Genomic DNA, 72089 nt, shown 5'->3' on the forward strand with positions numbered 1-72089 from the left:
CAGAATTCACAAGAAATCAAAAGCTAATCTTTACCAACTTCTGGAAGACCAAGGGAACCAGGCTAACCCCTAGGGCAGTGTTTCTCAACGCAACAACTTTAAGATGTGTGGACTTCAACTCCCAGAATTCCCCAGACAGCTAACTGGCTGGGGAATTCTGGGAGGTGAAGTCCACACATCTTAAAGTTGCTGAGGTTGAGAAACACTGCTCTAGAGAAAGGCTGTTCCAGATTGTTGGGCTGTGAGAGAGCAGCAGTGCTTGACGGCCTCATCCTCCGTCAGTTCATGAGAAGGAGCTCACCATGAACTTTTGCTGGGGATCTGCTCAGATGGGTCACCTCCATGGTGCCAAGCCATATGAAAATGTTTCAGGCTGCAACCTAATGTTTTGCTTAGAAGTGGGGGCCCACCTGCCCAGGAGCAAAAGCAAAAGCAAAGGCAAGCCAAGATGGGAAGGCGGGGGCTAAAGGAGTGGGTGGGAACAGCCTTATTACTGTTTTGTGATTGGCTGTGCCCTCTGTTCTGAATTTAAACTTGGCAGAGTCTCTAAATTGCAGAGGTACCCAGCCTTTGCAAAAGGAATCAATTGTGGATCTTTAGAGCAGATCACAGACTAAACAGCCTAACACCCAATAGTTTAATTCGATTAAAATAACGGCTTCAGTCCTCATGTGACTTTCATAGCTTTCCTGAAGAACCCCAGGGACATTTTTTAGAAAAAAATTAAAACAGAGGCATGATTTTCAAAAAAAGATAATATTTAAAAATGGACAGATAATTACTGAAGTATATAATTAATGCTCAATATAACATTACTAAAAGATACCAGGAAGAATACATTGAGTTGTTTTCATTATATTTATTTTTTTATTTATTTTCTATCCTGCCTTTATTATTTTTATAAATAACTCAAGGCAGCGAACATACCTGATACTCCTTCCTCCTCCTATTTTCCCCACAACAATCCTGTGAGGTGGGTTGGGCTGAGAGGGAGGGACTGGTCCAAGGTCCCCCAGCCAGCTTTCATGCCTAAGGTGGGACTAGAACGCGCAAAGAAGTATACATTTTTTAGCTTAATGTCAAAATCTCCACAATATTACCATTTATAAACGTTAAAAGAAAAGCATCAGCCCAGGAATCTTAATATGCAATGGGAACTCTTTTCTTCATTCACAGCTCTGGAGAACCTTGGTTGGAATCTACGGCAGGCTTGAAACACAACGTATATTTCCAGAGCTGCCAGAACTCCTGGCAGCTTCCTTTCACTTTCTTATCTTGGCACCCTGAGGGCTAGAAACTTGCTCTTTGTTTTTAAGGGACAGGTGGACTTCTGAGGAATTTGCTAATACCGCATTCAGAGCCAGTACTTGCAACCTGCCTCTTTGTCTCCTAGCAGTAAGCTGCCCTGTCCTGTGGATTTTTCTTTCATCCCTGTTTTTTTTTTTCTGGAGCCAGATCTAGCCAGCGTTGGATAAATCATCTGTCTGTCTGAATACAGCTGTTCTCCTGTCGCCTGGCTGGCTGGTTGGGGAGGCAGAAATATAACCAGACCTCCCGGCGAGCAAGCGACCTCCTCGGAGGCTTAATAAACAAGTCACGCTAAAGTGCTGCATCAGGTTCGGCCCCACTTGCTCCTCGGAGATGGGAGTCCAGGTCAGCCACGCTTGTTGCATTAACAATGCAGCAGTTTGCTCACACCCAGAACGTCCTTCCTTCTGGCACTTATACCTACACCTTGCTATAAATCCCGGGAAGGAAAGGGAGCCCACCCCCGTAGCGCCTGCGTTCTTCTCTCTTCCACCCTCTGGGACAAAGCTAGCGTCCTTCCAAAGCAGGGCTCCTTCAGAGCAGGATGATTGACAGGTCCCAAGCCCTCTCCCCAGCCTTTCCCCCACCTGAGCTGATTTGCAGGTGCTGTCAACAGCCCGACTCCACCTTTGCCCCAAGGCAAGATGCCCTCTTCTCTCTGACTTTGTTTTTTCCTCCAGACTTCCATAGATTTTGCAGGTGCTCTCTGGAATAATTTCTTCTGATTAGAAATTATTCAAGGAAGGAAGGAAGGAGCAAGCAAGGAAGGAAAGAAGGAGAGAAGAGGGACGGACGGAGGGAGGGATTTCATCTGAGGTATTTTTTTTAAAGCAGATGTTAATATGAACAGAGAACCAGTTTGGTGTAGTGGTTAAGGCATCAGGCTAGAAACCGGGAGACTGGGAGTTCTAGTCCCAACTTAGGCATGAAGACAGCTGGGGGACCTTGGGCCAGTCACACCCTCTCAGCCCTAGAAAGAAGACAATGGCAAACCACTTCTGAAAAACCTCACCAAGAAAGCTTCAGGGACTAGTCCAGGCAGTCTCTGAGAATCAGACACAATTGAATGGAATTAAAAAAAACGAACAGTTCATACTACTCATTGTCTTTTATAGACTGGGTCCAATGCAACATGCTAAGTCAAGGTTTGCCTAACCCTGCTTAACTGCATAATCCATAACTGACTTGATTTATACTCCTTATGGCAGTGTTTCTCAACCTTGGCATGCTGGCTGGGGAATTCTGGGAGTTGAAGTCCACACATCTTCAAGTTGCCAAGGTTGAGAAACACTGCCTTATGGTCATAAACCATGGTTTACAAACCACAGTGTGAGGGAGCTCATACATCCAACTAAGCCAAAGCTAAACAAATCATGTCATGGCTTAGAGGAATGTGTGAACCCAAGATAAGGCTTTAGGTGATGGGCGGATCAAACTCAGATCAGAATCCCAAGAAAAGCAATAGATGATGCTGGACTAAGCTCTTTCTTCAGCATGGATTCTGAACAAAATCTTTTCTTCAGCATCAGCTCTCCTTAAAACAGTAAGCTGTAAACGCTTCTGGAAGCTTACTAGGAAGCAGGCTGAAAACGCCCCCTGAGTTTTTCCCCACAGCTGTCCTTCCTCGTGGACGCTCTCTGGGGCCTGTCCCCAAGTTGCAGTAATACAAAGCACAAGAGGAGATCCAGAGGAGAGAATCTTAGCAATATATTTTAAAAACTTGAATTATGGATTCAGATTTATTTCTGCTTTCTACTGTAAATTTATTTTTGCTTTTAACCAGTGCTAAAACTAGAAACACACACACACATCAAAGTGCTTTGAGGAATACTAGGTAGATTTTGTGGGCTGGGGGTGGTGGTCTGTGTTTAAATGGAGCAAACTTCTGGTTTACTTTGTCTGAAGAAACACCCCAGCACTGCCATTCATACAATGTGCTTAATTTGATTGAATTCATTCGTTTTCTGGCTTTGCCCACTATACTGAATAATACACACATGGCCTGGGTTCTTACAAAGTGCTAAGCCACAAAAAAGAAGAAAAAAGGAATCAAGATTAAAACTAACCAACTTGGCATATGGTGTGAATGCAACTGTCCAACTTCTAACTGACCTATTTATGCAGGTTGAATGAACACTAACCAAATGCTAACCAGGTTAAGTGTCTATACTCAATGTCTTTGACCTGGTTCACAAAACACACTATGTGATTTGATTGGTTTTCACTTAGAGTGTTGTGTGAACCCAGCCATTGGGTGGTTGAAAACCATGTTTATGATTTAGAATGTTAACTGAACCCACCCTAGTGTCCTTTATTCCATAAACCATGGCTTAGGATGACAAGGAAACCCGGCCACTGAGTTTCTCACATTCCAGTGTGAGAAAAATTAAACTCAGCTTCTTTTACACCAAACTTGAAACAAAGGAGGGAGCTCTAAAAGAGCTAGCAGAATTGCAAGAACTCTAAGTACAATATGGACAGGAAAGAGCCTGTATTTATGTCATGCATAAACTGTGCCATGGTCCATGCAGAGCTAGAAAACATATTCCACGTTGCCAGCCTCAAATATTTGAGAATTCACAATTTAAAGCTGTCATCTCGAAAGTACCATGATATAAGCGGTAATTCCAGGACCTTTAAAGAAAACCATAAGCATGAAACCTTGTGTTCTTTTTGCAGGTCCCCCTTTTTTTTTTGGACCATACATCATGGCACATTTATCCCTGATTAACCAAAGCATGCTTTACTCAAGTAACCCAATTTTTGCCCAACACAGTGAACCATAAAGTACTCTGCGGATTTGGTTCATACAACACGCTTGGCTAAAATGTGGTTTGACTGTGTCCTATCAACCCAACTCTGAAAACAGGCCACTTTGTCCTCAACGTCCAGTATTGCCACCTTTGAGATCCCCAAGGGCTACAAATGGAGTGCTTTAGAGGGTTCATGTTGCCCATGAGCCACAGGTTGCCCACCCCTGCCAAAGAGTCTTGTGTGACTATTTGCCTGTTCAGATACCTTCCATCTGAGCTCTCTGCGCAAACACAACCAGAGAAAGATCAGCAGGAGAAATAGTTTTGCTAACCCTGAAAATGCCATGTCTCAGCTCTGGAGAGGACCTGAGCCTAGGAACACCTTCAGTGTGAGACAACAGAAAAACAGATCTATAAATTCTAGGCCCTGTGAGCAGGATGATCTTATGCAGTATCCATCCATCCATCCATCCATCAGGATTAGCCCTCAAGGCATAATGAGGCCTTTGTAAGTGATGGTGCAATGAGCAAATAGATGCTGCAGTCTTCCAGGCCCCTGTGTGCTGAAATCAATGCTCAGCCCCGTCCTTGTTCAGGGGCATAACTCATGCTTTCTATCATCTGTATGAGGTTGCAAGCAAGCACAGCATTGTGATCATTATCAGACTAACCACAGGCTTTCTTACAGAATCCTCCCATTGCACTGTCCCAAAAGAGTAACCATTGCTGAAGGAGGAGGACTGCAGATGTATGAAACTAGGTTCACTTGGGGCACTAAGCTGTGGCTTGCTGAATAAACCACAGATGGCTTAGTACAAACACTAAAGAATGTTAGAATAGCCATGATTTGATTGACAAGGCATTCTAAGCCAAAACCAAACAAACCACAGAGCACCAGAACTGGTAAGGTCCATTAATCAGCATTTTCTCATACGGCCCTCTTGACTTATAGCCCACTTGATATTGCCCAGGGAGCACTACTGGTCTAGACAGGGACACTACCTTTGTCATTTCTATGTCTCACCAGGCCATCAGCATCCTATCATGAAAGACTCAACCAACTGAGCATGGTGCAATTATAAAGTTGGAGTTGCCAATTTTTTTTGGCCAGTTCTCATATTTTGAAAACAGGTCATTGGCACTCATGTAAAACAATTACCATGGGGACTGGTCCATTCACATTCTGCCACAGAGGATGTGGTCAATCACCCAATATCCATTTCCAAAGCCAAATTTACGAGGTTATCCCTAGACGCTCCTGGAGATTCCTTGTATAACTGTTCCCCATCCCTCATGGGCAGGTAAGCACATCTACCCACAGAGCAATGGGCTGAAGCCATTGCCACTCTCAGTTTGTAGGACAAAGAGGGCCTGTGTGGAATCCAAGATCTCCTGCAACATAAAGGCCTTTCTGAAGATGGACACTTTGCAGCATGCTGAATCCCTTTCCAAAATTTGTCTGAAGTCCAAGTCATCACTCTAAAAATGTAAAATTCAGAGAGGAAGTAGAGTCTTCTCAGACCCAAGTTCCCACAGAGAGCACTTCAGGAACTGCAGCTAGAAGATGAGTTTTTTTTTAATCCGTTCAATTGTGTCTGATTCTTGGAGACTGTCTGGACAAGTCCCTGCAGCTTCTCGGCAAGGTTTTTCAGAAGTGGTTTGCCATTGCCTCTTTCCTAGGGCTGAGAGAAAGTGACTGGCCCAAGGTCACCCAGCTGGATTTGTGCCTAAAGTGAGACTAGATCTCATGGTCTCCTGGTTTCTAGCCTGATGCCTTAATCAAAGTTGATCTAGAAGATGATATAATAGACCTGTCAACTTCCAGATGTGCATGAGTTTGACCATACAATAACATTGCTAAGAAGGCTGGTTTTAATGCACCTTTTAAGTGGAGGCAGTGGAGATGCAAGACAAAAATCCCTTGTTAAAAGGGACCAAGAGAGATTTAAGGCATGAACATCCCAGCTCACAATGTTAGCTACTGTGGGACTGGGGCAGTCAGGGTTGCTTTGTCCACAGTCCTCTAGCCAAGCTGTGACATCAGATCATCACCTGATGTGCTGAAGGCAGGCATGAAGCTGTTTTGACGTCAGCTCTTTGAATCCATGCTGTTGGGGACAACCAAGTGAAGCCTCCCTCACCTGCTGGAAACGTAAAATAAAAGGCTCACCTGCTGCCTTGAGTACACAGGCATGTCACACAAACCCCACGCTTGGGTCCGTGGGTGCCGAGTCTTTTGCACACCAATTTTCCCTGGCTCGGCTAAAGCTCTAAAGGATCACAGCGCAAGACCAAACATGCCTTGGGAAAGCTGCATCAATGCCAGGCGGGTCTGGGGATGGGGGGCATTAATTAGAAGGCGGTCAGGAGGAGAGTGATTTCAAGGTACTGGTGGGAGGCGAGGGGAAGATGAGCTTGCCACATGACGCCTCTGCTGCAAAGGGAGTTGGGGGCATTCTAATTGGGGCTGTGTCGAGCCAGCCACTTGCAAACCAGGGGCTGCCTTAGCCTGCCTTTTTCTCTCTGCATCGCCCAGGGCACGCCTGGGATTCTGCGCGCAGCACCGGCACAGAGTTTTGAAGGAGGCAGAGAGGAAAGTTCAAAGGAGGGCAGATGGAGAGTGCCAAGGTGGGAGAACGTGACAGGAGAACATGCTGTGGGGGGGACGCCTGGGGAGGGGGCTCAACGCACCTCTTAAAACAAAGAAGGGGGGGTCTAGCCACGGGCAAGGAAGAGAGCACAGGGCTGTAGTCCCCTCTGACCAAAAGCAAGAGTAGACATGGAGGAGAGATAATTTTTCCGGCAGGGAACAAAACTTATGTTGATTCTGTCCCTCCAAGCCATGCCTATTTGCATGGTTATTATTATATATCAGGAAAGGTTTTCCCCTTTGTTCAGTAGGTAGCTGATCACCATGAGTACCAATGCAACCGCATGCATGTACAGGGCATCCGCCCCTCCCAATCTACCCAACACAGGTATCTTTAGGCTGTCCTATGCAGCCATTTCAACCAGTTGCCTGCATCAACCTTCCCCAACCTGGGCGTCAACTCACAATTCTCAGCAACATTTCTGCTGCCTGGGGAATTCTGGGAATTGCAGTCTCCATATCTGGGCAGCTCCCAGGAAGGGCTGCTTTGGGAGGAATGCCCACTCTTCAGTGGACACACAGAGTGTCCCAGGTTCAGTTCCCAGCATATCCAGGATGAGCTGGGAACCAATTCAGAGTACCGTTGCCAATGGTAATGAATAAGGAGGTGCCTCTTCTTTGCTGGACCTCTTCAAGCAAAGGCTGAATGACCATCTGTTGGGAATGTTTGAATTTGGATGACTACACTGACTCCTTTTTGGGTGCTTATTTTAGCAGAAATATGCCAGGAAACTGCACCACGCTTGCCTTCATGGGAGGCTGTGTTGACACGCGGCCTATGTACAAGCCCGAGCCTTGGAGACCGTGTGACACTACTGCAGTGCTGTTTCCGCCCATGGGCCTGCTCCTGTCCCCCCCCCCCCAACAAGTCTTTGTCTCCAACAGAGGTGTGCCCTCCCGTTCTGTAGAAATGGCATTTCCTCAGCAACCAAGCTGTGATGGCAACATTTGAGCCTCCGAGAGAGAGGTAGGGCAACAATCCACAAGGGAGATTTCAGGTAGAGAGACCAGCTCTATTCATGAGAATTAGAGCACAGCATCTTTCCTGTCTTCTGCTTCTTGCCCCTAGAGATCCTTTCCGAAGTATAAACAGAAAGACATGCACATTTGTGGCAGGGGGAAAGCGCAAGAGCAGTCCCCGGGGAGCAGGGGATGCTGGGAAAAAAACAAAACAGCAGCCATATTCCCTGCAGTGTCCTTCTGGAAAGCAGATAAGTGCCTTTTGATTTCACAGTCACACCACCCCAGTCACTGGGCTGGTGATTAACATAAAATCAATCCTCCCCCTTCTCTTTTTTTCCAAAGCAGCCAAGCAGCCTCTGACTGAGAGATCGGATGCAGTGAGCCTGTGCCACCTGATTAAAGAAAGCTTCCTCTTTAATCACCTCCTGCCACCATGAGGGCTTTTTTGAGTGGGCTAAAAGCAGGTCGTGTGCCAGGAGGTGTCAGTGGCAGCAGCAGGTCAGGGAGATAGCACTTCTGCTGGCAGGCAAAGAGAAGGGCAAAGGGCCTACGAGCAGAAAAGAAGGAGGGGAAGCAACCGGAAGGTAGCAAAGCTGAGCAGGGCACCTGGAGATAGCAGAATTGGAAGGAGCTGCTGGTGAAACAACCCCTGCATAGAGATGCGTAGGGCTCCACGCACCCTCCACATCTATATATGCCCATGGATGAATCTGCATGCGGAGACCAACCTAAAATCAATTTTAAGTGGAAGGGATTTAAATGGCTAGTTCCAGCAAAGCAGCTTGAAAAGAGATGTCATGACCCTATTTCTTCCAGGCTTGTCCTTAGGGCCATGATTCAAAGCGTGTTTCCCCTTCACGGGCAGGGTTCGAGGAGAGGCTGTCAAATAAGCGCCATAGCACCCATGCTGGACCACCAATTGGAGAAGTCTCTGTTGTTGCTGGACCTGGGTGGAGAACCTGGAGAGTCTGAAAACAAGAGAACAGGGCTAACCAAGGTTCTTTGGTTCTTCAACTGCTGTGGGTTCCCTAAGTAAGATAATCCTCCTGATAGTGGTCTCCGGAGGGCTATCAGTACTCTCCAATTCCCTTTCAGCTATATATTTCCAGGTATATATTAGAGCAGTGTTTCTCAACCTTGGCAACTTGAAGACGTGTGGACTTCAACTCCCAGAATTCAATTCCCAGCAAGGTTGGCTGGGGAATTCTGGGAGTTGAAGTCCACACGTCTTCAAGTTGCCAAGGTTGAGAAATGTGGTATTAGAGTGAGCAACAGTCCTCTGTTATGGGCAGACACCCTCTGAGATCTCACCCACTGGGTTGGTTCTACTAGGAAGGTCCTGAGTGAACCAGATCACAGGCCAGTAAACAACCTGCTCAAGAGGAAGAGCTTTGCCACTGCCCAAGCAAGGCAGTCAAAAGTCACATCCCTTCCCCAATCTCTTTTACGAGATCCACAGAGATTTGGACACCAAGCAAGGTCTTCCACCAACCATCTGCTCGCCTTTCCTGTTCTGCTTTATGTCGTAGTTACTGTTAGGTTGTAACACAGATTCCTTCCAAAGCAAGCTTCCCATTCTCCACCATGGAAAGCGGGACAGCTGTTCTCCACACTCCCCTCCCCCTCTGCAATCTTTGGCACAGCCAGGCCTCCTCTCAGTCTCTTCCATGTGTTCCTTCCTCCGTTCAGCAAGAAGCCACCAGCTGCAATTAAGCATGTGAGATACTTCAAACGGCAGCTCCGAGCTGCTCCTGGATGGGTGCCCGGCATTCCTATCCCTCTTCCATAAGGCTGGAGGAGAGCAAAAGACCCAAAGCATCTTCTAGGCCCTTTTCCTTTCCCTGGGGACAGCCTCTAGATGGCAAAAGCTGGATAAAAATGGGATGGAGACTGAGGAAACAACATACGGAGGGAAGAGAGTGACTGATAAGGAAGCAGAGAGTTACAAAGGGGTCTAAGGCTGGACTCACACCACAGACAAAACCCTAAAATCAGTTTCTTTTTTTTAATCTGTTCAGTCTCAGAGCCTGCCTGGACAAGTCCCTGCAGTTTTCTTGGCAAGGTTTTTCAGAAGTGGTTTGCCATTGCCTCCTTCTTAAGGCTGAGAGAGAGGGGCTGGCCCAAGGTCACCCAGCTGCCTCTGACTAAGACAGGATTAGAACTCACAGTCTCTTGGTTCCTAGCCTGGTGCCTTAACCACTACACCAAACTGGGTCTCAAAATCAGCTTAACAAAGTATAAATGAGTGAGTCAAGTTGATTGAGGTAGGATACAAGTGTAATAAATAAATAAATGAAAGGTTTACATTGCATGACATGTGCAAACAAATAAAACCTATTCTAGCATAATGAGAAGGCCTCATTCACAGAACGTTAAGACAGCACATTCCTGCAACATAGTGAAACACAAGCTATTCAACCACATATTAGCCTAGTCCAGCATGTTGTGTGAACCCAACTGCTACAAAGCCTAATTTTCAGGTATGCTGAACATTGCTTCAGAGGCAACCCAGCTATTTTTAGCTTGTTTTTTGGTCAGTCTCTCTGTGACTTGGTTCACACACTTCTTGCTAGGCACTGTTTGCTTAATCAAGGTTTATTGAACAAACCACCAGTGGCTGGATTCATGGATGTTAAGCCATAAAACATGACTTAAAACTCTCAGTTACTGTTGTAACAACAAACTAGACAAGCCATCATCAATATGGTGCAGTGTATTGTGAGCTACAGTGAAACAGGGCTGACACAACACTAAGCCTTGTTTTATTGAATAACTCATATCAGCTCTGTTTACACATCCCATTAAGCCATATTTTTCCTGTTTTAGTTTAGCACATTGTGTGAATCCAATCACTATGATCTGTAAATCATAATTTAGGTTTAACATGTTACACATACTCATGATTTATTCAGCAAATCATGGTTCAAAGTCATGGCTTAGTGTAATGTGTCAGCTGGGGTGGGGAGCCTGGTGGGTGTCCCAGAGTATTTACAGGAATGCTGATGCTTATGGTAGTCTGCTCTTCTTCGCTGCTTGGAAAAGACAGAAAATAGATTCACTCCATAACAAAAACATCTTTGGAGCAAAGCAACCTTTGAAGCTGCTTCACCAACCAGCACACTGCCCCCACTTTGTGTTATGTCTGTGTCCTCCTCCAGCCGCTGGATGTCACAGAAGACCACAGAAGTGAAGCAAAGAACTTCCATGAGCAAACAACATCCTCACTTCACCTTTGCAGTACAAAGAGTCTCACTGAGACCCAGCAGTGCTGCTTCATGTGAAGCCAGCCATGAAGAGCTGTCAAAATCTTTCATCATATGGTTTTTTTAGGTTACGTACACCCAACGCTTTCCACCCGACTCTGGTATGGACAACCTGTGGCTCTCCAGATGATGTTGATCTATAGTTCCTAGCAGCCTTTTCCAACGTGGCCAGTAGTTCTGAAGGACCACAGGTTGACCAACCCTGAGGCTTGGGGTTTGGTCCCAGGCCTTTGCTTGGAGCTGTCCTTGGTCCTTAACCTGAGAGACTGTGTACAGTGCCTGAGTACTGACTCTCTCTTTCAGCCCTTGGAGCAGGGTTTCTCAACCAGGGTTCCACAGGAGTTCACCAGGGGTTCCCTGGGAGATCCCAATTCATTTAAAAAATTATTTCCAATTCGTGCAACTTCACATTAAAGAGGTCAGTTTCATTCTTTATGTTTAGTTTAAGAACACTGTTCATGCATATAGACAGGCCTACCCATGAAACAAATAGAATCATTTTGTAACTTCTGCCCTATATTTGAGCCTGAATGTGCAGGGGTTCCCCAAGGCCGGAAAAGTATTTCAAGGGTTCCTCCAGGGTCAAAAGGTCGAGAAGGGCTGCCTTGGAGGCTCATAGCTTTAACTAGAATAGGAAGACCCATGTTCCAGATGCTGGCTAGTTAAAAACTGCTGTGTTTATTTATATATAACTACAACTTGTATACAAATTGGCCTCTAAAGAGATTAAAAGATTGATTTAAAAATTCTTTGTCCCCATTTAAAAAGGCTATTAGAATAAAACACAACGCAATATACTTAAGACCTGAATACATCATTTTTTATTAAATCAATTAAGTTAAAGCAGAATTTAATGCAGAATAATGAATCTGAAGCAAAAAAGGGGGTTACTATTATGATGGTTATGAAAATGACAACTGCACCATTATGAATTTTGCCTATTATCAGATACTTTCTGAATGTAGAGACTAGTGTTCTCCAACCAGATGTGACAGGACTGCAATCTCCAAAATCCCCAGCCAACACAGGCCCATGAGCAGTTCACTTTTACATTGTGGCCAGATTTGTACATAATACTAAGCCATAACTTGTTTAACTATTGTTTCCTGAATAAGCTACCTTTAGCTGGATTCCAATTCAGCACACTAAGTCATAAACTACAGTTTACAAACCACACTGTCTGGTAACCATCTAACTGCTTAGCAAAATATGGGAACTCAGTCATAGCTGGAACATTCTCTCCAAATAGTGATCGTGGTTAGGGTTATGGTGCATTAGCTGGGCAAGTATGATATGGTGCATTAGCTGGGCAAGGTGCTGGGCTGGAAACCAGGAGCCCGAGTTCTAGTCCCACCTTAGGCAGGAAAGCCGGCTGGGTGACTTTGGGCCAGTCCCTCTCTCTCAGCCCAGCCCACCTCACAGGGTTGTTGTTGTGGGAAAAGAGGAGGAGGAAGGAGTATTTGGTATGTTCACCGCCTTGAGTTATTTATAAAAATAATAAAGGCAGGATAGAAAATAAACAAACAAACAAATAAATAAAATGAATAGTTCCTGAATCATCAACTGATGCTCCAGAGGCATCAAGGCTAGCTTTTTTCTTCTTCTTCTGGGATCTTTATGTACTCTCTTTACAGTTTAAATGTTCTGTTCTTATGTGATTATCTTGTGTACCTTATGGCTTAATCTGTTCCGCAAATCCAGCCTGCATAAGGGTGAAAACAAATATATAAGAGGAGAACTTAGAATCAAAAGCCTTTTTTGTACCTATGGGGAGGTGGTTTTTTGGTGCCTTCAGGTCCGTGTTGACTCCTGGCCACTGCCTGGACTAGCCCCTGCAGTTTTCTTGGCGAGGTTTTTCAGAAGTGGTTTGCCATCGCCTCCTTCCTGGGGCTGAGAGGGAGGGACTGGCCCAAGGTCGCCCAGCTGGCTTTGTGCCCCAGGCAGGACTAGAACTCCTGATCTCTCAGTTTCTAGCCTGGTGTGTTTCTAGCCTCTCTCTCAGCCCCAGGAAGGAGGCAATGGCAAACCACTTCTGAAAAACCTTGCCCATAAAACTGCAGGGACTTGTCCAGGCAGTGGCCAGGAGTCAACACTGACTCTAAGGCACACATACACACACAGAAACAAAAACAAAAAAATACATACAGATGTTACATGATGTCATGTCCCCACGCACAAGGTTTCACATGACTTTTTCCCCCTTCCCCCTTGATGGATTCTATGTATCCTTTCCTTCAACACCACCAAGCACAGGACCAGATCGCTCCTAAAGCTAATGCACTGTATGTAGTCATCAAAAATGCAATGGTTCACAAGTTCAATTCCCAATTGCAGAGGGTAAGGAAGATGACCTTGACAGAGATATTCAGGAATCATTATCTAAGCAAAAAGGGCTGAAACATTTTCTAAGTCCAGAGCAACAAGATAATATTAAGAAGTGGCTCAGGCAGACGCCAGCCTGATTCAGCACAATCAAACTTGCAATATTCTGTTTATTTAGCCAGTCTCAATAAAAGTAGTTTTAGTGTTCCTGAGTTGATTTCCTGGTCTGGTCTACTGAGTGGGGCTGACACCAGTAGAGTGTTTGAACTCCATAGAATAAAACCTGCCTATGTATGCCTGACAAGTCCCAATAAGGATGAAACTAATCAGGTACTGCCTCTGGGGGTCAACATCACTGAATCTGCCTGGGAAGAAATCCCCCATCTGTGGAAGTTACTCCTTTGAGCCTTGCTCCATATTCCACACAGAGGGAACAAGGAAGGGGCTCAAAAAAAAAAAAAAAAGATATGGGAACCCCCACCAGGAAGGTACAAGCGACACCCTGCCCCATTTGGGCATTTAAGGTGACTGGATTGTTCAGGTCTCCCACAGCAAATATGGTGGTATTTTCCATCCTCAGCAGAGCTGGATGAGGAGAAAATGGGCACAAACTCGGGGATCATACAAAGGCACAGCAGGGCAGACTCCTCTCTGTATCAGTAAAGGAGAATTATCCATAGCTCAGGGTTGAACAGTCTGCTTGATTGTTTGTCTGCTGTTAATCCCTGCTTATTTGGGTGTTGGTTGCTGGAGAGGAGGTGTTCTGGTCTTTTTGTTTCCTTCTCAGCAAACAATCAAGCAGAAAACAATACCCTAATCAAGGAACTACCAAGGAGAAACCACACCCACAGCAACCCTGGCAGGGCAAGCTATGGTATATAAACAGGGAGCAAACCCCACACTCACCAGCACTGATGATGCTACCTAGTCGGGTAGTGAAACGTCTGCAAGCAAACAGCCATGCTCAGAGAACACAGTCCTCTCTGTATGAGTAGTTGAGGCTCCAGCAAACATAATTCTCTAAGTCAGAAATTGGGCATTTCTATTCTTTTTCTTTTTAGCTGCCAGGGACCCTTTTTTTTTGGCGCAGGGCCAGACTTTCCAGAGACTGATGTTTTCGACTGTATTTTAAAAAGTCCATGAAGTCTGTCTTCTGCCTTATGCTCCTTTTTATGGTCTATTTTGTTTCCCAATGGAAGGTGGCAAGAAAACGCACGTGCATTTATCAGCAGCACCGTTCCACAGGGCTTTGGGGACCAAAACAAATAAAGCAGAGGCTTGGGGGAAGGCCACATCTGGCCCCAGGCCATGAGCTCTCCATCTCCTGCACTATCCCAATTGTTACCATGCTCAGCCCCACCAGATGTAGAAAATTAGCTTAAGGGTCTCCCTGCAAATTCATTTCTTCTCATGGGTAGGTGCCGCTCCCCACTTGGCACAGCCTTTGCCAACTCTGCAATGCACCAGTTCGGCTCCCCAGATCGCTGGTCTGCTTCCCTCTTAGCACTCGTCTGTCACACCCTTCTCTTCCCCGCAGCCTCTCTGAGCAGGCAGCCTTCTCTCTGACTCTCCTCTAACCCTCCCAGCCCCTTGACCCTCCTACGCTTCTTGCATAGCCAGCTGTCCTTGCTGGCTGGGTCAGCATAAAAACAACTCCCTGGCAAGCTCAGTGTCGCAGGGGAGGCTGCGCCAAATGGCCTCCACAGATGGCTCTGAGCAGGATTTGGAGCACGCTGGCAGAGACAGCAGCCGGAAAGGCAGGCAATGCTTCACAGCCCAATCCTGCCTGCAACAGGCAGCCTTATCTTGGCCGTGGCCACTTTCAGTAAATAGAGGGCAAAGGCAGTGTAATGTGCACCAGCTGGACAGGGAAAGGGCAGTTGCCAAAGCCTCTTGCTTAGCGGCACTTTCCTCACTGCAGTGAATGTTGACGTCCTGGGCGCCCCACTTCCTGCAAGCTGTTATCTGGGCCTGCTTTTGAGCAAGAGGAATCGGTGGCTTTACGGGCGTGCATGCGGGAGAGGAGAGCAGAAGAGGTTTCAGTTTGCGTGGACTCAGATCGAGCCCACCAGGCTGGGCCTCCCCAGGAGACTCTTGCTTAATCTGTTTGTCTTCTTGCAGACGTTTCAGTACCAAACTCAGGGAACATCAAGAGTCCAACAACACAAAGAAAAGCCCACTTGGTACCAGCCAGCTTATACTGGGTGCGTTGTGTGAAAACGGATCTAACAAACTTTCTGAAGTCCTGAGGAGTCCTTGGTGCTCCTCTCTGAGCTCGGTTGTGTGCTTGCAGACGTTTCATTGCTCAATGAGGTAATGCCATCAGTACTTTCTGAAGTCCCTTCTCTTGCACCCTTTTGGACAGAAGAGGTGATGAGGTCTGTACCTCACTTCCATCTGAACCTACAGTTGCAAGCCAAGTTTCAGGGAGAATGAACTTATCAGGAACATAGACAGTTTTGCTTTGATTTTAAAAAGAAAAGGACTTACATCCATTGCACCCTTGTATACACACAAGCACCCAAGGACCCTAATTCTGCCCTTCAACGCATAATACAGAAGCCTCACAAACCAACACACAAGCTAGTCTAGATTAGACTGAAGTGGGTGGGGGTACTTTGTGATTCAGCACCCAGATACTGTCTTCACGTGTTGTGTGAACCAGGCCATCATGTTAAAACCACACTCTGGCTTATTCGGAGGACAGAGCGTGCCTGTACAGCTGACCTTGCAGAAGGCATGAGAGAGCCTTCGAGGGGGAAGGAAGGAGCAAGCCATTAAGGGTTGGGGGGAGGGGGTCTTACAGAAAAGATCACAGTCCAGAGATAGAGAGAGGCATGAGTAGGAAACTCCAAATAACCCCGTCTTGATTTTGTTTTGTATGGGACAGAGAGAAGCTCGGATTGGCTTTCAAGGTTTTGTTAAGTCTACCCGTACTACAACAGAGCATGCCTAGAATCTCTGCCACACCTCTTTCTTGACCGGACCTACCTCTAAGGGTTGACACTAAGTGAACATAGCAGCTGGGCTGGGCTAACCTGAGTTTCTGTGAATCCAGACTTTTATTTTTGCTGGATCATTTCTGCAACAAAAGAACGTACAGTAGACTCAGAGCAAAATGGATACACATCCCATAGCTGATTCCTTTGTTTCATACCAATGCTAAACAGGTGCTAGAATAGTTTCTCAACCTCTGCAACTTTAAGACATCTGGACTTCAACTCCCAGAATTCCCCAGCCAGCCATGCTGGCTGGGGAATTCTGGAAGCTGAAGTCCACACGTCTTAAAGTAGCTAAGTTTGAAAAACACCAATTTAGTTCTCTTGCTTTGCTTTACCAATGAATCAGACCAAAAGCGAACATGCTTATCTGTCTTTAAGGAGATTAAGGTCTCTTTAAAAAGTGAGGTTGTCTTTTTCTGTTAACCTAGTTACTGAATTTACCTATTTGACATCATACATCCAACTAATCATACTGTTTGGGTTCCCACAACAGACTAAGACACAAGGACACAGACAAAATCAACCTAGCTGGAAATAACCAACTTGAGCATATTGTGTGAATGCAGGTATCAGGGTTACTACTAACATGGTTAAGCATGAGGTGGGCATACTGTACAGAGCACAAGTGCAAACTTTAGGTCTGAATTCTCATAAATTCTCAGGCAGATTAGTCTCCTAGATTGATTGAAAAAAGCAAACTAATCCCCCTCCTATCAAAGCAAACTTTAAACTTCAGCTAATTCAGTAAACAAAAATAAAATGCAAGATACAATGAAATAAATACAACACAGGTAGTCCTCGGTTAACAACCATTCATTCAGTGACCATTTGAAGTCACGACGGTGCTGGATGGGGAGACTTACAACCTGTCCTCAAAGCTGTGGCCATCGCAGTGTCCCTACAGTCACATGATCACAATCTGGGCGCCTGGCAACCGGCTCGCAGTTCTGACATTGCAGGGTCCCACGGTCACCATTTGCGAACTTTGCTGCCAGCTTTCCTCAAGCAAAGTCAATGGGGAAGCCAGCAGGAGGTTGCAAATGGAGATCATGTGATGTCGCACTTAACAACAGCAACCCAAAGTTCCCAAACCGCTGTTGTTAAGAGGCATGGGCACATGACATTGCGCTTTACGATCATGTTGCTTAGCAATGGAAATTCTGGTCCCAATTACCATTGTTAACTGAGGACTTCCTGTACATAATTACAGTTAAAAAACCTAGAACTCATATAACATTCCTGGCACCAGGAGCTCTGCAGCCCTCAAATCCCTTCAGAGCAGCCAAGTTTTTACAAGTTTTTGGAAGGCTATCAGGTTGAAAGCTACCTTGACCTTGGGAGTTGTGGGGGGAGCTGTAAAAATGAATGCCCAAATTAACTATCTGGCCAATATTAAAAAAAAAAACCACACCAAGCAGATCTAATTTTGAATATGTAGAATTATTGTCTGATAGTGATTTCAAGGTGACTCTCGGTGCAGAGAGTCATTTTTGGCCATGGCTATTAAACTAAGGATGCAACTTGTGAATTAATTTGGGAGGGATGAATTATTATTCTCAGTAAGTTATTAACAGTTTTTTTTACTGTTAAATATTTTATGGTTGAATCAACCAGTGCAATGGTTCTGTTTTGCTTGTTTTACATATGGCTCTTTTGATTGCAAAAAGTTTAATGACTGATTGTTTACTAATTATTATAAATCTTATGGGTGTTCTGCTCAGGGGGTCTGCAGCCTGGCCTCTCGCTTGGAACTAGCAGTATAGACATCTGGGTTCAACACATCCAAGTTCATCTGAGTACTGAAGCTAGAGTTTGGGGCCAAAACCCCGCAGCTCATCTGGACCCCTAAGAACACAAGGACCAAGGAGAACAGCAGTCATAACAGAATCTGGGGCTGCCATAAGCACTCTTTTTAAAGGTATAGTCTAGCTCAGTGTTCTTCAAACTTGGCCACTTTAAGATGTGTGGACTTCAACTCCCAGAATTCCCCAGCCAGCATGAATTGTGGGAGTTGAAGTCTACACATCTTAAAGTGGTTAAGGTTGAGAAACACTGAGTTAGCTAGTTAAGTATATAACTACAGATGCTCATTTTTGCATCTATCTACCTACCTACCTACCTATCTTTTCCTATAATAAAACAGCACATTCCCAGTTATTGCACATGGCCACTTTAAAAAGTATGAAATCTGACATCAGAGATTAATACAGTATACTGTTAATGCCCATCCCTTTGCAGCTTTAATTAAAAAAAAAAATTACAGACTGAATCTGACTGGGCCTACCAAGCTACTGTTTCTTTGATTATAGCTTCTTGCTTAAACCTGAATTGGCTGGATTCAAGTGAAATACTAGCCCATTCATGAAACAAACCGTATTCTGGTTTAGCATACTGTATAGACCCAGATCGTACCTGTGCTAAGATACCATAAAGGTTGAACTTTTTATTTTAAAATGCTTGAAGTATCTTTATTTGTCTAAGATACTTCAAGCATTTTAAAAGGCAAGCAGATCATCTAAAGGACTGTAGATACGTTGTGTAAAACTAGGCAATATCAGGGAACAGCAGCAAAAAAGATAAAAGGCAAGCATAACATAGAAAAAGATGGGGGAGGGTCACTCCTCCCACTCCCAGCTCTGATCCTACCCACCAGTCTCCCCTGCAGACTTGGATAGATTCTTCCCAAGGGGAAATCAATACACTCACTCAGTAGGATTACATTATTTAGAATGGCTCTGTTCACATGCCATGCTTAATGTAGCCAATGCATCCATACAACACATGAAACCCCTTCTGCCATAAGCCATGTTCATACAACATAGTTAGCACCCACTACGCAAAAGGAACCCATTGCATTAGTTTGGAGTTCAACACATTGTGCCAACTAGAAAATGGGTCCATCCAATTAGCAGGAGAAGCCTGCAGTGTGAACACAACCTCCAGATAGTTGACTAGAAATGTAAGGAGCTGTAGAGAACTATTGTAGATAGATCAAAATCATACCTGGTCAGCAGAAGTGACATCCCAAACAGTCCAAGAATGAAGCACAAAATGTCCAAAGGAACAAAGTCTGGTAAACCCTCACCTTTGGGGTTTGGGTTACATAGTAAACACCTGGGATGGGAAGCTATCAGCTTCAGCTCCCAGACATTCCCTTGGTATTCACCTGCAGGCCATTAGAACAACTTTTTCAGAGTTCCTTCTTGGAGGCAAGGCCTTAAAAAGGTGTAACATCTTTTTTCATCTTGACTCCTAGTAACTTTCATGGCTTCATCTGTGCAGTTTTCTTCTTCCAGGACATGTTTTCTCAGTCCAGCCTACATTCTCTGCTTTTCCACTCAAAGACTAACCAGAGCCCACCCTCTTTAGCTTCCAAGCACAGGCAAGGTCACCCAGATGTTGCCATCTGCTGAGATAAGTAGGCCTTTACGCATAAGAAAATGTTTACTCACAAGGAGCTCTGGTGGCCACTCAAGGTTTATCCAGCATAAGCCAACTTTAACTGAATTGTAGAATGTGCTCCCTTGACAGTTAGACTCAGCATCTTTTTAACTTTTGGGAAGGGTCCAAGAGCTTCTTTCTTCCTATTTCATCATTCCCTCCCACCTCATTTCAGTTAGTTAGATGTTGATTTTAACTGGATTTATTCAGTTTTAGTTTGATGCCTGCTTTTTAAAAAAAACAAAACTATTAGCCATCTTGTGTGTCCTCTGGGCAGAAAAGCAGGATACAAATTAAGCGATGATGATGATGATGATGATGATGATGTAAACTTGGTGTATTGCTCCATTAACCAAGCTTTATGGCATATTGTGTCAGGTTAAGTATACCAGATTCATAGGCATTTGTGGGGGTGTGATGAAATGGCATTATGTACATCATGAGGTTGTTGCACAACCAATGCAAATGACATCATTTATGTCATCTGCACAATGTCATAATGCATGTGATGACACTATGGCTTCTAATAGACACCTGCAGCCACATTTAATCTTTACAGGTGACCACCTATTCCAGACATGTGGCTCTCCTGCTATTACTGAACCCCATCAACTTGACAGCATGGCCATTATGCCCCACACTATCTGGACGAGATGTACAAGCTATTTTCAAAGCAAGGTTTTCTCAGAATGAGTGATCTAATGTTTTCCCTGGCTCTGTAATCTGCAAGACAGACAAGGATAATCAAGCCATGGATTTATCATAGTTTATCAAATGAACTTTGCATCACATACAAAGCATAAACCATGATTTATAAACTACAATGGCTGGACTCCCCAATTATGCTAAGCCCAAACCAAACATCAGGGATATCTGCAGAGGAATAGAGAAAATTAAGATGGCAGCCAGAACAACATGATCAAAGCCGTACCACTTTTTACATATGTTGGACATGCAATGCAAGTAAAACGGATTGGGACTTTAATCATGTTGTGGCCACCTTCTTGACTTCCCCCCCACCCCCCACGATCAAACAAACCAAACTGTGATCTAGGATTATATTCAATTTATCTTTGCTCTGATTTTATTCTGAAAACAGGCTTGTTCTACTTGACAAAGATTCATATCCAGCTTCTCTTGTTAGAAAGGTTTATTTCTCTTTATGTACAATATTTTTTTAAAAAATCAACATTATGACATAGTATAGAAAGGGGCAGCTCCTAGGCATTTGGATAACAACAACAAAAAATCTCTGGGCATGTAAACTTGCTTTATTTAACCATTTGGTTTCCATGTCCATGTGTGATCGGTATCCATACATTTCTCTTTTAAGCAATGACACTTGACTGACCCATTCAGAACTGGACTGAGTTGACCGTACTGCTGTTTTTGATCATGGTCTAACTATAAACCAGCAGCAGTTTGCCCCCTGCCCAAAGGCTCTGCCCCTCCCTTTCTCATCCTGGGCTTGTCTGCCCCCCTCCCCCCCAGGTCTGCTGGCACAGCATTTGTCTAGCTGTCCTATCAACGAATCAAAAATGCAAATGACTACATTTCCAGGGTGGGAAGCCTGACATCACAGCTTCCCAGAAGAGTGGGAGCTTAGAAAGTAAAGAAGCCTCATCAACTGCAAAGGCCGCCACAAAATCAAACGTGGTCCTTAAGCAAAGAGAATGTGGTCCGTGGGTGGGCTTTGTCTGCCTCCCTGGAAGAGCCCTACTGGATGGAAGGAAGCTTGTAGCAAGGAGAGGACACAGAGCGAACTCCCAGTCATTTGCTTGCTTGGTCATTGTCAGTACGCTCATCCTCCCCTCTACATCATCTCGGCTCCCAGAACCCTATGCTTATTTAATTGTAGATCTCAAGGTTATTGAGAAAAGCGTGGAGAAATCCAGACTAAGTTGCTGATATTCCATGGGACATGTTGCTCTCCCGCACCATGGGCAGCAGCTGGCACCCTTGGGCAGCTGCCAAACTTCCCTTGGCCTAAAGGGTCCCATGGTGGACCTCTCATCCCAAACTGCTTGTCCCTTGCTCAGCTACTTTTGCTTCTTATTCTTCTACTAAGGGGCTAAGGAAGAGCCACTGCTAGTGCTCATTTCCCTTTTTCTCTGGGCTGCAGGTCACCTGCATTCACACACAAGCAACTAACAAGCATGGAAAGGGAGGCTGGCCATCCAGTTCAGGGTCCTGGCATTAATGAAGTAAGAACTGCTTCTGAGAGAGGAGCATATCGCAGCCTACTGGGCCATTTGCGTGCTAAGATACTTTTAGTAGTACTGTAGTACTGTTGAGGTATCCCCCCCCCCCCAATCAGCTAAATGAAGCATTGAAATGATGCTTTCATTTAATAGCTCTATGTTATTTAGCATCCTTGTTATCAAGGTCATTGATGATGTTCAGCAACAGTTCCCCTGCAATTTTAACTGAAAGCTTCCTGCCTGTAAGTTCTGCTGCTTTTGCTTCTTGCTGTTCAGCATAACTGGAACTTAAATGATGAATCAGTCTGTTTCTGTTTCCTGCAGAGTGGCAATGGCTTCAATTACTAGTACTCATCCATTTATTTTTAAATAGAGAAATAGTACTATTCAATTATTTTTTTTAAAAAGCACATTTAAAATGAAAGGATATTTACACCCTTCCCCAGCCTGATCAAGAGAAACAGATGCTGACTAAATGAGGAGGTAATGCATTGTACAAAAATCTATAAAAGCAGCAGAATCAGCAGGCAGGAAGCTTTTAACTTAAGACACAGCAGCCCTTGGAAACTGTAATAATGCTTTAGCCTGTTTATAATAAACAGACCACTGCAGCAATTGCATTTTATTAAAAGCTAAAAATAAGATCTCAAAAATGGGGTGACAAGAAAATGATGGCATTCACAATTTGGCAATTATATCTGGATGCTCTATAAATGAATGAACTAAACATGGGAATTTCCAAGAAAGAAGCTAGTATGAATCTCACTCTTTAGGAAGGAGAATATGCATTATTATTCCTGAACATCTTATTCATATGAATGTTATCCAGATATGACTTAGGGTCTCCCTGGGTCTCATTCTATGCCATTGGGAAGACGATCATGATTAATTCTGCCATAATCATATGGCATAAACTGGGAAAATGCTATCCTGCAAGGGGAAACACTGGTTCGGTTCACACACTGTGCTAAACCATTGTTTATTTGTTAATAGTTTAATGAATCATAATTTGCTGATTTATACAATATACCATGGTTTACAAACTATAAGAGCCCTGGTCATAATCCTACATGCTGACCACAGTTAAGGATTTAAATCTTTCATATTCTTACCTGAAAGGAAGCAATGTTAAATCATTGGCCTGGTTCATCAATAATAAGCCATAATGTGGTGATCTGTTCAGCAACCAAGGTTGAAATAAGCAATTATGCTTATTTCTCAGTAAATCTGCATATCCTTCAGAAATCAGCCCAGTGCAATGCAGTAGTTCACATTTCAGCAATTTCCAGTGTCTTGGCAGTATTTCAAATTACAGAGGGATGGAAATGAAGGGAAACTCAAGTTTTTCCCCTTGGATCTACAGCAGACTTTATTGTAGCTGTTTTTAGACATCTACAACACTTGTCTTCTAAAATTTCTACTGAAGCACTTCTTAGGACAGTTTGGAGAACCAGTGGCTCTCCAGATGTTCCCAGACTCCAACTTCCAGCCGTCCCAACTAACAAGGACAATGATCAAGGATGATGGAATTTTAATCTAAATGTACCTGGGAGGCCACAACTCTGACTTAGGACCTTCTTTTATTGGTGTTGGAGGCATAGCTTTCCTCCAAAGATTATGGTTAGGGTCCTATTAATGATCTGTGGCAGATTCCTCAACACACCTGCCAGAGCTTTAGATTAGAGGATTCTTGTGCAGAGGGAGAAAAGGTTAGTGGGAGATAATTGGGATATGGATACCAGATAAGCCAGCCTCTTCCAACCAAGTCCCTCCAAATGTGTTAGGGTTGTAATTACTGGCTAGGAATTTTGGACACTGCAGTCCCAGCACATCTGGTAAGGAACATCTGGAACGGTTCCCAGTTGACAAGCAAAAATCATTAATTTTCAATGGATGGTGCACAAGCCCCCATCTGGTAAGGAGCATTGTCTTATTGTCAGAAGGCACCATGTGGCTATGGAACAGACACTTCACAGTTCCACAGGAATCTGCTCAGACACTCTCTCCTTCTGCAAACAGGATCCAAAGCCATTTTGGCATACAATTTCCCCTTGAGTTATCCTAGGCAACACTGTCTGCTTCCTTTATGCACCAGTGAATTAGGGCTCTGTCCTGGCCCCATCTCCTTTTTGAAGTGCAGCCCCCAATATATAATTCGAAAGCCAAGCTGACCCTCACAAGAAAAAGGCTGATATTGCTTGATCAACCTATAAACCTATAATGGATTTTACGTAAGTTCATTCTCATATCATGGTCGTAACTCAGCGATTTCAGACATGATATGTTCCCAGATAGTACCAAGTCATGAATTCAGAGCATCAGAGCTAATGAGGAGGGAGAAGAAATGTGGTATCCACTGTCCACATCATGCCCACCTTCCAGAATGTTGTAGGGGAGGAACAGAGTACCACGGCTCTCCAGATCTTGCAGGACTCAAACATGCTTACCAAACCTAGATTGTTTGGCCAATGGCATCATGGCAGTTGGGGTTCAACAGCAACCTCCCATATCTGATGCCACAGGACTACAACTCTCAGAGTTCCCAGCCAGCATGGCCTTTGCAAGCTGATGAATTCTGAGAGTTGCAGTCACATCTGGAGGGCACTGGTTGCAGGATGGCTAGGTAACATATCTCATTGTGCAAAGTTCTTTATTCTGTGGTCCTGCAGCCCTCCTACCCTTATCCTTACTGGCTGCAGCAGGGTTAGGGAAAAGGTGCATGCAAACATCTGGCGCTACAACTCCCACAGTGCCTTGTTGACTGGAATCAAAGGGGGCTGAAGTACAAAGCCAAAGGGGCTCTTTCAAGGGCTGAAGGTTCTCCAACTTTCACAGAGAAGCAACTTAATTAAGAGAGGATGCACTATGAAGCAAATTCCTCTCCTCCTGCCATCTCTAGCCTTGGCTGCTCATCATCGTCATCATCGTCATCATCATCATCCCCATCTTTTTTAATCTCCAAAGACCAGCATGGGAGCTCTTCAGGATGAGGCAGAATTTAAAACACAAAATCACAATAATAAGAAAGCAATACTCCCAGAGGAGAATAAAATTAAAATTAAGATGAAGGAGAAAGGAACCAAATCCCAGTTCTACAAAATGGGACCCTCAGCTCCTGGTGCTGGACGGGGGGGAGGTCATCTCAGTGCGTCCCAGTCTCACACCACACTCGAGAGCGGTCCTCACAGAGCGCGCTCTCCAAGGTCCCAGTCCTGGTCAGCAGCCCCTTCAGTTACAGTTGTTGTCTCCCGGCTGATACTGAGGCTCCGTAGCAGTGAAGTAGTCTTCTAGAAATGTCTGGAGGTATTCAAAAGTGGGGCGCTCCTCAGGCTCCTTCTTCCAGCACTGCACCATCAGATCGTGCAACGAGGGGGGGCAATTCCCAGGACAGGCCATGCGGTAACCCCGTTCCACCTGTTCCAACACCTCCCGGTTGTTCATGCCTGCACGAGAGGAATGTGACGAGAGAAAGACTTAGTGGTGGGATGGCCCTATTATGGGCCTCTATGAAATCAAGGGAGAGCTAGTTTGGTGTACAGGTAGTCCTCGACTTGTGACCACAGTTGGGACCAGAACTTTGGTTGCTAAGCGATGTGGTAGTTAAGTGAGGCTTCACCTGACTGCACCTGATTTTACGACTGTTTATGCCATGGCCGTTAAGTGAATCACTGCGGCCGTTAAGCAGATCACATGGTTATTAAGCAAATCACATCATTGTTAAGCAAATCCGCTTCCCCCACTGATTTTGCTTGTCAGAAACCAACTGGGAAGGTCACAAATGGTGATCAGCAGGATGCTGCGACCTTCGTAAATACATGCTGATTGCCAAGCACCTGAATTTTGACCATGTGACAGCAGGGATGCTGCAACAGCCATAAGTGTGAGGATGGTCATAAGTCACTTTTTTCAGTGCCATCATAACTTCAAACCGTTGCTGAATGAATGGTCGTAAGTCAAGGACTACCTGTAGTGATTAAAGCCACTAGGCTAGCAATCAGGAGACCGTGAGTTCTAGTCCCATCTTAGACATGAAGCCAGCTGGGTGGCTTTGGGCCAGTCAACCCCTCTTAGCCCTAGGAGGAAGGCAAGGGCAAACCACTCTTGAAATTGTTGCCAGGACTGATTCAAAGGCACACACACACAGAGACATGCATACGAAAAGTAAAATCAAGGAGAGGACCAGCATGTAATTCACAGGGACTGCAGACAGATTGGATAACATGAGGGCATGATCCACTGCAAAATTTGGTAAATCAAGCCACATCAAAAAGGCAGGAGCTATGCAAGGATACACAGAGCTGGGTTTGCATAACATACCAACTCAAGTGTGCAAAAAGTGTGGTCCCCAGACTCCAACAGAATAGGTAGGGGGCTAAAATTTGGCCTTCTGGGGGAGTTTTCCAGAGATTGTGAAGGTGAGGGGCAAAACATATGTGCTTTGCAGAGCCACTTTACCTCTTTTTTACCCTCCCAACCACTACTCCACACAAATCAGGTCAACTCTGGATCTGGGTCTCACTGACGTTTGGAATACAGTCCTCAATCAACTGCATGAACCTGTGATGACCTTCAAGCCTGCAGAAGTTGCTCAGTCCTAAGCCAAACCAGGAGCAGATTAGCCAGTGTTTATCCAATGAAGCACAGCTGATTAGGTTCAGCCAGTACCCCATACAAGAAGCTAAAAGCATAAACACTGCTAAAATTGCACCAACTGCAATGACTGGATTGCACCAAACGCTGAACTCAATCCAAACTAAGCATATTATGGTTTAATGCATGATGTAAACCAAATGGCAATTCCATTTCAAAAGAGGGTTTATGGCATCAGTGAATGTTGCAACAGTTCCCCTCTGTGATGAGGGGAGCCTCTCCAACTTTACCTGGGTAAGGCACTCGGCCCTTGGTCACGAGCTCTGTCAGGAGGATGCCGAAGGACCACACGTCTGACTTGATGGTGAACTTGCCATAGAGAGCGGCTTCTGGAGCTGTCCACTTGATGGGAAATTTGGCACCTATTGCAAGGAGATGGAATTAAGAGGTTAAGATTGTACTGAAGGAGATGCCACCTGGATGAGAAAGGCCCATACTTTCTCCACTGTGGGAGAAAGATCATCTGTGAATTTAAAATGGAGTTCTTCTTGGGCACAGATCATACCTGCCTCTCCCCTCAAGAAGTAAAGCCAGCAAAGAGTAAGAACACTTTCTGACAACATTCATGTTGCCAGAAGCCTCCAGCACCAATCAGGACGATGAAGGAACAAGTCCCTCTGAGTGCTGATCAGTAAGTTTTAGAAGGAAAAATGCTAAGATGACAGCGCAAGGATTCCAGCCACTATTTTTGCTTCTAAATGTGAACCTCGTGTACAAGCAATTCAAAGCAAATCCCTTCTTGCTTGCTTTCTCCTGTTTTCGGTGTACGATGGAGGAAGCCTGCTTCTTTTGAGAAGATGGGCCAGTCTACACCTGGATGTGATTTACACAACAGCCACCAAGAGCATGAGAACCCAGATTCACATGGCTGATGTTGGGCTCTAGTTTGGACGTTAGCCACATCCTTCCTGATGTCAGTGACATTTGGGGCATGGTCCTCTCTGCTAATCAGCAGTCTTGGAGTACCATCGATTTGCTGATTCTAGATTCACTACTCCTTCTGCAAACCTCAGGCTGCTTCTGGAACATTGTGCCCAGTTCTGAGGCATCGCATTTGATAAGCTTTAGAAAGAACTTCTGGAAGTCATTTGGTCGCCTCCCCTTGCATCGTAGAAAGACCACTGCTCAGTGGAAGATTCTGCCTTGCACAAAGAAGTCCTCAGGGTCAGTGGGGTACCTCCTGCTAAAATGGCAATGAGAAAACCTGTCTGCCCAAGAGCACAGACAGCATCTGCCAATCAATGGCTAATTGCACAAACAGCCTAGCCTGTTTAAAGGTGACTCTTGCTTCTGCTCCAGGGTGCCCCAAGAGTTTACCTTGGCGAGCTGTGTATTCGTTGTCTTCAATGAGTCGGGCCAAGCCAAAGTCAGCAATTTTACACACAAGGTTGTCACCCACAAGGATGTTGGCAGCACGCAGGTCCCGATGGATGTAATTCATTCGCTCAATGTAAGCCATTCCGGCTGCAATCTGGATTGTGTGCAGAAGCAGAAAGGCAGGGATGAGATGTCACAGGAGACTCAATCGATGCAGCTCCTTCTGTTCTCCACTGTTCGGGAGAGCCTTCTCTCCCCTCCAACTGGGTCAGAAAATTATGCTCCCAATTCCCAGCTGAGACTGCCCCCTTCCCACCAGGTTACCTGTGCTGCCATGTCCACCAGTTGGGGCAACTTCAAGAAACGACCATCTCTGTCTTTCAAAAAATCTAGCAAACTACCTGTGGAAGAGAAGAGGTGGGAAATCAGCAAGGCAACTTCTTGGTAGGAGCGTTTCCCTATAATCCACTTCCAGCAGCTGTGTACCGGCTGCTTACTCCAGTTCTTTTCCACTCTTCTTAGAACAAATATCTTTGAAGGACACAGGATCCAACTGTGTATCTGAGACAAAACACTGGGAATCCATTCCCCAGCCTTCTACTCTAAATGTGTCAGGACTACAGTTCCCATCATGCCAAACTCCAGAAGCACTGGAGGGCACCAGGTGAAGGAATTTGAGCTAGTCTAGGGATGAACATGTTCTCAGACTGGTGGGCCCATTTGGGATTCTGACAGCTTGCCAGTATGGCTAGTGTGATGAACCTGGAGGCCACAAAACCTGAAATCCAACAGTTGAATCTGCTCTTCAGCACCCTGAATTTGCTCCTCCTGCCTGGGATGGAGACCCTAACCCTAGGCTACTTTTAGCGGGGAGCTGCAGGAAGGAGGAGGCTTAATGGCCAGGCACAGCACAAGCATGAAGCTGGAGCCACAAACTGTTTTTATAATCTAAGAATTTTCATAGGACCGATGTTGAAATAATGATGCTGCTACAAATTGGCATGTTCCTTTGCAGGGTGCCAGGCTCACATTTAATTTTAATAAAAAGACCAAAAAAACAAAAACAAAAACCCTCCAGTCTTTGGCAGGACACCTGATAGAAGGTAAGAGATGTCTGTAAGCATCCTGAGGCCAGCGGGCACCATGCTGCCTATGCTGTATCATTTTCCATTTCTTGAGAAAGGAACATACCTTGGGAAGAGTGACCCTAAAGGAGAAAGTTTTTACTTGGCTCTCTCCATGGTGCTACTGTCTTGACCACCCATGTGCCTTGATAACACTGTATTCATAACGGGACCCTCCCGAGGGTCTTCCATCCAGGTTGTGGAGTGGGTCTAGGCCTGCTTAATGTCAGTGGACGCACCCATGGCCTTCATTCTGAGTCAACTGTCTGGGCCCTGGGCATCTTTCTGATCTTAACTCAGGTATTATTCTGGTAGTGCTGGGTGGATGTTCAATCTGGAGGCAATTCAGTCATTTTCCCGAATCAAGTTTCTGAATCGCAGCTGGGATTCCATTCCAATCCTTGAATCAAGTCTCTCTGAATTTATTCAGATTTGGACACCTTGTGTGGCTCCATGCACACAAGCGTGTTTAACATCGAGGAGGAAAGTGCCTGACTTGGACAATTTGGTGTGAACAAATTCAAGGCACTGAATCAAATTTCTGACCAGACTCAACGGTTTGAATCAGACTGACCTGATGGTTCAAACTGAATCAACCGTTCCAACTCCACCCAATTCACAGAGGCCTGCTGGTTGTCCACCTTGCCACCCACCAACCAGCGGGGTCCCTGTCGCTGGAGGTAGCTTATCTAACCTTGGCTCATGAACTCAGTAACAATGAAAATGGGCTCTTCTGACACCACGGCATACAGCTGCACCAGTTTGTCGTGCCGTAAGCGCTTCATGATCTGGGCCTCCTCCAGGAAGGCTTCTGGAGACATGGTCCCAGGTTTCAGCGTCTTCACCGCAACTTTGGTGGTGCCATTCCAAGTGCCTGGAACCAGCAAGAACCAGGGACAGGGTCACTGAGTATCAAGAGGACAGGGGCCCAGCACCTAGGGCCTCCCCCACCAACTTTGTGGAAATGGACATGGCTGAAAGAAGTCTAGGTTCAGCGTCCTCCAACCCAGTGCCCTCCAGATGCGTTGGGATTTCAGTTCCTAGAATCTCTAGCCTTCAGGTCTATGCCGGGTCCAGGATCCTGGGAATTCCCCCAACCCATCTTGGGAGCACAAAGTTAGGGGCAGCTGACCTAAACAACTAAAATGAGGTGAACGACAACAAATGAGATGAGGAAGAAATGATGGGACAGGAATGCCTGCACACTCCATTCAAAAGAAGCTACTTCCCACAGCTAACATTTCCTTGGATAGGTATATCTTTCTTAAGGTTCAATTTTCCAACCTTTTTTTTTTTTTCTGGCAGGAGCTAGTCTGTGGATTTACTTCTTTCTAACAGATGCAACAATAGCGCAGTTTTAAGTAGGATGCCCCATGTTATCCAACACTGGATTAATAACTCGTTCTATAAATGTGGATCTTTAAAGAGAATGTATCAGATGGATGTTGTAGCACATCCACAGGGACCCAATTTTTACAAAAGGACAATCAAAATAAATTAAAAAGGAATAAAACAAAAATTGGAGGGAAAAAAAACAGTTAAAGGAGGGGAGATCCAAAATGGCTCAGTTAGGAGCTTAGTAGATCTGAGCCCTGACTGTTGCGGGGAAAATGTAAAAGCAGGGCAAGAACTGGAAAGGTATATCCTGCAAATTGGCGTGGCTGATTGGCTGGGACCGGGACAAGGAGCTCTGCCCTGCAGTATTTTCTATGGGTCTTGCACTTTAAAGGAATATATGCAATTCTTGGTGGGAGAAAGATATGCTCTTAAGTCACATGGTAGCCACACGATCCAGAGAAAAGATGTGGCTGCTTTAAAGAGTTGCAGATGGGTGTTACACTCATTCTCCTGCAAGCTCTAAAGCACCTTCTTGGAACTGATGCCAATGCACTGCACAGCACTAGTGTGCTCTACATGCAGTCTTCTTTGTTGTCTTCTCCCCGGAATTTGCCTTCTCAAATGAAGCAGGGGGGTAAGATTCATATTGCAAGGGGTCTAGTCAATGATCTTCAAGCATCGTCTGAACCTAAAATGTGTCCTCCTGCAGGGGAGGCTGCCCAGCTTGTCCATGTGTGCCCTCCAACCATGATGAAGAAAACCCTGACCCCTTGCCTTACCCAGCCACACATCTCCGAAACAGCCCATGCCAAGCTTCTGGTCAAAGTGGATGGACTCACGCCTGATCTCCCATGCATCTTTAGACAGTCCCATAGTCTGGGGCCTCAGGGTGGGGCAGACTTTGGTTAGGAGGTAGCAGAGACCATCATTGAACTCTGTAAGGGGTGGAATGAGGGCGGGTGGAGAGATGGGATGAAATGAGATGGGAAATGGAGTGATGAATGGAGAATGCACCCAGGAGAGGAGGCTGGAGCTCTGAGCAGAGGGTGAGAAGGAGCTGAGCACAGGCAGCAATATTAACTTTAACCACCAGGTGGTGCCCTTGGCTTTTAAAGCAGCAATGGAACATCACATTCCTGCATCTTCAGTGCCTATGTTGAGAGATTCGGGGCATGGCAGAGACTTTACCTGTCTGCTAAAGTCTCCACTACTGTATCCTGGTAACCTTTGGATTTCAACTGAAATCAAATGCAGGCTATTTTTAAAAAGCCCGTGTAAGCTAACGCCTAGTTCAGAATACAGATGTAACAGGGTAGCATGAATGTTTGAGCTGGAATGTCATCTGATCACAAATCAGTCACTGCTTCAACTTAGGTCTCCAGGCACCACCAGGGCCACCTCCACATTGCCGTCCAAGGCTTTTGAGAATGGAAGAAGAGTTGCCCCAACTCAGACCAACCCCCTATCAAATTCTATGTTCTCTTCTCACAGGAGAAGCCATCCAGATGCCACGGGTTAAGAAACCCACAAGGAGCACATGGTTATAATCATGCTCTCCCCTCTGGTAATCAGAGCCATGTGCTGCCTCCCATGCTGGAGCTTGTAGAGAATCAGGATTCATAAACACTGCTAGACTCTTTCCACTGCAAATTTCTCTAACTCACTTTGAAAGGCCTCCAAGTTGGCAGCCATCCCTACCTCTCATGGCAGCGAGTTCCATTGTTTAAATACCTATTGTCTGAAGGGCTTCCTTTAATTCATCCTGCATCTTCTCCCAAGTCCTTCTGCCCTGTGACTTTTCTATACTGAAAGGCATGCGGCAATCCTGGGAGAATGACTTAAGGATGCAGAAGGTCCCCTTCCTTTATCGCAGGGGCAGCACTGGCAAGCCCCCTCCTTCCTCAGTCCCCAGGCCAGGCCAGCTCCTCCTCTTCCTCCACTCTTCTGCACAGCCTCCTGATGGTGGTCGTACCCATCCACACTTCCCCGAACTGCCCATTGCCCAGCTTCTTGATGAGCTGCAGCGATTCGCGAGGAATCTCCCAAACGTCTTTGGTTTTCACAGACAGGTCCGCCAGTTTGGGCATCCCCTTAGGGCACGGCACGGCCAGGCGGCAGCACAATCCTGCAGCTCTCTCTTGCAAAAGAAGCCCCCAAAACCAAGGCGGTGCAGGGAGGGGGGAAGAACAGGGAGGCAGGAGGCGAAAGAGAGAGAAGCAAAGGATGGTGAGATGAGAACAAACTGGACAGCAACCAGGGGGAAAATGCTGTTCCCCACCACTCAGTCTGAAGCCCAGAGAGAGTTATCAGTGCCCACAGAAAGGCAGCAGAGGACTCTAGCATCACTGCACACCTGTTGAAGAGGTGATAAAACAGTTGCAGTTATTAAGTTTCCAGCCCACCCACCCCCTTCCCAGGATGAACCCATGAAGGTAATAGAATCATGGAGTAGGAAGGAACCTTAAAAGTCATTTAGTCCAACCAGCTGGACAGCGCAGGATCCACCATGGCACCTCGGACAGACAATCACCAGAAGGAACATTTTGCTTTAACTTTTTGGGAAAGGAGTGATGGAGCCATAACTGAGAGCTGGGGAAAGGTGTGGTTTGCCCTTCAGGATTTGAGATCCATTCTAATCAAAGTTGCTAGGAGAGCCACTTAGTGTTAATTCCTCTTTTGGGGGGGGGGGAATCTAAAATCTTTTGCTTTTCCATTGCCCAAAAGAAGCCTCAAATATCCTCACTTTGGATGTACAAATGCTGACTATTACTTTTAGCTGGGCTTGCTATCTTGCCGGGCATCTTTTCAATCCACTTGCCAATAATTATTCCCCATCTTTTCTTCCCCTTTGGAAAGTAAAATAGGGGAGAAACCAGGAAAACAGGGAGTTTTTAAAGTATTGTCAAAGTGGGAAGTTTGACCTTCGAAAGCCTCTGCATGCAAAATTCAGCAGCAGACCCCTGAGCTGGTAGCCCTGGATATTTTGAAGGGACATACATTGGATACTATTTTACCCCTCTTTGTGTTTATTTAATAGATATGATTTGTTTACAGGTAGTCCTTGACTTACGATGGCAATTGGGACCAGAATTTCTGTCACTAAGCAATACAGTCATAAAGCATGACCACATCGCTTAGCAACAGCAATCCCTGCAGTCCCAGTTGACATCATTAACTGAACCCCACAGTCGTTAGGTGAGGCAATTTCCTGCCGGCTTCTCACAGCCAAAGTCAGTGGGGAAGCTGGCAGGAAGTTGCAAGTCCCAGGCCTGCAGGCAGGTAAGTGGCTGCTGCTGGGTAGGAGAGAAGTGAGGGGGCACGTGAGGGTACAGGGGAGGGTTATAAGTGCAAATCAGTTGCCAAGTACCCAGATTGCGATCACGTGACTGTGGGAGTGCTGGGATAGCTGGAAATCCAAGGAACCAGTTGTAACCACTGTTCGTTCAGTGTCATCCTAACTTGTAACAGTCACTGACCAAACGGTCATAGGTCAAGGACTACCTGTATTTGTTTCATAGCAACATAGGCTAAATCCAGGCCAAGACTACAACAGAAAAGATGAGTGGAACCTTGCCCTTCCCTGAATCCATTTTTAAGGAACAGTCACCCACTGGAATTGGGTCCTGATGGCTGCACAAGGCCTGAATCTATGGTTAGCCAAACCAGCCTCATTGGTTGCAGAACATGCTCAGCCATAAACTGATCAGCCACCACTTATCAAACGGTGCTGTGCAACTTCAGTCCGTTCGATTTATTCCTGAACCATGACAAAGAAACCCTAACAATCTTGAAGGGAGAGACAAAAGGCTCCTGAAAACGTGAGTCCTACCACATTTTTTCCCCAATAAAATAACCCTCCACCAACCACCCCAAAAACACCCCAAGGAGAAGGCCCAAAGAGCCTGAACTGCCACCTTTCTCCTGCCAGTCCCTTGCTGTGAAGAGCCATGGAGATGGCCTTGGGAAAAATATTCAGAAGCCATTATGAAAACATAAAGGGCAAAAGGATTCCCTGAGCTCTGGGAAAGGAGGTGAAATTAGGAAGAGACTTGGACTCTTACCCCTTGGCACACTGAGATATAAGAGGGAGGGAAGGAAAACCACAATCAGACTGGCAACAATCTGTTATTACTGCCTACCTCAATCAAGCTCAGTTCTAGTCTTTTACTGGAGTCTGTTTCCTGATCTGGACAATCTTGAAGGGCTGATACTTGCTGACCTTTCCCATACCAATCCTGCCTAATGCCCCTCCCCCCCAAATCCATCACTCTTTACCTCTGTAATGCTGCACCAGCTGTTGCACAGTCTCAAACTGGGTCCGGGTGGTGATGTAATAGCCACCGCTGTCCAGCTTCCGGATCTTGTAATGCTTGACATGGTCTCCCTTCATCTCATCCCAGTCCCGGATAGACAGTGAGTAGGCACCTAGGCAAAGGAGAAGAGAAGCAGAAGTGGGTCGTGTGGGAGCAATCTTATTTTGGCATTATTACTGACACTTCTCCAGATGTCACTGAACTCCAATTCTCAGAGACCTCAGCCAGAGAGGCCAACTGCAAGGCATGCTGGGGATTGTAGTTTAGCCTTGCTGGGACGGTCAACATATTCCTTGCCTCCCCAAATATAGGACCTCAGATAATAGGATGTACATGGTGATATACCAAAGAGAATGTTGAAAGTCACTCACGTGCTCTTCAGTCTGATGCATGCTTATAATTAACCCAATAAAGCCATTCAGTTTTTGATTAACTTGAAAAACCCTAAAGGATTTGCAGCCTGGATACCTTAAGGACTTGCTTCATCTCAAATATTCTTCCCTGAAAGCTCCAACCAATATCCGAGGCCCTACTTCACTTTGCAATTGGTAGCAAGGCAGGGATGAATTGGACAGAGATGTTTTTCACAGTGGCCCAGCCTTTACAAAATGCCTTTCCAATTACGCTCCAAGTATTTCTCCATACACAGTTTATTTAATTAGAGGAAAGGGAGGTTGTATTGTTTTTGTTTACCCTTGTATAAGTGTGCACATCCCCAATCCTGATTAAGACCACTTTGCTTAGAGAAGGCTTACATCTTCCCACAACACCAGAACCCCACAGGAAGTCTCAAACAAGCCCCCCACCCCCCAATACCAGTGGATTCTCTCTTTCTAAATCTTCTTTCTTTTCACTGGGCGGCCTTGCCTCGAACCAGGACCTCACATAGTCACACTGGCAGGAGCAGACTCTGCGCCTGTAGGATATTGGGTATTTAGCCCTACAACAAAGCTATTCACAAAAGTCTATGCTCTGTTTTGGGTTTGAGAGGTATTTCATATTGTTCCCCTATATGGTCCTCTCATATTGTTTGTCATTCTGTTTTTCTATGTTTAGATCAGTGTTTTTTGTCTGGTCTGCCTAGTAAGGCTGGCGTGCACACACACACACAGCTAAGGGTGGGAACACCATGCTCCATCTGTGAGAATAATACTGAAATTCTCATCTCCTTTGAAGTTTCTAAAGCAACTTCTTTGTACGGAATCCAATGAAACCAGGTAGAAAAAAGGCAAGATAATACTTTTTCTCCAGGCACTAGATGGGACTGTGTCCTCCAGCAGACCAGAAGGCAGCAGCCTAAGCTACGAGGGGAGAATTTGGAAACACCGTACACCATTCTGTCCCCCATTGGCTTGCAGGAAGGGAAGGGAAGGGAAGGGAAGGGAAGGGAAAGGGGGTGACGCCCCAGTGATACCTTTGGTGGTTTCACTCTCACGGATGAGAAAGGCCCCCCGGGGGTTGCCATGGCACAGCAGCTGCCTCTCAGCATCCTTGCGGCCAATCTTCCCGAAGTACCACCTGGAGAAGGAAGAAGGGATGCTCTGGAATGAAAACTGATCCTCACCCAAGGCTACCATAAAGTGGGAATAAAAGTAAACCCCACACAATTTTTTCTTATTGTTAAGCCACCTTACAATAGAGTCACTTTATTGTGAGATGGGCAGCTATATAAATGTGAGAAATAAAGAAATAAAGTGCCAATAGTGGGAAAAAAAACAAAGAATGGTTTCCTTCTCCCCACTCGCTTCACCTGACTACTGAATTAATGCAAGACATTGAACCATGAGCTAACTAAATGGCCTGGGCTTGGAGTGTCATGAGTACTGATGGTGAGCAGGAGGGGGTCCCTATCCAGGGGCAAAAACGCATGCATAGCTTAGAGAGTTTGAGCTGTCATTCAAAGAGAGACGGAACAGACCCGCCTTGACTTTTGGGGGTTTATCTGTCTGGGTTTTCCCACGCTTCTTCAGTTTGGTAGGATTTTCTGTCTAATGTAGCAGTAATAAAGCACTAGAGACTTCTTCCTCGTCTCGGCGTGGTTCTTGCTTAGTCAGGACATCAATCCTACCAAACTGAAGAAGCGTGGGAAAACCCAGACAGATAAACCCCCAAAAGTCAAGGCGGGTCTGTTCCGTGTCTCTTTGAATGACAGCTCAAAGTCTCTAAACTACGCATGCGTTTTTGCCCCTGGATAGGGCCCCCCTCCTGCTCACCATCAGTGCTCATGACTTGGAGCCTAGGTTAAACAAGGCAAATGAACCAAGCCTAGCGTGTGATGACATGCAAGTGCTAGATTTGTTACTGATCTGAAACTGGACATGTGTACTTTTTAAAAAAATTATCCATTCAATCATGTCCGATTCTCGGAGATGGCCTGGACAAGCCCCTGCAGTTTTCTTGGCAAGGTTTTTCAGAAGTGGTTTGCAATTGCCTCCTTCCCAGGGCTGAGAGAGAGGGACTGGCTCAAGGTCATCCTGCTGGCTTTGTGCCCAAGGTGTGACTAAACTCACAGTCTTCCAGTTTCTAGCCTGATGCCATAACCACTACACCAAACTGGCTCACGTGTACTTTAGCCCTCATTACTCTATCTGTAAGCCACCCAGAGTGGCTTTTATAGTGAGATGGGTGGTGTATAAAATAAATAAATAAAATAAAATTATCAGTGAGTGATTTACAGCAAGGTCTCTTTGATTACTTTGATCTGCTTCCTAATTATCTCCTGACTCAGGGTGAGGTTGCCACCCATCTAGCAAACACAAAAGGAAGATCTATGCAGTCCTTCGGAAATGCCCATCACCGCTCCCAGGCTCAGAGAATTCAGTTACAGTACCTTTGCCAAATATCACTGGATTTTTTTCAACACCCCTCCAACCCCCTTCCCTAACCCCCCAATACTTACTCTTCTGCTTGGATGGAGTCCACAGGGGCCACATAATTGCTGGGGATGTAGCCAGTGGCTCCAGTGCTCAGGGAGCGTGCCTCCCACCAGTCACCCTCTCTGTAGAGGGGAAAAATGCAACATAAGTGACCCCCTGCTTGGTGTTTCACCAGGAAAAAGATACAGACATCCAGGGAGCAGCTCAATTAAAAGAAACAGGAAGCAGCTGGTGAAGAATGAGTTGACCCTCCGCAGAGCTATTGTCAATCAACAGTAGATCATATTGGACTACTTGGCCAAAAACCTCTTTGGGGGTCTGCCTTCCTCTTTTCACACTTGCAGTGCACCCTCAATCCACAGTGAAATCTGTGAAAGCTGATGAGCACAGACTTCCCTGCAACTCACACGCTACTGCTTGTTTTGCACATGAGCACACCCGTATAGACATGCATATAAAGCTAAACTCAGCCCATGGTTATCCCAGGTGTGCAGTTCTACAGTCAGAGGTTAAAGAAGCCTGGGCCTTTTCACCTCCACTCTAAGATTGCAAGTTGCCCCACCCACCCACCCACCCACCCATCCATCCATCCTGCCAATGCTCCCCTTGAAGAGATTGGAAGTGACATACATTGCTTGGCAAACTTCCATCCAGACACCGCAAGTCGATGCTGCTTAGCTTCAGCAAAGAAGATGCCCCATGTGCCCATCAGGTCAGAGCCCAATACTCACGTATTGTTGATGATGTGGAATTTCTCTCCCTTTATGAATGTCAGATCGTCTTCTGTTCTGGCTTCATAATCATACAAGGCAATAAAAAGGGTCACTCCTCCACCTGCAAAGAGAGCGACAGGCCATGAGAAGTTCCATAGGACAAGCTCAGCCTTGGATGCCTTGCCATTTATGGCATCCTGGGTCCATAGAAGACCCTCACCGCCCCACGTCTCTTGAACAGTTGGACAGAGACGGTGGAAAGTCATGGTGTCTTCCAATGTCCTGAAAATGTTCTCCTCTGCAAGATGGGCTTCTGTAGTTCTCCCTCTCAAATTTGTCTGATACAGTTCCTGAGCTTATTTTATTATTTTATTTTCATGGAGTGCCCATGAGTGCCACTGTTTTGGGGGTGTTTGGTTTTGTCTCTCCATCACTCTGTCATCTTCCTGGCTGCCCTCATTTCCCAGACTGAATAAGCCCCAGGAAAGTTCCCACATGATGTCTTGCCTTGGGATTTAACCAAAGGGTGGGAAACTAGGAAGGCTGCGGACCGTGGGCATGAGTAGTTGTACAACAAAAGACAGGAAGTTCAAAACTACTACCAGATCCCCACATCTTACCCATCAGACCTTCATTGACATTTACCTCCCTTTCCTTTGGGAAAAAAATGAAAACAATCCCCACCCCACTCCCATTACCATTATTTGAGAATAGTTTTTTAAGAGTTTAAGTAAATAACAAATGAACAAGTGTGGTGAAGGTGCTGTACTAGGAGTGGGAGAGCCAGGTTCTAGTCCCCTCAGCCACACAAGATCCTTGGTTGACTTTGGACCAGTCTCTTACTCATAGCCCAAGAGTGAAGATGGTGTGGTGGTGAAGGTGTTGGACCAGCACCCAGGTTCTCATCTTCTCTTAGGCACAGAAGCCTGCTGGGTGACTCTGGGCCTGTTGCTCCCTCTCAGCCCAGCCTGGGAAGTCCAAAACCATCTATCTACAAACCCACACTTGGATCAGTGTGGTAGATCATGGTCCACAACCTTTAGTGACAGTGGATGACAGGTCCTGCAAGTCTGATTGTCTTTTAATGGTTGTTTTTCTTCTGGGGTTTGGGTGTTTTTTTTCCCCCAATTGTATTATCGTTTTTACTCTATGCCACCCAGAGTCATTAAGAGTTGGGTGGATTTATAGATTTCTGAAATAAAATAAATAAAAATAAATGAAGAGGCCTTCATCCACCAGTGGACTGATTGGGACTGACAATAATAATACTAGCAATAAATAAACATTTTGAAAAGATGACCTCACATATCAAACACAATCCTGAAACAATAAACAAACTGAGAAAGAGAAAGAAAGGAAAATATGAACCCACCCATCATTTTCCTAGCTGGTGGCAGAGCTGCTGCGAAGACTGACCTGTAATCCCAATTGCTGGCATGTGAACAGAGGGTGTCGGGTAGAGCCCAGAGCCCCCAGGACCAACTGAAGTCAAAGGCCCTGGCGTCCTTGGGAAGTTGTTGAAATCTGGGATGTGGGTGAAGCTGGGGGGGTTCTGCTGGGAGGAGTTAGGATCACAGCAGGAGTTCAGGGGTGGGTTAATTGTCCCATCATTGCTGCTGTTCTGAGTTTGGTTTCCCTTCTTTTTCTTGCATTGCACACAACCCATTGCTGGGCAGCAGCTGCAGGAAGTGGAGAGAGAAAAAGAGTGGTTTGTTTAACCATAGTTTACTGAATAACCCCCAACTGGTTTGATTCATACAACATGTGGCACTATTTACTAAAGTTTGCTAACAGCAATGGATAGTTCAACAGATCACACTAGGCTTCATCCAAACAAATCACATCCTGGCTCCATTAGAGGCTGTGTTCACTCCTCATGCTATGCCATAGTTTGCCACAACACAGTTTGATTAAAACATTCTGTGCTATAAACCATGATTCACAGAACACACGAAGCCAAAACCCAATGAACCAGATTTTGGTTTAGCATGAAGCGGGACGCCATGAGAGAGAAGCAGGAGAAAAAGTGGGAAAAGGAAGTGAGGATGGAGTGCTATGTTGAATTGCAATATTCCAGGGAGAGATTAGCTGCTGACCCTACCCCAACAATGTTTTGGACTTCAGTTCCCATCATCCTCATACAACATAGCCACTAAAAGGGGACTGTGGGAACTAGTGTTTAAAGCATCTCCAGAACACCAGGTTCCCAAAATCTGATTTGATGGGAAACTTAAAAAAGACTTTTTACTTGGAAATGTATCAACATACCAAGCATTATAAACACTTCCAGCATGGGATGTAATGAAGAAAAGAATTCTGTAACAGTGAGCAGACAAACCCTCTTATTTACAGTGCAGCTTCACTGACATGTGTCCTTGGTCAGTATTTGAACTGGCTCTTTTTTTGACAGAGGGCTTGCAAAATGCTCCATCTAATCTCCTTAAATTATCTTCCCTGTAATGATACCCTTTCTATAATTTCCCCCACCACCATTTTTTTCCATTTATCCACTAATACTGTTACAAATTTGTTGTTATCAAATTTGGACGATACTGTTTTGCAATCTTCAAAATGCATCAGCTGGGATATTTGTATTTGCAGAGGGCATGGCTTTCCTTTTCCCTAACTTTAATAAAGCAAAATTAACAAAAACAAATAAAATTGACATGGTAGTTCTTTGGAGGTACCCAAGACTGAACTGCAGTGACCAACCCAGTGCATTAAATACGTATACACAGATGCACAGATGCACAAGTTGCTTAGTAAAGAATAACCAAAGAGGTATGAGAATCAAACTTGGGGAGAGGGAGAGAAGACTTATTCTCTCCAGCTGTAAACAGAGGTCTGCTTGTAAGATTCCTGGCCTCATTGATATAGTAGAGTTGCCATTCACCCATCAGAAAAAGCAGAGATAATGGCGGCCACACAGCTGAGAAGACATAATTCAACATGAGTCTCAAAGGAGGAGGAAGGAAAAATACACTTCTGGCTTTGCTTTTCTCAAGTACTGTTGAATTCAGTTGGGTTTTTCCCCCATCCCATTCTTTCTTCCTGCTGTCTGTTGGTTGCATGGCAACCTGCTTGGCACATCAGTCCAAAGAGAAGGCATCTGTGTTAGGGAGAAAAGCTATGGATCACAAACAACATTTAGAAAGGTTCAGAATGATCCAAGGAGGCCACAGATACCACCAGGGCAAGACCAGGGAGCAGAAAGTGCACCATCTCACCACTTTTAAACAAAGTAAGAGGACTGAACATTTTCAAAATAAAACATGCTCCATCTAACAAGGAAAAGCCCTAAAACATTTAGGCCTATAGACAAAATTTGCTGAACAACACCACTGAACCAGGCTCTCTTTCTCATCGTCCAAGATAAGCTGCAGTTTATCAACCCCAAAAGTAGAGTTAATCAGAGGCTGTGAAAGGGACCAAACTAGAACCTGGAGGAAAAGGATATCAAATGCAGGTATCTCAACAAGAAGGAACTGGTCCAACTTCACTTTTCCTACACAGCACCCTAAAGGAGAAGAATCACCTCAAGAACCACCTTTCATGTTATGAGGAGAGATGGCTCTTCAGTAGCACAAAAGCAGAGAAGCAGGTAGATGTCCACTATATCCCAAAGTTTGCCTACTTTGGAGACAGGTGTAAAATGGGAGCTCAGATGGAGCAGAATAGCTTTGAAGTTACAAATAAAAGCAGAACAACCCTTTTATGTCTTTCCATACCATCTCCGTTCCTTCCCCCAGCCTAGCATCTTGTGGTAGCACACAGCCAACCTTCGCTGATCTCAAAAAGGTAAGCAGCATCAGAGCTGGTTGGTACTTAATAAACAGCTCTAAGCTTGACTGGCAAGACAAGACAAAAAAAAAAAATCTCAGAAGAAAGGAAGCCAGCTCTGTACTGTGGCCACATTCTGGACATCACCAGAAGCTGAGCTCCACTCACAGGCGGCTTTATGTTAGGGACAAAACAGCTTGCTAAGCTTCTTAGGATAGGAAACCTTTTTCAGGCTAAGAGACATCTTTGCCCTTAGAATGGGATGCCAGGAAGCAGGACATATTTCAAAAAGTGGATGGGGCCAGGGGTAAAACTGTACTGGATCTAATTTAAGTGTCCTTCAAATTCAGTTGACAAAATACAATGAATATAACTACTCCTGAAATTACTATTGATTCCCCCTGAATCAGTAAATGAGAGTTCGACTGCAGTTTTTGAAGGCTGTATCCAAAGCTCTGGCAAACTGCAGTAAATCCCAACCTATCTTAATCCTGGCTTAATCCTGGCTTCTAACCCAGTCCTTTTCACGGCCAGAGTGTGGCTGATTATACTTCCACAAACATTTCAGTGAAAAAGCTGCATCATATAAGGCTGAGTTCTGCTACGTTTTGGCACAGGAAAACCACAGGAAATGAGACTGCAGGGAAACTGGGCTTCCCTCATTTATCTGTGGACATTCATGGAGGATCCAGAAAGGGGTGTGAGTTTTCAGGGATAAGAGAAAACTACTAGAGATGTTTTGGGGGGTTTCCAGGGTCAACCCAACCCCTTTGGGAGCTGAGGTTTCAGCTGGGGAGGTATCCTGGAGGAAGAGAGTTATGACCAAACATTTTTGAAGGCTGAGGAAAGAGAGCATCTTGCCAGCTGGACAATATTCCTTACTATCCAAGGAACATAAAACTAGAGTGTCTTCTGATCTCTCTTCGCCATCTGGAGTATAGTTGAAGGAATAAAAATGGAGGAAGCACAGAAGCAAAGAACAATTCTGCATAAAAATCAAAGCAATACAAAACCCCAGGCTAACCTGGATTATCTTAAGGTATTATCCTTACCCTTCTCTAAGCTCAAGGCACAAACAACCCATATTGGAAGGGGAATTTTGATGTTGTTTTGTGTTAATTTGGGGGTTTTGGATTGTGGCCAGAATTCTTTCCTCCCTTCAGAATGCAGATCCTTCCCTTGTTTACAGAGAGGAGAAAGGCAAAAGCAGAACTGCATCCAGAAAGTTTCCCCAGGCTAAGTTGGGGGTTGTAAGCATAGAAGAGTGAAGACTGCCGGAGCAGTAAGCACAGGGCTGAAGATATGTCCTAATTCAGAATGACAGGGACCCCAAAGGCACCTGCCAACAGCAGCCCTTGGTTAGTAATGGAAGAGCAGTAAGGGGCATATGGAAAGGGAGGCAGACAGTAACTTGGCCAAACTTCTCTTTCAGCTACATGATAGATTCCCAGGATATTGTCACAGATCAAAGGCACAGGAAGAGGCACAGCACTGCAAATTCATCTCACTGCTACTCTGCAGCCTTGTGATAGCCTCTGCATACAAGGTGTTTTTGTGGCAGTGCAAGATTCTAATGGACACCCCACAACCACTCTTTTCTTCACCCCCAAACTGTTTCCACCAGTTTTACACAGATGAAGCAGGGGTGATGCAGGATAAAATCAAGTGGAATGACAAAAAGCAAAGTGATAGGTAAACACGCCTATGCCTTCATGGGTTTCCCACATAGGAAAATTTGCCACCAGTTTCCAACCACAGTGGTCAGGAGGGGCTCTGAGGACTGCAAAGAACAGATCTGGGGGTGCAAGTTGCCCATCCCTGTTCTAGATGAGGCACATTCCTACCCAGGAAAAAGAGATGGAAGATTTGGCAGAGCAATGGCTTTCAGGGTTCTTAACATATCTTCCTCCAAATCTGGAAGAAACACCAGAGGCTTCATTTCATCTTTAAACCTGAACCCCTTAACTCTAACCCTCCTAAGATGGAGGAGAGCCATTCATGGTGGTCTGTACCCATTTCCCCTGCCAGCCCTATAAAGTAGCCCAGATCAAGAACCCAATATACTTTAGGTCTACAACTACTTTTATTGTAATAGCTATAGGAGCAGAGTCTTGCAAGTCTGAACGTGCTCCCCTCCCCGCACTTTATCTTCGTATGAATTAGGAGGAGCTTGTCTGGGAAGTTCTGTCAAATTCGTTTCTTGGAATGGACTCTGGCCCTGCTTGAAGTAGGGGCTCTTCCTCCCGTCCTCCAAGACCATGTTCTATGCCCCCTACATTCCTCCAAACCAGTGGTGTGCTCCATCCACCCACCCCACTACGCCAGAGGAGAGGCTCACCAGAATGGGATTTCACGTCAGTTCACTTGTTCCATGTTTCTTGCTGGAGGAGAACAGGGGTCTATGGAAAAATCAAAGGAGGATAATTACTTAGAAACTGATGCGAAAGGATATGGCCCTATTTTGCTGCACTTGCCCGAATCCCCCAAGCTAAAATACATGGATAAAGGTCTGTTTTACCAGCTATATTAGCAGAGTAGTAGTTGCGTCTATCAATTTGGTTTATGGAATTTTATTTTAAAAATAGACTGGAAAATCCATGTTTCCATTTGTCAAAGCTCCCCCAACAGACTTTTTATACACAAATTCCCCCACTGTATGTAGCCTTTTAACGCATATTCCACAAGAAACCTTTTTTTAAAATGCTATTTTCCTCTGTGATTTGGTTTTGTTTTATAAACTTCCCAATTGCTTCTTAATCCTTTGTGAAGTTTTATTTCTCCTTCTCTCCCTATTGCCTTCTAAGTTAAGGGTTGGCTGCGAAAATGCCCTGAATAAACAAACAGATCTTTGGGCCCGTGGATATATTTGGAATTACTTTTACAAAATATCTGCCACAGATAGCCTTGCCCTTGTATTAAATGGCAGCAAAGGTCAAATGGTTGATCATTTGTGCAAACTAGGGTTTGCATTCATTTATTCATGATGTAAAAAACTTGCCCCATTGCCTAAGTACCAGGCAGAGCTTGAGTTTAAATGCCAAAGTATAGAAAGTGTCTTTTGAACCCACTATTGTGTCCAAAATTTCCTTTTTGAAAAAGTCAAATGGAAGAGGTTCAGAGAGAGAGAACCCACTTGTCCCCCCACCCCCCGCAAATGCTGAATTGGAATCTAAGCCAAACTAGAAGGGTGACTTCAGCTTCAAACACCAACTCACACAAGTATTAATTCACAAGCATGGAGAAGGCAAAATTATGATTCTCAGAGGCGCACCAAATGAATAAATCAGTGAAACTGATGAAACGCCCACAGAGCACAGGTGAAATCCCCTCCCTCGCTCTCTGCTATCCTTCTAGTCCTGGAGGCGGGGAATGCCTATGGGGGAGCAGGGGGTACACACTTAAGAGGTGACAGGGAGAGAGCTGAGGGCTACAATGGGCAGAACAATGATGCAAAATGGGTCAGACCATATAATGGACAAAGGCAGGCTTAATTTCTGCCAGGAATGGGTGGGTGACATGGGCCTAGGACCAGATCACTCCAGTGTAATTGAACATCAATCCCAGGGGGTTTCTTCTTTTTTTGAGGAACTCTGTGGGATGAAATGTTATACTATTGGAAACTGATGAAACAGGAACTTGACCAAGCATTTAAGAGCCCCTTTTAGGGGTTATATTATGCAATCAGAGCAGTGAAGCAGTTATTCCTCTGTCTTATCGCATCCACTGAGTTCACCATGGCCCTTTTCCAGGTGATCTGTTCCTTGCTGGGGAAGGATGGGCCTCAGGACCATTTTTTGGACTGCTGTGAAGAATATTCTAGGCATCTAGCAGATAAAGTTGCTCAGATTTGCTTGGGGTTGGACTCTGAGCTGGTCTGATCAAGGTGACAGAGACCTGGTCTTGCTTGGTTAGTTGGGAAGAGTTTGATCCTGCAACTCCTGAGGGAATAGACAGGATCCTTGGCACTGTTAACTGAGTCACCTGTTAGTCAGATCTTTGTCCCTCCTGGCTGACGAAGGCCACCTGGGAGGTGACATGGAGCTGGGTCCATGAGCTGGTATTGGCCTCTTTGAGGGATAGGGTGATTCCACCAGCCTTCAAGGAGGTGGTGTTGCACCCTGTCCTCAAGAAGCCATTGGTGGACCCAACAGTCCTGGACAATTTTTGTTGTCAATCTCCCCTTCCAAGAGAATGTTACTGAGAGGGCGGTGGGTAGCAGCAGCAGAGGGCAAGATCTAAAACCTTGGTTCTTTCCCAAGGCCTTGGATTAGGGTGCTTGCATGCCCATTTAGGCTGCAGATGATAGAGTGCTTTGTTCTTTCAGGGCAACCGTTGATCTTTTTATATAACATTGCTCTTTTCTGTATTCTTCTAATCCAGCCTTTCTCAACCTTTTCACCCTGGAGGAACCCTTGAAATATTTTTCAGGCCTCGGGAACCCCCGCACATTCAGGCTCAAATAGAGGCCTCAAATTACAAAATCATTATATTCGTTTCATGGGTAGGCCTGGATATATGCACCAACAGAGTTCTCAAACTGAAAATAAACAAGGAAACTTACCTCTTTAATGTGAAGTTGCCCAAATTTGAAATAATTTTTTAAATAAATCGTGATCTCCCAGGGAACCCCTAGTGATCTCTTGCGGAACCCAAGGGTGCCGCGGAACCCTGGTTGGGAAACCCTGGTCTAATCTGTGAAGCCACCCAGGATCATTTTGGGGTTGTCAGTCTAGAAATCTGATAAACGAACAAATCAATAAATAAACGCTGCCAAAAAGTCTGGTCTGAGTTTACTGCATCCTGAAAACAGTGCTCCAATTACTGGACTTCGGAGGAAAAAAATAAGTACAATGAAAAAGGCACTTATTTGCAATTGCTTTTCTCATGCTTCCTTCAATCATTTTGAGAATCAGTTGCTCAAAATTGCTCCCCACTTGGGGCATCAGGCTCCCAGCTCACATGGCAGTGCCAAACCCCTTGCTCTGGCCTATCAAGCATGCCTCGCCATCCTGCCCAGTGCTGACTGCACAGTTGTCAGCCCAAATCACTGTCTGCTGACGGCGAGTCTGTGAAATTATTTTCCATGGTGGGTGCCTTAATACAATAGAAGCAAAGAATGATGAACTGAATTGAAATACCCCATCTCAAGGGCACAGGCTGCCCTTCACAGCAGCTCCAAAGGCAAGAGGGAGGGGGAAAAGAGGGGGCCTTAAAAAAAAGCTGGAAATAGCCAAACTCCCATTGATCCTTAACCCTTCACTGGGCAGCACCAGGAGAGGCATGTAAATGGAAGACTGTGTGCCTGCTCTGACGCGATGCTCCTCCACAGAGATCTGGTTGCAAAATCTGTAATTACAGAGATATCAATTTCTACATACACCTCCTTGGCTTCAATGGACATGTCACAACATCAGTTTTGGCCATCATTCCATTTCTCCCCCAGATTTCTTAAAAAAAAAAAAGTCATGGAGAAAGTCTGAAAAAAATTGAAACTGGCCATTGCACTTTGGCACCATTTCCCCAACTGCAGAAATACCAGGAAGCCAAAGGGGAAAAAAAACAAAAAGCAGGTGTGTACCCACAGAGGTTTCAAAGAGGTTCTGTCAACTAAAAAGGAATAAAATCAACAGCACTGGAGAGGATGGGAGGGGAGAAGAATTACTGTCTGCTAACCAGCTGGTGACATACAGATTATCTGATGGGAATATAAGTATTGCTCAATCACCAAGTTGCAACTTGGCAGCCATGGAGCTTCTCTGTGGCCACAAATGGCCACACAGCAGATGGACATTTCCAGGGTATGTGTACCGAGGAATAGCATCAAGTGGTAAGGAAGGAAGTCTGGGACTCTCGGAATCAAAACCACCAAAATAATGTTCAGCCAGTAGCAGTGGAACTTAAGACAGGAGGAAGCAAGACACGATCAGTAAAAAAACCCACATATGAGGGGCCTTTTGTTTAGACTAGCTACAAAACAAAAAGGAGAATAAACAAAAACAACAGCTAGATATCAAAATACTGCACAACAATGGGAAGAATAATGGACTAAGTTGGTAAGATTCACATCGTTAACTAACCTAAAGGAAAATCGGTATAAAAGTTTTATAGATGGTATACTACTCCATCAGTAATATCTAAGATAGATAAATCATACAGCAATAGATGTTGGCCAAGAAGCAGAAGGAATGTTTTATTGCATGTGGTGGACATGTAAAAAACGCAAAAATATTTGAAAGACATACAACGCAGAAAATTTTGGAATTTAAATTCAAAATGAAACGTTTTTTTAAAATCAGGAATAATCTCAGAAAGCAACAACAACAACAAGAAACATTGTAATTTAATGAGATACATGCTTACAGCAGCCAGAATAAATTTTGCCCAACATGAGAAGAAAGATACAATTCCAACCATAACTGATTGGGAACTCAAACTCAGAGAATATGCAGCAATGGCGAAACTAACAGAATGTATACACAACAGAAGTCTGACACAACACGACAGTCATGAACTCCCCTTGTGGAACGTAAGTCCTGAGCACTGAGCTCAGAAATTATCAGTCTGAGCAATGAGCTCTCTTAAGGGGACATTTCTCTTCTGAGCTCAGACCATTTCTGTCTAAAATTCCATGGGCAGTCCAACCTCAGACAGTAAGCTGAAGACAGAGAAGAGGATGGCAAAGAATAACAGAGAGAGGAGGAGAAGGAGCTGGTCCATCTTCCTGATTAAGGCTCCCCGATTCGTAATCTGTTGAGCATACGCCATTTTTAACTGTCACTGAGACTGAATATGGCCTTAGAAACATGGAATGAGGGGAAGAAAGTTGGTCCTCTCTATTCCACCCTGCTGAAAAGGCATCTCCTGTCTATCCAGCAGCCAATGAGGGAAATCACTAATTTCCCAACACAGCAAGCCAAGCGGAAACAGAGTCTCCCCACCCGTTTTTGTTTTTCATATATATTTTCTGGACTCAGATCATGTGGAAACTACTCTGGCCCAAATCCAGTCAGATGGTCCAGAACTAACCCTTATGGTTTCTTCTGCATGTTGTCTTCTCTTTCATATTTCAGCTTACATTGTTTCCTACTCCAGTATTCTAACTATGGCATCATACTGTATCTCTCACCCAATTCACCACAAAAATGCAGGACCCACCACAGCACCTTCCTCTATGGAGGAGAAGCAGACCAGAGGCCATCGAACCAGGTAGGCCAGCATAACTCTCTTAACCACAACTGCTCAAGAGACAATGTTGTGAGAGAGTTACAGTGTATAGGATCTGCTGTGCATTTTTCTCAAGCATTTGCCTAATTAGTGCTGAGTGAAGCTTTGATTTGATCCAGCAAGTTTCTCTTTTCTTCTTCGAGTCCAGGTAGGAGAGGGGTGAAAATCTGGAGAATGATTCCTGTGTGCTGATCGTTAAGAAAAAAGAAAGCATCCTCAAAACTCTTTCCACAGACTTCTATGTAAGAAGAAAACAAAGGCAGATGCCAGAAAAAATATTAAGGGTAAGCCACCATATTGGCAATCTAGGCGTGGGTTCACATACATCAGCCATAAAGTGTATTGTCTGATTTTAGCTTAGCATCTTCTATGAACTCAGTCACTGTTATTTATTTAATGAACCGTGATTATGCATACCAGGGCTCAGAGCAGTAGGTGAACCCTGTTTTGGAATCTGCTTTGATACTAGGTCTGCAACAACCCACTTGCACAGCTAAAGTCATGGCCCTCTGATTCTTCTGCTTTGACTCAGGCAACCTCTCACTTCCCAGCAGCCCCCAGCTGCAACTGACCAACAATGACACTTCTCAGAAGAAGAGAGGGAGGCGATAGGATGTGGGCCTACAGAACTGAAGTGATTGTGTGGGGGTGTACACAGACCATTTCTCTAAAATGCTTCCTGCTTGGTGTTGGGGAATGCTTTGGCTGATTATATAACCACAGCTGGGGTTGCATGATACATGCTAAGTCAATCATTTCCATGGGCCTGCATTGAACCATTAACTAGTCATTTGGGTTAAGTTTATTTCATGCACTAGGCTAAGGTATAATCAGCTGGTTTGTGGCTTAGTGCATGGTGCAAACATGGCTCACATATTTTCATACAAGTAAACTGAGATTCTGAATTTAGATGCTATAGATGACAGGTAGAAAACTGAAACCTTCCAGAGGTTGCATACAAGTCCTAGCATTCCATAACATTGGCCATGCTGGTTGGGGCTGCTGGGAATTGTAGTTCAGCAGCTTCTTGAGACTCAAGATCCTCCCATCTATGAATTAACTACAACTGAATTTAATAGGATTTATTTCAAAATAAAATACGCATAACAAAGTCCATGCAAGGACTGTGGCCAATGGTTTATTTTAATCATGATTTGTTGTCTAAGCCATAAGAGACTGGGTTTAGACACTGCATTAAATCATAAAGCATGAGTTACGAACCACCAAAGGCTGTGGCTACAGATTATGCAAACCTCAAAGTAAAGAACTGTATTATAACTTCGTGATGTGCAACCATAGCCAGTTGCAATGGTCTGTTCAGAGCCTGATAAAGATTGAGGAGACAGTTCCAAAAACAACCTCATGTACTTTTTTCAACCAAAGTCAAGTAGCTACATTTACATAAATCCAAGATACGAATAGAGAAAAAAAAATCAAACAGAAAAAGTATAGAAAAGACCAAGGAGATCTACTGCAATGTGAATAAAGATACAGGAACTATACATACAAAAATTTGCCGTGTATAGAAAGTATACCAGATTATATTATCAATTTTTTAAAAAAAATAAACATAATAAAAATGTACATTTTTTCAGTTATCTAGGAAAAGACCTGCCAGCTCTCTCATTCACAATAAACCTGTTAGGAAAAGACCACCCTAACAAACTGAAAGCTAAACTGGGCTCTAAAGTGAAAGAAATCCAGTTGCCGAGATCCCTGTAACCTTGTCCCATTTACCAAGACTCTAACTGTGCTTTTAAAGTCATGGTTTTAAAATTCTGGCTTAGCAAACACATAAATTCAGCCAGTGTATGGCAATTTCCTAGATTTGGAAAGAAAAAAGCAGATAGCCAGTAAAATTTGGGCACTTTATAAATGATAGTGATGATGATGATGATGAGCATTGTTATTTGTTATTACCATACCAGTTCTTAAGAGGGAGTAGTGAATAACTATTTGAAAGATTCAGGAACTCTGCTCAGGGTAGAATAGCAACCTCTTTGCTCCCTGAGGTGGAGTGACCCAGCCCTGACAGTCAAGAGCTCAGCGGAACTCCAAAATGCCTCTCAGACGGGGCGCCCAGGACGTACTCCCCTGCCAAGGTCTGCCATGAATACAAAAATAGGAACCAAGCTGGATGGGAGATACAACAGCTACTGGTTAGCTGGCTAAAGGTAAAGGTAAAGGTTTCCCTTGACGTAAAGTCCAGCCGTGTCCGACTCTAGGGGGCGGTGCTCATCTCCGTTTCTAAGCCTTGGAGCCGGCGTTGTCATAGACACTTCCGGGTCATGTGGCCAGCATGACTCACGGAACGCCGTTACCTTCCCGCCGAAGCGGTACCAATTAATCTACTCACATTTGCATGTTTTCGAACTGCTTGGTGTGCAGGAGCTGGGACGAGCAACGGGAGCTCACCCCGCCGCGCGGTTTCGAACCGCCGACCTTCCGATCGACAGCTCAGCGGTTTAACCCGCAGCGCCACCGCGTCCCCTGGTTAGCTGGCTAATGCGCTGCAAATACCTTCGCTGTCTTCCTGCTACGCTGGGCAAAGTGGATTTATTTCTGTCAACCCATCACCAGCAGCTTCACAAAGAGTTAAGTCACTGATGGAGAGGTTTTCTGGTAGTCATATATGGGGGAGGTCAACATAAATTTCATTTGGGGCCAATCCCTCTCTCTCAGCCCTAGGAAGAAGGCAACGGCAAGCCACTTCAAAAAATATTACCACAAAAACTGTAGGGATTTGTCCAGGCAGTTGCCAGAAGTCAGTACTGCATTGAAGCCACCTATTTCTTAGAAAATGCGGAGACCGGAGAAATTCAGTATTTGCCAAAATGTACATGGCCAAAATTAGGTGAAACAGATTTAGATTCTGTCCTTCCAGAAGGAAGGCTATAACCAGCAAACAAATTTTCTAGCATAATAATAGAATTTATTTCAAATCATAATAACCTGGATCATGCACTATGCTAAGTCCCGGTTTGTTTAATCACTGTTTATTAAATAAACCCTAATTGGCTGCATTCATACAATATGGACAAACAAAAATCAACGTAGTTTACAACCCACACTGGCTTAGTTCATACACTGCTCTAAAGCAAAGCCAAACCACAATGTAAGTTAGCATGATACGGGAAGCAAACCAATGAGGGTTGTAAATGAATGATTTTCTTATTTATTTGACCTGCCTTTTGGATTGTTTTACATTTTGTATTTATCTGGAATACAAAGACTTTTTAAAAAGAAACATTATTAAAAGATAATGATAAAGATACAATAAAACAAAATAATGTAGCAACATATGACTAAAAACCTTGACAGGAAGGAAAGGAAAAGGGAACAAAAACACAGCCAACCATGGCTAATTCAGTTGGTTGTCTTCCATTCCACTGACATGTTTGTCCTTTAGTTGGGAGGCCACCAGGAAATCAACAGGCTAAACTGGGAGGTTGAAAGCACCTTCCTTGAAAGAAATCAGTGGCAAGTGGGATGTGTCAATGAAGTCAACAGAAACCAAGCTCAGCTCGGAAGAAACTGTACCCTGACTATTATTATCAATAGGACCTTTCTCAGTCAGGATCTTGACAGTCACAACTTCCATGAAGAAACAGTCTACTTGCAAGCAACATGACATATTGTAAAATGAGACTGCAGGAAAATGATGGTAGGTAGGATGGGGAGACAGATCCCAAACACGAAGGACTTCCACGGTGGGAAACCAGAACTCCTTGCATTAGTGGTACATCTAAAAGAGAAGGTCCTTCTCATCAGATTGTCTTTACCAGTGTATGCAGTTGCCTTTCAAGCAGCAAAACTCCCCGTTCTGGAGTTTTGGGATCTGGGCAGTCAGATCCCAAACACTGAGGACTTCCACAGTTGGTAACCCCAGCCTTAAAGTGGGGTTATTTTCTTCCTTAACCATTAAAAGCTCTGCAGAAGAGTTCAGTCTTCAAGCCTTTTGAAACATTGTCAGGGAGAAGGCCATTCAAATTTCAGGAGAGTTTTCCAAAACACAGGGGCATATACCGAGAAACAGCATGTTCTTGTTCAACCACTCCGGATCTCATTTGGGGGTAGAACTCTTAACAGCACGTCTTGGCTGAATATATCAGACAGGTTAGCTCTACCTGGAGCAGATACTAGATACTCAGGTGTCAAGCCATAGTGGCTTTTACAAGATTATGAGCAGCACCTTGTATCATAATTGGAAGCCTACTGATAGTCAATGCAGTACAGGTAGTCCTCGCTTAATGACCACAATTGGGACTGGAATTTCAGTTGCTAAGCAAAGCAGTCATTAAGTGAATCCAATGTGATTTTACAACCTTTATCGCGGTGGTCATTAAGCAAAATGATGTGGGCATTAAGCCAACCACGTGGTTGTTAAGCGAATCACGTGGTTCCCCATTGATTTTGCTTGCCAGAAGCTGGCTGGGAAAATGGCAATCACAAGACCACAGGACACTGCAATGGTCATGAATGCGAACTGGTTGCCAAGCACCCAAATCGTGATTATGTGACCACAGGGACGCTGTGACGGTCATAAGTGTGAGGACCGGTCATAAGTAGTTTTTTCCAGCACCATCGTTAAGTCTGAACCATCAGTAAGTCTGAACCATCACTAAACAAATGGTTGTTAAGCAAGGACTACCTGTATTTGCAAGTAAGCTGCTACATTTTGCACCAACTAAAGTTTTTTAGTAGTCTTCAAAGACAGCCCATGTAAAGTATATTTCAGAGGTCGATATGAGAGGCGATCAGGGCATGGGTGACCAGTGAATCATACTCCAACAAGGGCTGCAATTGGTGCACCAGCCAAAGCTGGTAAAGAATTCCATAGCCATGGCCTTCACAAGCCTACCTATTTTCTTACTCATCTACTTATTATCTACCTATAATCTGCTTATCCTATAATAAGTTTTGGGCCTTGATTCCTGGTGATTCCACAGACATGTCCATATAATTTTCTTGACAACGTTCTGGATGTTGTTTTGTCACCGCCTTCTCCTGTTTTTTTTCTTTTTGTCTTCTTCTTGCCTACAGCCCAGAATTCCTAGAAGCTCTCCCAAGTGCTAACCAAGCCTGAAATGTTTAGCTTCCAAGCACAGACACAGTGGCCAGGCCAGCAGTATCTTCTAGCTGCGTTAGCAGCAAGCCACAATGACACAAAAATGCTATCATGAACGTGGTGATGCCATGATGCGAATCCTACCCTGACCTACGAGCTTTCCAATATGAAATGCATGTATATTATCTGCAGAATTTCGGCATGATATCACGATGCACAGCTCATCACTGGGCTCCTCCTGAAGATGTTCGTAGGTCAGGTGCTGCCATCTCCTGAATAGGTATTAGCCTTTAAGATGCCATGAAGTGCTTTGTTCTTTTTAGATTCCTCGTTGACTTTTCTAGCCAATCTGTTGGTTGCTCATTTTTAACACACCATTTAAGTGATTTCTTTTTAAATTACGGTTTTATTTATGTCCTTTAACTATTTTATTTGCGACTACTTTGATTTGTATCTGGTGTTTTAAAAAACAAACCAACGAAACCTTGTCATTCTAGCCTGTTAGCTGCATCAGTTGCCATTGGCCAAAAACTGTGGTATCCGCTTGATGAAAGAAACCCACGTATTTCACATGCACCATCATCCCAGGACTCAACTTCCCTCCCTCCCCATTAGGGATCAGTCTGAGTCTTTAGATTCAGAACCAAATAGGATGACCAAGCTGAGTCTCAGCCTGCAACACAAGAACTTAGGACACTGGTGGTAAAGCCACCAGAGGAGACCCAGATGCAGGCTGAGTCAACTGATCCAGAGCTTGAGTTAGACAACACATTGCTGGCAACGCATTGCAAATTATGAAGTGCAGAACAAAGAACGCCAGGGTGTCTCCTTGAAAAAGAAGCCCGATTCAGCAAATTAGTCAAGCTGGCAGTCAGGGATGACTGCTTGACCAGCTCTTTGTAGCAAATAATGTTCCACCTCCTTTCCTGAAAACCCCACCCATGTGCTGTGTTGGGTTACCTGCTATAGACCAGTGTTTCTCAACCGTGGCAACTTTAAGAGGTGTGGACCTCAACTCCCAGAATACCCCAGCCAGCAGCTGAAGTCCACACCTCTTACAGTTGCCACGGTTGAGAAACATTGCTGTAGTTACCCTAGTTTTAAGTCCTCCCCAAACCTGTGATTTGTCTCTCTGGATTTGTTTGGAGAAGCAATCCCTTGTGCCTACATTTTCCATGCATTTACAGGAAGAAGTTTTAAGTCTGCAACGTGCTTTTGTGTAACTTCAGTTAAAGATTTATGACTGCAGCAAATACCTTGAGCTGGTAGCAGAAGCTGGCTGGTTGTGTCATTGGCAGCATAAAACACAGCCCAGCTTTTCCAAGATGCCTTCCTGTCTGCCAATCAGATGCTTTTCAAAAACACAAAGGATGCTTAGAAAGGGATTAGCAATATATCACAATGGAGCTAAACGATTGTTTCCCTCTCATCATTTCATCAGATCAGTCATTAATAGTTGTGCCCTGCTCTCAAGATGGATCCCTTACAGGTCTCTTAGATTATTTTTGTCTTGGTACTAACTAGATAGCCCCTGCTTCCTTTCAGTAATGTCAGAGTATTATGGCATAACGTACAGTGGTAATAGCACATGTAGTCTCATGGTCTATGAGAAAAAGTTCACAGCAGTCAAGCTTCAAACAGTGGTTTGCGGGAAACTATTTTCTCAAGGCGTGATGGCCACAGCCGTCCCTTTTGAACAGGCTCTCCCCCTCACAGGGAACAGCCACACAAAATTACAAAAAAAAGAAAAGAAACTTATCAGGCCTGAGAGACTAAATCCATTTTAAAAATTATTAGTCACAAACTCTGTTTAGTCTCAGGTTTCTCATGGTTTCTAGATGGAATGGCAAGCTTTTCCCATATTTTCCATATTTACACCACGGAAACTACATAGACATGATAAAGGGCATCAGGAAGTTCTACTTGAAGGAGATTCTACCTATGTTTGTCAAGCTTGGAGGCTGCAATGACTGCCTGTCAGGGATAACTAGGTTTGATGTCTGTTTACTGCCTCCTGACTCACAGGTAGCATGTCCTAAATACCAGGCAGCTGCTGAGGAATAACAGTGGAAGATGGCAATTACTCTGCAGTCCATTTTGAAAGTTCCCTGAACACCTCTGATTGGCCTCTGTGTGAAACAGAATGCTGTCCTAGTTAAGCCTTAGGTCCAATCTTGCCTCTAGGCCTGTGTTTCTCAACCATGGCATCTTTAAGATGTGTGGACTTCAACTCCCAGAATTCCCCAGCCAGCATGCTGAAGTAGATGAATTTGGTAGAATATTTACTAAAGATGAGAACATGGACAAAGAAATATTAAGATGTGCAAATGCTGATAATGGACAGTGTATGGTCTCTTGCAATGAATGAATATTTATTGAAAGAAGTGAAAATGTATATAAGAGCATTATGTGAAAGTGAGAGCGGGGTATAGAAGAAACACCGAAGTAACTTAGATGTGGTGGGAAAGAGCTACTTATCACAGGCATGTGGTAAAACAAAAACAGGATAAAAAATGAATGGATGCTGACTGCATGCAAAAGTTAAGTGACTAGTTTGAAAGAAATACACTGAGGTGGTATGGCCATATCAGGTAAACAAATGAGGATCAAATTGCAAAACAAAACGAAGAGTGAAGTCAAGAAGAGAAAGAGAAAATGGTGCCAGAGTTGATAAGATCTTCAAAGAGATTTTATCAAAACATTTAAAGAACAAAGACAATGTGTGAAGTATTGTACAGAGGTGGTAGGAACAAGGATGGTTTGCAAGAAAAAAAAAAGTTTGGTAAATGGTGCTGGCCCAAACTAGATTTCACTGTATTCTATCTTTGTTTTTTCAACATAACTTAATTTCTTTGGATTACTTTTTTTTACTTTTCTCTACTTTGCATAACGTTATTTAGCCAGGAAAAGAATAGCATGATGGGTATGGATGTACATATGAGGAGAAATAATGGGGAAAAATGGTTGCAGACATTAAAACACCAACACAGCAAAATTGTATGGCGATCCTTTTTATTCCAGCCCAAGGTAAGTGGATCTAGGATGGTCAAATTGAGTTAATATTCAGGCCCCTCCATACTTCACTAAGAATCCTCTACGGTTGAACAAAAAAAATATGAGAACAAATTCTCAGGACAGATGAGCTGAATTTAGTGGCATCAAGTTTTAAACTGTTGCATTGCCCCGGGTTTCTAGATGACAGTTTATTGTTGGGTCCTCAGAAAGAAAAAGCTTAGAGGCTCTGGCAGAGATGCAGCATGCTGGATGTTTGAAATCTATTGCTCCTGGGCAGCATCTTCACAAAGTAGTAGTTGTTGTTTTTTCTCTCTAAGCTATTTGCATGTACGGATGTTTTAAGGCAAGATCGGAAATGGAAAAGTGCCATATTGCATTTCATTCAAAGCAGATTTTATAGATCTAATGGGGAAAAGAAACGAGATCTCATGCATCACATAAAAAGAATGTAAAGCTAGCAGGCAAGAGCCTGTCTGCAAAGAACATGGTCTTCTTAAAATTAGCAAGGCAGCGGCGGTATGTTATGGAGTGGTCTCTGGGCTCCTCCAGCAGCCAAAGTTCCTGGCAAGAAGACCACCGCCTACCCACAGAGGCAGATGGTCTCTCAGAGGGCTGGCTAAGCAGATAATGCTAGGATTTGGCAGGTCTTGCCAAGTGGGAGAACCAGCACTAAGAGAAAAAGGCGGACCTTCTGCCCAGAAAAGTCAGGGGAATTCTGGAATTCCAAAAGCTTAGAATTGCACAGATGATGATGATGATGATGACTTGCATGCCACTGTAATGATATGCAGGAATGATCCTGGGAGATGGGGAAGAGCCACAGCCAGGGACAAGGAGCAGCTTAGCCCACAGAAGGAATAGGAGTGTGGCAAATGTCTCAGAAGGGACTCTCTGTAGTTTCTTGAGCTATACAGGCAATGGGGGAGAAATGTACTTTCAGACTTGCAAAATTCTGTTAACGTAACCTTACAATAAAGTAGAATTAGTTCATCTGGGCATGCTTTCTGTCTGGGCTATCTCACAAGGCTGACATCAATCTTGCAATCTTCCCCGTCTCCCAAGGTCATTCCCATTACAGTTGCCCAACTCTCAATGACTCTGGATGCTCACAACAATCAAACAAATAAATAAATTATAATCAAATCAACAAAGCATAAAAGAGAAATATAAAAGATGGCAAGCATGATGAAGTGAGAGGTCTTACTCTTCCTTGCCATAGGCCTGGGTGAAGAGCCAGGTCTTCACGGCTTTACTAAACAACAGCAGAGTGGAGGCCATCCAAACCTATCAAGGGGCTTATTAAGTCCCTTGTCTACAGCAGTGGTTTCAGACTAGATGGCAAAATGAACATCTGCTCATTTTTTCTGCTGTTCTCCTCCTGCGGTACCCTTCATTTCAGAGATGGTGGCCATTATAATGTCCAACAGGACAAAGTTCAGCATTCTAGCACCATGCAGTAGCTCAGCTCCAACTCCAGGTGCCATCACTGCCTGCCCAAGATGGCAAGGGAGGGTGGAGGTGGAGGCAGCAAGTAGAAGCAAGGTGAGATGGATTTTGCCCACCACAGGAGGTAGCACTGGTTTAGCCAGCCCTGTGTGAGCCCAAGGACAAATTAGTAATCAAAGGACTGGTTGGGGACACATGGGGAAAATCCAGATTCAATCACAAGCATCCAGAACAAGCCTTGATGACTTCACATTCACCATGTATATAAGTCACTGTGTGAATTATATAGTTTGCATCATTTCTGTGGAGACATCGTGATACTCATTATATCACTTGCTTCCCTTGCTCCCCCACAGAGGCCCATGGATTCAGTCCTTCCTCCCTCATGAAATCCAAGTAGTTGCCTGATAGGTTAAGCCATCATGGTTTGCTGTCAACAAATGATTTATAGCAGGGCCATGATGTTCCTTGTGGCCAGGAGGTACATTTGAGGGAGACATCAGAAGGCTGCCATAATGAGAAGACAGCTGTAAAGGTGTTGGCTGGTGATACCATGTCACTGGAGAAGATGGAGGCAATTTTTTGGCAAGTTTGGGATTAGTATGATTGGGTCAGGTGAAAAGTATCCAATTTGCCCCCTAAGCACAAAGCAGGAAAATGGATCCAAAATCGTGGGGATTTTTTTTGAGGTGCAATGGGTGCCTTAATCATCTGCAGTACTTAAGACATCTGTTTTGCTTCTTAAACCATCCAGATTGAGGAAAACAGGTTGGCCCAACCTGTTCTGAGAGCCACAAAGAGGCACATGTGCCAAGAAGGGATGCATTGGTATGAGAAGACATCCAGCTCCTATCTTGGCAGAGGACAACCAACTGCTTTAAGTGGTTTCATTCTACCATGCCATCCAGATTGCCATCTAGCCACATCACATGTTTGGGGAAGCTTCTGTGAGCTCAAGCTAGGAAGCCTAATGTGGCACAGAAGTTATGGGTTTATGGCTTAGTGTGATCCATGAAGCCAGCCAATGGTAGCTTATTCAACAAACTAACCATGGTTAGTTCACACATGACCTCAGCCAATGTCTTGGAGAGCCCCCCAAATATAGACATTTTTCAAATGTTGGGCTCTTGGCAAAAAGCAGCTGTCATGGGGTTACGCTGTTCTCCTAATATCAAACTGCCGTGCCCCTAAAGAAGTTCTGCATTTTCTTCCTTCTTCCCCACCCTTGCTGTGTTAGCTCTTGTTCCATGTGAGTGACTGGTAGGAGGTAGTGAAACACAAATGGTGGTAACATCAGCATATAATTCTGGAGCAGGAGGTGAATCTACACCAGGGGAGTGCAGCTGTTCCAGACCAAAGGCTGCTGGCCATACCTGGCTTCAGAGTGGTATGCCATAGGCCATATTTCAAAAAGCAATGTGTGGGGTTAGGAGAGAAATTACCTTTGATATCATTTCACTTCACATTTAACAATAGCAAAGAGTAAATAGAATGGCTCAGTAGCCAGGTATTAAATCACATTAAAAATTACAATTGCAATCTTGGGCCACATATTATGTGCTTCTCAACACTGAACTAATACTACATGGAGGAGCAGCGGGTATTTTGGAATCAACCTCCTAGCCAATAAGAACATTGAATCCCATGGGGTGAATGAGATGAGATTTGCAGCCCCGATGCATCTGGTGGGCCCAGGTGTAGAAGCTGGCCTAACTGGATCTAACGTATGGAATATATGAACAAAGTGTTTAGAATTTTAAATAGCAGTTACTTGGGATATCACCTGAACTAAGGGTGTAATGCTAAAGAGGGATGACCCTCCTTAAAAATGGTTAAATTAACAATCTTTCTTTCTTCCAAGGAGTGCAAAGTTGCATGTGTTTTTCTCCCAAATGGTATGCTTAGCCCACATTGCAATTTTACAACAATCCCCTGGAACAGGCTGGGTCAATTCTTTTTTCAGTTCAAGTTCAGCCAGCTGCTGCATCCACACTACATACTGAACCATACATCTGCAAACTGCGCTTGAACGGTGCGTCTAACCTGTGCAGCAGATTTATGACTCCATCAGTTAGACGAACCCAGAAAATTAGATTTATCAAGTAAGCCACAATTAAATTAACCATGGGCAAGTGTGATGTGTGAACACTACTAGTAGGCTTGGTGGCTGAGGAGACCCAATTGCAATCCCTCCTCATAAATCAACTATATTTTCTACTGGGAAAAATGTCCACTAACTGGAAATCTCCACTTTTACCCCAGGAAATAAGCCATCAAAGAAAAAATAATAGCAGGCCCACAGCAAAGATTTATTTGAGAGTATGAATTCCCTGACTGAACTCAGAGATTATTTGAGTCCAGTTTACAGCTTTTAAGTCACCCTGGGAGATAAAGGTATTATGGAGGTGGTAGTGGAAAAATTAGAACAAGACCTAAAATACATTGGAGAAGAGACACACATACCCTTTAAAGTAATCCATAATAAAGGATTCTCCACTCATAATTCCAGCACCCTTTTGAAAAATTGATATGCCCTCCCCCAAGCGTGAAAACACACAATTTATATGGAATTCACATTTGCACTGAATCTTAGAACTTGCATTGCATGGAGGGGAGAGAGATGCATTTGCAAAGCGTCCCTGAAAACGGAAGGACAAGCAGCAGCAAGGTCTTTAGAGCAAAAGAGGGTCTGACTAAGGCGCAAGGCAGAGAGGAAGTGTGCAGGAGAGTAAAGGGCGTTTGCTGGAGGGAAACAGGATGGAGACAGGAAGCCACCAGATTCCGGTCCATTTCACTGCAGCTACAAGGAGGAAGCGGAGCAAGATGCAGGGGTGGGGCTGGGGGAGGACAGGGATGAGGTTGAAAACAGCCCAGCATCCTGAGAGAGAATATTCAGCAGCTGGTAGTTGAAGTCATTTTGAGGACCAGAGGAAATTGGAAGAGAGAAGTGCCTTCTGGGAAATCTCATTTCACCAGCTCTCTGACTGGGAGAACCTGTGAGCCAGTGTAAACTAGGAGGGTTTCCATCACAGGATGGGGAGAGAAGCTTTGGGATCTGGCCACACACTGGTGGAGATAAAAATGCCTTTTGCACTTCTGAGGTTATGTCTAGAAATGGTCAACACATAAGAAAAATGAAACTGTGCAAGCTATGCATGGTGAGATCAGGGCTAGTCCAAAGCTGCATCAAACAAAACCTTATCTCTATACCACCAGCATCTCAAGCCAAGCTCCAGAGAACGCAAAACCATAGGAGTTATTTGAGGACAACAGAGAGAACATCCACCAGCACTTCACCCCTTCCCTGGCAGTAAAAAATATGGAAAAATATGGGGAGACGTGGAAGTTTGGAAATCAAAGCTGGAAATTGTATACCAAGCCATTCAAACACAATTGTTGGTCTTCTCTTATCAACATTAAAGCAAGGACACCAGATTCCTTCCATGAGTTTTTCTCCAAAATTCTTATCTCATTCACTTATCAGACTAAGAACTAGAGGGGAGAAAAATTCTCTGCATTCACATTTGGTCATCACCTGCCTCTGTCCTAACAGTGGCAACACTCAGAACAGGATTTGTGTCAATCACCTTCTTAAACAACAGGCTAATGCAAGCAAGAAGGGGAAAGTCTGGGATGTGCAATCGCTTCCAAAACACTATGGTTTGGTTTGCAGACTGTTTGCTCTTGACTTAGCCTGCTGTGTGATTCTAGCTATTATCATTGGTAAACCATGGTTTGTGGCTTACAATAATCAGCCAGCCATCCTTACATGAACCATGGCTTGAGATGAGGGGTGATCCCAGTATGCAGGCTTATATGAGCTTTGATTGTCTTCATTGTAACTTTTGGATGATGCCTACCACACTAACAATGATGTAGTACTGTTTCTTCCAACAGTGGAAACCTGACCTTGGAAAGAAAGTCTTCCTTTTTGGATTTTAGAATTTCACCAGTAACCTTTAGCTAAACATTTGCACATCAGGATGTTCAAGGGAGGAGACACCACACAAGAGTTCTCCCTTTCAAAACAGCAGGGTGAGTCAGGAAAAGCATTAAAGAGGAAGCCTCTTGCTCAAGGCCGTGGAATGAATCAACGGATGAGGGCAGGCAGCCATCCACTCCATCTCTAGAAAGTGTGGCTTTCTTTCAGGCTTTCCTGAGCATGAGCACAGGACTAGAACATGCATCCAAGAGTAGCTGTAGCATGCAGTCAGGGCTAGCCTCGTCATTAGACCTTTCCCAGAGGTAGAGTTCAAGTCTCATCCACCCCTCCTTTGATTAGCACAGTGTTTTTCTAAACTTGGCATCTTTAAGATGTGTGGACTTCAACTCCCAGAATTCCCCAGCCAGCATTCTGGGAGTGGGAGCTGAAGTCCAAACATCTTAAAGTGGCCAAGTTAGCACAAAACAGAGCCAGCATCAAATGCACTTTTTCCATTGCCAATTCTCTGTTGCATCTGCTTTGAATCGATACCAAATCAAGTTGTCCTGGATCGCAAGTGTTTGGCATGTAGAGAAAACATCTCCCAATGGGGCTCTGCAGCATGACTAAAGTCAGCTGGACTTCAGAACTCTGCTTCTGCTCCTCTAGACTGGTTTCTCCGCCTGTCTCCCATACCCTGTTTTAGCATTCCCAACCAAAAATAAAGCAAAAGTAGTTTAAAAATGGGAAAATATCAGGGCACAAATACAACCAGTGCGGATGAAGATAGACCGAGCCCTCCCTGTTGGACTAGCTAAGACCTTTAGAGTGAAATAACTGAAACTGACAATCTGCTAGACAACCACCTCTCATAAGGGAAAGCAGAAGAAAGCAATTGAAACTCACCAATAAAATGAAACTGGCAAATAAGCAAGAAAGCCCCATTGACAGTCCTGATGGTTTTCCGGACAGATTCCCAATGACTTCATTTTGGAGTACTGCTAATAAGAAATTGTGCAAACACACACACACACACACACACTTTCCCCCATATGAAGTAGTAGAGATCTGCTCCATTTCCTTCTATCTTAGCAGAAGCTTGGAAACAAGCTGATTTCAAAAGCAGAGGTGGGGGAGGTGAGGGGTGTGAACAGGAAGCAAAGAGCTAATGGAAATGGCAAATGCTGGGATGGAAATGGCAGGGAGGAGGCCAGCTAGCACCCAGAAGGGAGGGGGCATTGCCATGCCTCCCAACATTCCTCAAACAGATCCCCGACTTTGGCTCCAAGATGACAGGGGGCAACGGATTGCAGACTTAACATACCTTGAAGTTGTGGTGGGGCAATGTCAACTTATTTTATTCAGATTCAAGATGCGTGATGGCTTAAGACAAGATGAAGGAAATTTCACTTCTTTCCTTGATTTCTCTGCTGCCTTTTCTTCAGGAATTTAAATGGTGCTCTCTCCTATTATTCTCGAGAACAGTCCCCTGTAGGATAGATTGGGCTGAGAACGACTGGTTTAAAGTCTGTTGGAGATGTTAACAAATCAGCATGCCTCAATTAGCATGTAAATTGAGTTTGTCCCATGATGCAACTCTCCATGCTATTGAGGAAGCTGTTTGTTGCCACTCCCACTTCCTCTCTCTCTCTTCCTCCTTCACCATCTAGGAAGAAGCATGTTTTGTTTCTCTCTCCATCTTGGGCCTAAAGCCTAGCCCTTTCTTCCATGCAGCTCTTAGCAGCTTTAGGGCTAAGAGATCACTAAGTATACGGAAAGACAGAAGAAATAAGGAACATCATTTTTCCACCAAAGATGGATGTAACTGAACCAAAAATAAAGTCAGTAAGACTCTTTTTTACTTATCTTAAACCTACTTTGTCTAAGGGTGTAATTCTTTATGCTTTGGAGGGCTAAGTGTGTAAGATCAATAACCTGTGTTTCTCTAACATGCTCATTAAAGCTATTTAAAATAATAATCTTCTTCTGTGTGCAGCTTCTCCACTGTGTTAAGCTCTGCTGCATGCTGTGGTTCTAGCAGGCCACCAAACAGCTTCAAAGTCACGCACTGAGAACCAAGGCTTTTGGCTCCCACCTCTGAATGACTGCATCATGCTGCCACTTGGGCTGAGAGAGAGGGGATGGCCCAGAGGCACTGAGAGACCTTCTATGGCTTGAACCTGGGTCTCCCCATTACAGCACCTTCACCACTGAACTCCGTGCTGGCTCTTGGAGGGAGAGGGAGAGTCTGTCCCAAAGTCATCAAGGGAGCATTTGTGCTAAGGTGGCCTAAAACCCAGTGCCAATCCAGCACCTTAACTACACTTCATTAGCTCCTGGGCCGAGAAAGAATGACTCTTAAGAGAAGTTATCCTTCAATCTACAGTACCTCTTTCATTAGAGAAGGGGCATACAGAGCAAAAAGCATAATTCTGCCTGTTCTCATTCAACATGCAACCACGTTTATGTCAAAGATGAAGCAATTCCTGTATCCCCAGCAGTGAGGGGCAGGGGGCAAAAGAGACAAGGTACTGGACATGGCAGCATGACTGAAACACCACCCCTTTGGGATGCGTATTCATAGTGCAAACACATACACAAAGGAGGGGCCTTGATCATGCTGCTGGGCCTGCCATCTAGCCCCTTGACCTCCCTACAGAAGCTGTCACGTACACCTCATAGTTTCTAATGCCAGAGGACAGGCAAGGCATTCCCCACCCCATTTCCAGCTTTCTGTGATGCCATAATATGCCAAAGCAAAGAGCCACATGCCAGAAGGAGAAAGTGAACTACAGCATCTCATATAAGCTTGGTATTTTCATCAATGATCCATTCGTCAACAAAACTTCCTATCAAGCCAGAAGAACAGAGAAGAACCACAGCATAGGAGAAGGGCTTAAGTGCAACGCCGGGAGTCTCCAAACATAGTACAAAAACGCCTGACATCCACACTGGCAGTCACTGACTAGGTATGTGTACGTGTGCATGTTGTGTGTGTGCATGTGTATACATGCTTGTTTTATTAGATTTAGACAATGCCCAACTCCAAGACAACTCTGAGTGGCTCACAATTTAAAACAAACAATAAGATACAAAATATAATATACAACATGAGATATACAGGAAATCAACATCCATCAGGATGGGTGATAGATGGATAGTAAGTTAACATCATGTTAACGTATAGTCTGTTTAACCATGGTTTTTTGAATGAAACACCATTTCCTGGGTTCACACAACACGCAAACCCATCAACAACCCACCCCACATATTCAGCAAGCTTCTTAAACTACTGACGATCAAGATCTCTCCATGATTCACAGTAAAATCTAAACAAAAATCAGTGATAATAAAATCATTACCGCAATTAAAAGCAATTACAGCCTATAATTAAAGGCAAGTTCTAAAAAGTTGTGTTTGTGTCTGGAAAACTTCAACACAAAACACAAACCAACCAACCATGGAGCTAATCCTTTTAACTTATCAGGAAGAGTGTTCCCAAGAACTGGGAGGACTACAGAGAAAGCTTGACCCCATCTGGAGCCACTGGAGGTGAATCTCAGGGAATATTGGGGAACCAAGTAGAACAAGGTCTCAAACTTGCAGCTCTCCAGTGCATTCTGAGTAAAGGCTGGGACCTGGTCCCACTATCATGCCACCACTCCTTGCTATGGCTTTACTATGAGAAGCACATTCTTGTGTGGCACTCATGAGAATTTTAGTTTGAGACATTTGATGCAAAGGGAGATTTCTCTCAAGCCAAACAGTACTGGCCTTTCAAAGCAATAACCAACAGGACAGTGTAACGCTTTGAATCTGATTCCAAAAAGGTACTACAACTTAAATCTTCAGATGATGCTCACAAGCACAAGTACAGGCATTTTCCCATCCTTGCATGACGCCATCATTCCTCAACTATGGTTTGCTGAGTAAGCTACATTTGGTGGGGCTTACAGAAAAGACTAGCCTTTAACCCACAATCCACAATGGTTGGGTTCACCCTTTACACTTCACCAGAGCCATGCAGGTGACCTCGCCGCTACATGCCAACGCAGCTTCGAAATAGAGGGCGCTCTGTCCATGAAGTTTTCCAAGCAGAAGTTGGATTATTGTCTGTTACGTTGCACTGGATTTACTTTATTAAGTGGGAGGCTAGATTAGATGGTCAAGCAAAGCAAGGCATGACTAAATAATTAAATCTACCTATGGAGGTTGTGGCTTCTCCATCTCTGGAGGTTTTGAAGAAGAGCTTGGACAACCATCTCTCCTGGATGGTTTAAATGGTTTTCCTGAATGTTGCAAAGGGTTGAACTAGATCAGTGCTTTTCAGACTTGGCCACTTCAACTCCCAGAATTCCCCAGCCAGAGTTCCCCATGAAATGGCTTATAACACCCTTGTAGTTCACCACTACTAAAGATGAAAACAGAAAGTTGGTCAGGGCTGTAAAACCAAGTTCCTAACAATCTAGCCCTAACCAGTTCACACATATCAACATTTATCCCAAATGTGGATTCTTTTGTTCCAAAGTGCACAGAGCATCCCAGTCACAAAAGGAAAGCTTTGTCACACACACACACCCCATGCTGTCTGGGTAAGCGCAAGGATGACAAAGCCTTTGGCATGCTGAAAACACTACCAAAAAAGTAAACAAATCTTCTTTTTATGAATCTATTCAAGGTTCTAGTTTTCTGGATCCCTCTGAAACCTCCGAATAGACAGAGAGCTATCTTTGTGTGGATGTGGGGAGTGAGGACTGATTGCGGAGGCTGCTGCATATGCTACATTTTGTACTTGCTGACGCCCTGAGTACACGATGAATGCACATCAAGGCATTTTTTGAACAGCATACATATGTTTCAATAGAGACATTTGCTTGCAGGGAGGGGCTTGCCAATAATATTTCCCAGGCAAATTAGTGCTTCAGCATACCCAGGACATTAATAAAAAACTGGTCTGCTTGGTCATGGAGTCTGCATGTGGGATCACTTTTCACATCCAAAACACAATAAACAAAATAGTTCCATCAAATCAAGTTCTTCATTTTAGCCGCCCAGATATTGCTCTTTTGGAGAATTGGGAAGCAAAAGGTTTGGTCTCTTCTTTTTAAGGTATGAACTAATCCACAGCCTGCCCTTTGATTCACTGATCTACAATAGAGGTTTTAAGAAATCTTAAGGCTATAAGGCTATAATATACCACAGCAAATTCACTAAAGGTCAATAGAATCACACGATATTCTGGGTCAACAAAGCAGAGTTTTGCTCTCCCATAACGTATGATGACCAAACAATTGAACCATATTTAGCTTGATGGGATGGCTTGGCTCATATAATACGCCACGGCAATGGATGGCTCCTGATGATGTGAATCGCAAAACCCAGTCCCAATTTAGTTGTGGTGCTGGAGCTTGAGCACCTCAATGATGCCATGAGCTAAACCGTGAAGGGCCACCCAAGACGGGAAGGACATGACAGAGAGGTCAGACTAAATGCGATCCCTGGGGAAGGTAATGGCAACCCACCCCAGTATTCTTGCCGTGAAAACTCAATGGATCAGTACAACCAGAGATATGTCGGTATACCGTTGGAAGATGAGACCCCCAGGTCGGAAGATGGTCAAAATGCTACTGGGGAGGAACAGAGGATGAGTTCAACTAGCCCTAGACGTGATGACGCAGCTAGCTCAAAGCCGAAAGGACGGCTAGCGGCCGACGGTGCTGGTGGTGAATGGCAACTCCGATGTTCTAAGGATCAACACGCCATTGGAACCTGGAATGTAAGATCTATGAGCCAGGGCAAATTGGATGTGGTTATTGGTGAGATGTCAAGATTAAAGATAGACATTTTGGGCATCAGCAAACTGAAATGGACTGGAATGGGCCATTTCACATCAAATGACCACCAGATCTACTACTGTGGATAAGAGGACCACAGAAGAAATGGAGTAGCCTTCATAATTAATAGTAAAGTGGCTAAAGCAGTGCTCGGATACAATCCCAAAAACGATAGAATGATCTCAATTCGAATTCAGGGCAAGCCATCTAACATCACAGTGATCCAAATATACGCCCCAACAAGAGATGCTGAAGAAGCTGAAGTAGAGCAGTTCTATGAGGATCTGCAGCACCTACTGGACAATACACCTAAAAGAGACGTTATTTTCATCACAGGAGACTGGAATGCTAAGGTGGGCAGTCAGATGGCACCTGGAATTACAGGTAAGCATGTCCTGGGAAAACAAAACGAAGCAGGACATAGGCTGATAGAATTTTGCCAAGACAACTCACTCTGCATAACAAACACTCTCTTCCAACAACCTAAGAGACGGCTTTATACATGGACTTCACCAGATGGACAACACCGAAATCAGATTGACTACATCCTTTGCAGCCAAAGGTGGCGGACATCTATACAGTCGGTAAAAACAAGACCCGGAGCTGGCTGTAGTTCAGATCACGAACTTCTTATTGCACAATTTAGGATCAGACTAAAGAGATTAGGGAAGACCCACAGATCAGCTAGATGTGAGCTCACTAATATTCCTAAGGAATATGCAGTGGAGGTGAAGAATAGATTTAAGGGACTGGACTTAGTAGATGGGGTCCCGGAAGAACTATGGACAGAAGTCCGCAACATTGTTCAGGAGGCGGCAACAAAATACATCCCAAAGAAAGAGAAAACCAAGAAGGCAAAATGGCTGTCTGCTGAGACACTAGAAGTAGCCCAAGAAAGAAGGAAAGCAAAAGGCAACAGTGATAGGGGGAGATATGCCCAATTAAATGCAAAATCCCAGAGGTTAGCCAGAAGAGATAAGGAATTATTTTTAAAGAAGCAATGTGCGGAAGTGGAAGAAGACAATAGAATAGGAAGGACAAGAGACCTCTTCCAGAAAATTAGAAACATCGGAGGTAAATTCCAGGCAAAAATGGGTATGATCAAAAACAAAGATGGCAAGGACTTAACAGAAGAAGAAGACATCAAGAAAAGGTGGCAAGAATATACGGAAGACCTGTATAGGAAGGATAACAATATCGGGGATAGCTTTGATGGTGTGGTCAGTGAGCTAGAACCAGACATCCTGAAGAGTGAGGTTGAATGGGCCTTAAGAAGCATTGCTAATAACAAGGCAGCAGGAGACGACAGCATCCCAGCTGAACTGTTCAAAATCTTGCAAGATGATGCTGTCAAGGTAATGCATGCTATATGCCAGCAAATTTGGAAAACACAAGAATGGCCACCGGACTGGAAAAAAATCAACTTATATCCCCAAACCAAAAAAGGGAAACACTAAAGACTGCTCAAACTATCGAACAGTGGCACTCATTTCACATGCCAGTAAGGTAATGCTCAAGACCTGCAAGGTAGACTCCAGCAATTCATGGAGCGAGAATTGCCAGATGTACAAGCTGGGTTTAGAAAAGGCAGAGGAACTAGGGACTGAATTGTCAATATCCAATGGATAATGGAAAAAGCCAGGGAGTTTCAGAAAAACATCTATTTCTGTTTTATTGACTATTCTAAAGCCTTTGACTGTGTGGACCATAACAAATTGTGGCAAGTTCTTAGTGGTATGGGGATACCAAGTCATCTTGTATGCCTCCTGAAGAATCTGTATAACGACCAAGTAGCAACAGTAAGAACAGACCATGGAACAACGGATTGGTTTAAAATTGGGAAAGGAGTACGGCAGGGCTGTATACTTTCACCCTACCTATTCAACTTGTATGCAGAACACATCATGCGACGTGCTGGGCTTGAGGAATCCAAGGCTGGAGTTAAAATCTCTGGAAGAAACATTAACAATCTCAGATATGCAGATGATACCACTTTGATGGCTGAAAGCAAAGAGGAGCTGAGGAGCCTTATGATGAAGGTGAAAGAAGAAAGTGCAAAAGCTGTCTTGCAGCTAAACCTCAAAAAAACCAAGATTATGGCAACCAGCTTGATTGATAACTGGCAGATAGAGGGAGAAAATGTAGAGGCAGTGAAAGACTTTGTATTTCTAGGTGCGAAGATTACTGTAGATGCTGACTACAGTCAGGAAATCAGAAGACGCTTAATCCTTGGGAGAAGAGCAATGACCAATCTCGATAAAATAGTTAAGAGCAGAGACATCACACTGACAACAAAGGTCCGCATAGTTAAAGCAATGGTGTTCCCCGTAGTAACATATGGCTGCGAGAGCTGGACCATAAGGAAGGCTGAGAGAAGGAAGATCGATGCTTTTGAACTGTGGTGTTGGAGGAAAATTCTGAGAGTGCCTTGGACTGCAAGAAGATCAAGCCAGTCCATCCTCCAGGAAATAAAGCCAAACTGCTCACTTGAGGGAATGGTATTAAAGGCAAAACTGAAATACTTTGGCCACATAATGAGAAGACAGGACACCCTGGAGAAGATGCTGATGCTAGGGAGAGTGGAGGGCAAAAGGAAGAGGGGCCGACCAAGGGCAAGATGGATGGATGATATTCTAGAGGTGATGGACCGTCCCCGGGGAGCTGGGGGTGTTGACGACTGACAGGAAGCTCTGGCGTGGGCTGGTCCATGAAGTCACAAAGAGTCGGAAGTGACTAAGTGAATAAACAACAACAAGCATGTTGTACAAATCCGGCTATTGAGCTAAGTTCCTTTCAGATCAGCTCTCTAACACACACATCACTAATGCACAAATTATTGTAGCTAAGCCACACAACCTTAATACAGAAATCAGTTCCCACTATTGTGAAGATATAGATTTCTTACTAAACCTGATGAATTTCAAGATTTAAGTGAAGGTTAGTCAAAACTAGAGAATCTCCATAGAACTGCCAGTTTATGAAGAAGCCCCAATGACTTGATTTGTTTTTTAATCTGATAACCACCTGCCTGATTGATTAGGGGCCATCAATTTGGTGTTGACTCTTAAGGACCACATAGATTTTCTCCAGAATGATCATCCTCAACCTGGCCTTTCAGGTCTCTAAGTGGTCCATTCCCTGCAATAGTATTTTTTGTGACATAATTGCCTTTTTACAGAACTACAATGTAGATAAAGTTCTAGCATGAAACAACTTAACACTTTATAAAGAGGACAATCACATTCTCATGAATTCCTCTTTAATACTCTATTTCGTTTTGCTTTTATGATAATGCATGAGAATCAAAGACATCTTAGCCAAACAAAATAAAACATTTAATTCTCAGATCCCAGATGATCAACCAAAACTTTGGTTGATTAATCTGCAGCTGTATTTAACTAGCATTTCATCCCACATGGGCACAATAGCTGATACTATAACAAGTCAAGATGACCTGAAGCTCTCAACAGTGCAGATCTTAGCAATATCAACTTAGCCAGGAGAAAATGCATAGGCTGGCTGACATATTTTGTGAATTTTCCCCTCAAAATGCAGAGCCAGCTGGA

The 72089-nt window shown here is 44.4% G+C and overlaps 1 protein-coding gene across 2 annotated transcripts; it reads right to left on the reverse strand.

Annotated features, from left to right (window-relative positions):
• Nucleotides 1-22852: 22852 nt before the first annotated feature.
• On the reverse strand, nucleotides 22853-44415 carry FGR (FGR proto-oncogene, Src family tyrosine kinase). Of its 2 annotated transcripts, none has more exons than XM_063312647.1 (12): nucleotides 44353-44415; nucleotides 39651-39913; nucleotides 38253-38355; nucleotides 37545-37643; nucleotides 36060-36163; nucleotides 34608-34757; nucleotides 31112-31267; nucleotides 29689-29868; nucleotides 28195-28271; nucleotides 27871-28024; nucleotides 26784-26915; nucleotides 22853-25346 (listed from the first exon to the last, which is right to left on the reverse strand). In XM_063312647.1, the coding sequence occupies exons 2-12, from the start codon at nucleotides 39898-39900 to the stop codon at nucleotides 25132-25134; spliced, it is 1620 nt and encodes a 539-aa protein (XP_063168717.1). In that variant the 5' UTR covers nucleotides 39901-39913; nucleotides 44353-44415; the 3' UTR covers nucleotides 22853-25131. The 2 variants fall into 2 exon arrangements, with proteins under 2 accessions (XP_063168717.1, XP_063168716.1); XM_063312646.1 differs by lacking the exon at nucleotides 31112-31267 and adding an exon at nucleotides 32305-32469.
• Nucleotides 44416-72089: the final 27674 nt, after the last annotated feature.

This window comes from Candoia aspera, chromosome 10 (genome assembly GCF_035149785.1).
Source record: "Candoia aspera isolate rCanAsp1 chromosome 10, rCanAsp1.hap2, whole genome shotgun sequence".
NCBI classification, from domain to species: Eukaryota; Metazoa; Chordata; class Lepidosauria; order Squamata; family Boidae; genus Candoia; species Candoia aspera.

Excerpts from the sequence above, each read along its gene's own strand:
- FGR (XM_063312646.1), bottom strand. The coding sequence starts at position 39,900 with ATGGGTTGTGTGCAATGCAAGAAAAAGAAGGGAAACCAAACTCAGAAC. Across the intron at positions 37,644-38,252 it reads TTCCACATCATCAACAATAC|AGAGGGTGACTGGTGGGAGG; the intron begins GTGAGTATTGGG and ends TCCCCTCTACAG. Across the intron at positions 26,916-27,870 it reads CGAATACACAGCTCGCCAAG|GTGCCAAATTTCCCATCAAG; the intron begins GTAAACTCTTGG and ends TCCTTGCAATAG.